General features: G+C 45.3%; 2 protein-coding genes across 6 annotated transcripts in view; both read left to right on the top strand.

Moving 5' to 3' along the window:
- IGSF21 (immunoglobin superfamily member 21) overlaps window positions 1–20,171 on the top strand; it is a 124,273-nt gene extending 104,102 nt beyond the window's left edge. For all 3 annotated transcript variants that reach the window (XM_085880050.1, XM_085880052.1, XM_085880051.1), the window contains 2 exons: window positions 15,453–15,503; window positions 18,741–20,171. In XM_085880050.1, the coding sequence (XP_085736176.1) occupies window positions 15,453–15,503; window positions 18,741–18,811 (122 nt within the window). In that variant the 3' untranslated portion in view covers window positions 18,812–20,171. The remainder of the gene's footprint in view (window positions 1–15,452; window positions 15,504–18,740) is intronic.
- Window positions 20,172–31,530: 11,359 nt separating this feature from the next.
- Window positions 31,531–54,796, top strand: LOC147029092 (kelch repeat and BTB domain-containing protein 11-like). Of its 3 annotated transcripts, none has more exons than XM_085880057.1 (5): window positions 31,531–31,585; window positions 40,961–41,537; window positions 42,388–42,747; window positions 43,082–43,168; window positions 52,127–54,796. In XM_085880057.1, exons 2-5 carry the CDS (start codon window positions 40,995–40,997, stop codon window positions 52,850–52,852), a joined length of 1,716 nt encoding a protein of 571 aa, XP_085736183.1. In that variant the 5' UTR covers window positions 31,531–31,585; window positions 40,961–40,994; the 3' UTR covers window positions 52,853–54,796. The 3 variants fall into 3 exon arrangements, with proteins under 3 accessions (XP_085736183.1, XP_085736182.1, XP_085736184.1); XM_085880056.1 differs by lacking the exon at window positions 31,531–31,585 and adding an exon at window positions 31,643–31,916; XM_085880058.1 differs by lacking the exon at window positions 31,531–31,585 and having other exon boundaries at window positions 39,144–41,537.
- Window positions 54,797–60,000: the final 5,204 nt, after the last annotated feature.

Raw genomic sequence — 60,000 nt, forward strand, 5'->3', positions numbered from 1 at the left:
AGCTGTTCACCACCATCTCAAGTCATCCCCCATCCAAAATCATGATCTTTTCTACATCCATTAAACCACCCTGCACCCCTCTGAAAATTTTGCTTACGTATCCATATTGTCCACCCTTTGTGTTCTTCCTTACCTGTCATCATTATCTGTATCCCTTGTTTGTCCGTCTCCATCTAATTTCTCCCTCCGCCTTGCTGTTGGTGTTTTCCCCTTTCTTCTGCTGTTCCCTTTGTTGTGTTGTGTCCTCATTTTGTTCTGTCATAGCTCTTCCACCCCCAGAGTAAATAAAATAATTCACAGATGCAATACACGACTTTTGAAATGACATAATCCGCCCTAGAATGTGCAGAAATCCCCAGCAACAAGGTTCATTTTATTTTTGGCCACTCGTGGCCAAACGTTTTCATGCGTGCCAGCCAAGGATTGTAACATAAAATGGCTCATAAAGCTTCAAAAATAAGCCAAAAATACTTGGAAACGTACCTGAGAGAAAGGGTGTGCCTCTGCACAACGAAATATTTATAGAATTTTCTGAATTCGACCTTAACGTTGATATCTTGCAGTCTATACTACAAAAACTCCCGACGATGTGTGCTCGTGCCAGGTCTGTGGACGGGCACGTTCTACCCAACCTCCCCGATCATCCCTGTCAGTGGGTGGACTTTGAACCTTGTAGGATTATCTCTTGTGAACTTTATTTAATGGAGTCTGCAATAAGATGGTGCCGCAATTTCCAACATCCAGGTGGACTTCCCAGAGAGAGATGCAATATCTGGTTTGGTTGCTTCTTAAGGTGCTGTCACACCCTTGACGATTTAGCCAGCGTATGCTGACTTATGAAAAATTTGTCTAAAACGCTGGCACACGTCGAATACATTATGGGTAAGTTTTGTATACATTAAGAGCACACTGAAAAACTGCCATACGTTGTAGTACGCTGGCTTTCCTCGTTGTACTTTGCTGTTGTACTCAAATTTTAGCATTCTTGAAATTTTACGACGTATGCTAGCGTATGACTCGCACGTTCCGCTATGCTGGCCATAAGTTGTAGGCACGTTATGCGATCGTTGACACACGTTACTTGTAAGTTACTCATAAGTCGAAACACGTCGAGGTAATGATTAGCGTACCCGAAACTTATTTATAACCTATGAGTAACGTGTTGTAGGCACGTAACACGATCTTTGACACACGTCGAGGCACGTTATGCGATCGTTGACACACGTCGAGGCACGTTACTTGTAAGTTACTCATAAGTCGAAACACGTTGAGGTAATGATTAGCGTACCCAAAACTTATTTCTAACCTAAGTAATGTGCTTTGAACCTATGTGTAACGTACCTCCAATGCATATTGACGTATGTAGACGTATTTGATTGACGTCTTCCAGACGACCACAGAACTTACTGAACATGTTTCTAATTTACAGCTACCGTATAATGGCGGATTGGCAGCATTTAAAAAAAACAAAAAAACAATAACTTCCGATATTTCGTCACGTGCCGTTACGTCACGTCCGATTGCCTCTTCAGTTTGCTCATGTCTTATTCTTAGTTCCTCTTCTGTGAATATTTTCTGTTTGAGGATATTGTCACGTCGACGTCGAAACTTAAAAGCAAATGTCCGAATATATTTTAAAATTCGTGATAGACTAAAAAAAAAATAATAATAATAATAATAATAATAAAGAAAACAACAACAACAACTTCAGATATTTCGTCACGTGCCTTCACGGAGCCAAGGAGAAAAAAAGAAAATGTGCCTTGACAGAGAAAATAAGTTTCGGGTATGCTAAACATTACCTCGACGTGTTTCGACTTATGAGTAACTTACAAGGAACTTGTGTCGACGTGTGTCAAGAATCGCATATCGTGCCTGCAACTTATTCCCAGCGTAGCGGAACGTGTGAGCCATACGGCGAGTACGTCGTAAAATTTTCAGCATGCTTGAAATTTCACGACGTACGAGACGTACCACGAAATATGACAGCGTACTTCATCGTTTTTCAGCGTGCTCTTAACGTATACACAACTTACCCATAACGTATTCGACGTGTGCCAGCTTGGTTCGGCAAATTTTTCATAGGTCGGCATACGCTGGCTAAATCGTCAAGGTGTGACTGCGTGGTTGACACTTTCAATTTTCAGGCGGTTATGATTTAAATCGGCGTGTGGCAAGTTTTTAACAGGCTACGCCACGAGTTCGTCGGCGATACTTGCAGCGCGCTATTATGCCTAAGTTAAACTATCGTTGGGCATAGGTTGTGAACGCTGACAACAGGCTAAGCATTCGTTGGTATAAGTTATCTTTTAGACAACGAAACGTTCTGTGCCCGTTACTAATAGGTTGTGCATACGACCAACACGTTGTGAATATGACCAAAACTTAAAAAAAAAACATCAATTTCAGCGTACGCCAACGTTTTACATACATTTTTATACGTTACCATTGCTGGCTAAATCATCAAGGTGTGACAGCGCCTTTAAAAGACTACTTGAAAGACAGATTTTGCGCTCACAATGGTGGGTTAAAAGTTCTCGGTGAGCAGAACCCAGTCGGTGTAAACACACACAGCGTGTGCACTAAACGCCTCCTTTGGTATTCATTTGTCATTTTGAAAGTCCTTTATTCAATGTTAGGAAATGCAAGGTGTATGCCTTGGGCAGGAATTATAGAAATAGGGAGTATATCATGCAGAGGGTTGTATTGTAGCGCATTAGGAAAGATTGAGGGGTGCTTGTAGATGCAGGGTTTAATAAGTCACCGCAGTGCCAAGCAGTAATGGGAAAAAGCTAATTGGATTTTAAATTGTATTCACAGGGGAACAGTTTATGGATCGAAGGCGGTGATGTTAACCCTGTTCTGGAATTTAGTAAGGCCGAGTCTCGATTATCGTGTTCAGTTTTGAGGAATGATATATCGCTGTCATTGAAGGGGTTCAGCTTGGAGCTACCAGATTGGTTCTAATTCTAGGTAGGTAGACTAAGGTGGGATGAATGATTGAGGGAGATTGGACTTTTACTTTTGCAAGAAGACGATTACGATAAAGTCTCATTGAATTGTTTAAGATAATTGGACATCGATAAGATAGATGCAGAAAAGCTTTTCACCAGGTTGAACAATGGGACGAGGAAGCATAGGCTTGAAATGGAATTGGTTACGTACGGAGAAACAAAGGAAATAGAGGGATATAGTGACATCGGCAGACATGGAAGGTAAAGTAGACTACAATTGCTGTTCTGTGCATGGGCATTGTGTGCATGTTGTGCTGTCTTAGAATCTTGAGATGTTGATTCTCGTTGTTGATGTTGTCAGGCTCATATGTCATCTTCTTTCCCTCTGAAGAAGGAAAAAAAATCCCCAAATGTTCTGTTTGTCAATGTCATGCGTTTGATGTACCCATTACCCCTTCACCCTCACATTCCACATTGAGTGGATGGCCTGTTGGATTACATCTGTGGTGCGGGTGGTACATGGATTTGATGATCTGGTTGATATCGGGGTGGGGAGGGGTGGTGTGCTCATCTGGCACAGCCAAGATGGGCTTATTGCCTTATTCATGTGTCGAGTTATCCTTGTATTATTTCTGCACTACAACAATAAAGTGTGAATGGTCTGGATGGCCTAATGCTATGAGCATTGAGCATCCAAAGGGAACAAATTCAGACTGCATGTCCTGTACTGTTTATTAACTTGATCAGTTCTGTTCTCATGTTTTTGTCTGTGTTATATATATATATATATATATATATATATATATATATATATATATATATATATATATATATATATATATATATTATATATATAATATATATATATGCCTCCTTTTTATGGGCTTTTCACGAAAGAAAGAAAGAAAGAAGGAAAGAAAGAAGAAAAAATCAGGAATCAATATGATTGAGTTCTTCTGCATATTTAATTCCTTAATCAACATTCCAGAGCCATAGCCTGACAGCAACTCTGAGTCAGCTAAAACAAACCAATATTTGTCCACCCCTAGACATTTATGTCTGGTGTTGGCTTAATGGTTAGGGCAGTGGGCTTTGGATCCAAGGGTCCTGAGTTCAAATCCCGCTCAACTGTTGAATTAATACCAGGTGGGGTTGACTCTGCCTGTCATCCTTCCGAGGTCGGCAAAATAAGTGCCAGCATACTGGTATACTGTATCGGAGTGATGGGTCCAGGATTGTGCTCAATAACCAAGGAGACTGCATCGGCAGCCCCAGCACTCTGAACAGAGAACGGTCCCAAACTCCTCCTCCTCCTCCGTAGACATTTGTACAGGTGATGTTTGTGGGGTAGATGGAGGAGTTTCATTGGAAAGATAGGATTGTGTGGAGTAGCTTGGTCTGTGGACGTGTAGGAGACATCTTAATGTAAATTAAGTCGGGAAACTGAGCTTAAGTGTTACATGTCACCACACGGGGGATGGTGCTGTGTCAATAAGGTAGGGATTAAGGCTAATTTCTCCCAGTATGTGATTGCCCCCTGTGACCATTTTCTATGTCTTTGCATTTCCAATACCGGCGATTAAAAAGGAATCACGTCCTCAAAACAACATCCGAGCCGGACATTTACAAGCTGGCGGAAACCCCACCTCCAGGAATGACAACTAGCAAACCATGTCCCTGGAGTGGATGGTTAATGGGTGTGATGTCAGGGAAGATGAAGGAGTTCGGATCGGAGTCGGAACACGAGGATGGTGTGGACAGAAGCAAGCGAGGAGACAGCGGTTGGAAGGGAAGGGCATTATGGCTCGCTTTCTCTTGACACGGTGAAAAAGGCGGCACGATTCTTGTATTGGTGCCGAGGCGAATTTGCTTGTGTGATGGAGCAAGACGTTAGCCATTGACTGTTCGTCTGGGTTGTGTGAGATCGCGTCTCAAAGCCTCATGTTGTGTCATTGGGGAAGGCGGTGGCGCCATTTTGCAGAGAACAGCGGCATCGGCAATCTGAATTGTGAGGAGCAACTTTCACGACAACTTCTGGGCCCTTAATGAAGGGACGATTCTGAGCCCTGGTGTTGAATATCACTGCCCAAACTACCTCCCGTATGCTTCCCGCCGAGAGAGTGGCTTGGTGCCATTTTTAGGCGCTTTTTCCCACGCAGTGACCTTCGTGGTTTGGCGAACTTCAAGCTCCAGAAACTCATGTCTGGGCACACAGCGAAGTGCCAGGAGAAAGGGAGGATTACTCTTTTATTTATTGTCCCCTTGTCTGTATTACAGCCTGTGTGGATACTCCTCAAAATTAGATTTAGGTTACCTCTCGTTTCATTGTCCCATTTTGATTTATCTCCATTATATACATTTGATTTCTGTTTTTAAACCTCTTATTTATTTAATCTGCATTTGTTGTCTATTTGTCGTGGGTTCGAGTATAAACCCCATGTGCTGTACTTCCATCTGCTACGTGCCTTTGCCACCCTTCCTTCCCACGTGTGCCATAATCTCCAAGGATCACGTGTTCCTCTCCAAAGGAGAACTGTTTGACTATTCCTCCAGGTAAGGGCTAACTCTCCTGACATGACAATATGTTGTAAATGCAAAATGGTGAGAAAATTAATAAACACTACTTCCCTGATGAGGAGTTTCAATGCATGAGGATGCCATTAGGCCTATCATAGCCTGCAGAATGGTACCCATCCAACCTATGGTTGTTTCTCTGTGATCTATCCTTTTTAAATGCTGAGCATCAAGCAAGGGAGCAGCAACTACCTTTTTTTAAATAAAAAAAGTCTTTGTTATGACTTGGCCATGGTCAGGTTCGAACCTTCCAGACTCTCAGAGAGCCCAGATGTAGTGGTATAACCACTCAGGCTGGTTTCTCCTGAAAATCTGACTCCTCATCTCCTTCATAGTTTTATTTTTCCTTTTCCTACCCATCCCTCACTCCATCAACCTCCCTTTCCCCTCCTCCCCCCCCCAACCAAACTCTCTATAGTACAGTGAACTATTAGTAAACTGAATAGATACAGTTCACCATAACAATGAAATATTCAACCTAAGGGCATAAGCAGATTAAAAAAAAAATTAAATAAACATTGATATTGCTATTATGGATATTTAAAAATTATCCTCAGCATACTTAATGAAGCTTGCTTGGTTTCCCAAATACAGAAACACCAAGGAATTAATGAAAAGACAAAAAGGCAACCCATGGCCTCGCTGTAGAGCAAGTGCAAACCAGCACAAGCCATGTTTCAGGGCACAGCCTGAGTGGCAGAGTGGCAAGCAATAAATGCACGGTTAACAAAAATTGTAACTTTACAAGTTCAATAACTACAATAGCACTCGGTATAGCGCAGTCTGACTTTGCACACATTCTGAACAAAAGTACTCGCGTTAACTTAACACGTTACTCTTATGACCCATAGAACCATATCATCCATTCACTCTTTGATGTCACACACATTGCCATTGTCCGTAGCTTTATTCATTATCGATTGACTCTCAGGATATTTACCAACCACTTGTCTGCACATTTAGGTTAAATTGTGTTAATGAAGGTGAATATGAAAATAAAATTCAGACTAGATTCCCCATGGCTTGTCAATCATGTTGTTACGTTTGTGATGGGGGTTAGATATCACAATAGAGCAGATCGGAATGTATGGTGTAGCATGGTCCGTGTGCGAGTAATGGCCATCTCGATGTGTTTGTGGGAAATGTCAGCTTAAGAATTGTCTTGTTTGCATGTGTGACACACAGAGGGTGGTGCGTGGTAATAATTAGTGAGGGATTATGGTTAAGGAAATTGTTGTGTACAACCTCTATGTCAACTGCTACCAGGGGTCGCTGGGAGACATGGCACGAAAGAGGCAGGGGTGGGGCTATGAACTCCTCCCGAGGGGCAGAGCGATGGATCACCTGGGAGGGGTGGAGCATTTCCCGAGAGTGGAGGGGGGGACAGAGTTTTAAACGCCTCCCAAAGGGGCGGAGCATTGCCCCGAGAGAGGAGGAAGGAGCAAAATCGGCAGTTGGAAGTCTGAGGCAAAGACGAGAGGAAAGAGATTGGCACTGAGAATGGGAGAAAAGACTGCTGAGAAGAATAGAGTCTGAGCTTTCTCTGAAGAGGTCATCCTGCTTCTTGCCAGCCTGTGCCTGTTTTCATCCTTTGCATGTTCATCTCCCCGTCGTCTGCTCACCTCATCATCCTGCTCCTCGTCCCTCCTCATCACCTGCTCGTCCCTGCTGCCCCAAAGCTGAGTCCCCCAGTTTTCTCCCCTTCCCATCTGTGACTGAGTCCGGAGTGTGGCACCTGGTTGCTTTAGATTTATTTTACCTCATTGTACATCATTATTTATTATCGATTCGGTATTTTCCCTTTCTTTCCTATCCCAACCTACCATCGTCTCCTCCGGCACGATTAGATCATCCCTGGTACTTTTGATTAACATGGTTTGGGAAATAAACCCCTTGGGTTTAAAAGCTTTAAGGTTTCTCATGTCTCTCCTCATGACCCGCGTGTGTGCAGCTTTCCTCAGTTGAGCCGCTCAGGTTATCGTGGGACTTTAACCTCCCACCACGACGAGCTCGATGTTAGTTGAACCGCTGACGCTACAATATTATGAAATTTTACATCGATCTGTTAAACTGTTCTGGAGAGGATTTATAAACATTTTTACATTCGATGCAATGTGGCCACCAGACCATGTGACCGAGGTGTCATAAATTTAATTCTTCACTCACATCAGATCTTCGATCACATATACAAATTTTCAGATTTTTCAGATCAGTATTTTGATTTCAGAGAAGGATCCATACCATGTGACCTATGATTTCAGAGTTATCCATAAAATTTTATCCATGGGGAGTCCCTCCAACGTCTAAAGTTTCGCATCGATCGGACAAGCGGTTGCAAAGAAAGAAAATTGTAGTGAAGATGTATAGACGTGGACACAGATAGACAGACAGGGTGTTCCAATCGACTCACAACCTCTTCGGGGCAAGACTAATCATGATTGAGAATGACTTTATTGAGGCGGTGATCGTAACTACGAAACTGATCATGTGTTATCAGGTGAGGAAAATTAAAAAGATATTTTCTTTCCTCAAATGAGATGGAGACCAAGATCAGGATGCAAGCTGGATCGTGCCAATTGAGATGGTTATACCAACAGCCAAAACAAACAAAACAGAATACCGAAGTTGAAATTTAACATTTTCACGGCTGAACTCCACTACAAGGACTAAAACTACGACTACCACTGCTGCTACTTCTGTTACTTATTTAATGGCCACAATTATTCCCACTTTCTTGTCGGGTCAGCCAAAGAAGAGGTTTGGTCCAAGTCTCTCATAAACGAGCTGGTCAGCCCCGACGTTCATATGGGCAGGGACGTGGAATTTGTTTAGCGTACTGGGGATGACTCTCATACTCTTTGTAAAAGACAACATAGGATCTTTAAATCAACTAATATGAGCAGACAGGACCCTCGGCCTGATGTGGGCTTGGCAGTTTGGGTGGCTGGCTTAGGATCCTATGGTCCTGAGTTCAAGCCCCTGTTGTGCCATTGAACTAACACCAGGTAGGGTTTACTCAGCCTGCCATCATTGAGGTCAGGAAAATGAGTTCCAGCGTACTGGTAAAAGGGGTGCCGCATCAGCGGCACAGCCACGCCCCCAGCCGAGGATGATACACACAGTCTTGTGCTGCACACAGAGGAGACACAGCACGAAGATTAATGTCAATCTGTTGATGAATCCAATTCATACAAGTGCTAAAAAGTGTGGGGGCTAGTACACACTACTAAAGAACTCCAGTAACAACTGGAAATAAGTCAGACATGAAACCACCACACCTCACAGCACTCTTAGTTCCAGAGTATAGTTCAGAAATCAGATTGATCAGTTTTGGTGGCATCTCACAGACCGAGAATCCTCCAGAGGGAATCCCTTTTCACTGAATCAAATGTTTTGGATATTCGCCTGCTCTAGGATGAGAGGGTAGTTTCACTGAATTGGCATCACGATTCTGGATGCTGGTTCTCAAGCAGATGGTGGTGAACACTGTCAAGAATTATCCGGGCAAAGACCTTGCCTGGCACTGAGAGCAGCGTCATCCTCGGTAGTTGTAGTCCTGGCGATCACCCTTCCCTTTCCAGAAAGGAACAACAGGGCCCCTCTTCCAGTCCATTGGGATGATGCCTGTGCTCCAAACAGAGCACAGACCTGCACGCAATGACACGAGTACAGCATTTCCACCAGTCTTGAGAAGTTCGGAGTGGATGCCACAGATCCCAGGAGCTTTACCCCCCTTTCAACAGGTTCACCGCAGCCTGTGTTTCCACAAACGAAGGTGGATCACAGTTGATTGGAGGGTCAGCAATAAGGATTGTAACACCCCTGTCATCCAACTCAAAAGCTGTTGGGTCAGGCTGATACAGTCACTCAAAGTAACCCACCCAGTGGGCCTTCACTTCAGACTCCTCTCTCAAGAGTCCTCCACCCTCCGCTCTAACAGCAGTCCTCCGATAGACGGGCTTTTAGGAATGCAATGCACAAATTCCTCTAAGCAGGACGAGAATCATGAGATCATAGGTGATGCTCTACCCCTTCCCAGGTTACTTGCACAGAGGCCTCCTTGTCTGCCCTTAGCGAACATTCAATTTTATGCCTCAGCTCCCTGAACAGCTCAGCTCTGCCATCAAGCCTGGTACACAACTCTGGTCAATGGTATCCAGTGTCCCTTGGGAGACAAATTTCTTCTTTACCTGACGGTGGGTTCCAAGACAACCACCGACAACATCAAGGGTGGTTGGCTTGAAGACACACCACAACTCGTCAGGATCCCCCAAAACACTCAGACCCCAAAAATTCACACTTGGCCAGTTCACAAACTCCTGAGCTACCCCCTCATCCTTAACCTTGTGAACATCCAGCCGAGGCTGTGATGGTACCATTCTCCTGGAATTCAGCTGCCACTTCAGAGTTGTTAAAATAAACCTGTGGTCAGTATTGAGGAACTGAGCACTCCGGTAGACCCTGCAGTTCTGGATCATCCGCCAGCAACCATCAACGAGCACATGGCCAATCTTCTTTGCCACAACACCAGCGTTGAAATACCATGTCCAGCGATGAAGCTGTGCGTGCTGAAACCATGAAGAAGCCACCCAAAGTCCACAACTTCTTGCAAAGTCAAGGAACTTAGTGCTATTCAAGTTCACAGTTCCAGACTGGGGACCCATGAAGACCAACACGTGTCTCATAACCCATTCCCATTCATTGCCAGTCAATGCATTGAAATCTCCCAAGACTGGAAGAGTATCTCACCGAGGGCACCGATCAACCACAGACTCGAGCACGGAATAGAATACCTCCTTCACAGCGAGATCACTCGCCTCAGTCAGAGCATATACAGAGTCCAGGGAAATGCCACCCAAAGAGTGACGAATCCTTAGTGTCATAATGTGCTCGTTGACCGGTGTTACTCAATTATCATGGGTGTCAGCTTGTTAGACACAGCTCCAGCAACCCCTTCGGCATGGTAACCATCAGAGTGACCAGACCAGTAGTAGGTGCAACCACCCGCCATGATCTCACCACTATCCGGTCTCCAAACCTCTGAGAGCTGCAATACCAATGTCCAAACCACGGGAGCTCAGATGATAGCAGAGACAGGTGATCATCCTCTTGGAGTGAGGATATTTTAGGCACCCACCCAAGCGGACCACCTCAGGTTAACCCGAGGAGACACCATCTGGTGAATGGCACCTCAGCACCACCACGACATGCACCACTACAACCCAACCTGGGAAGGTTACCCCATGCTTTTCCTCTGGTCAAAGAATGGGGGTCCCGAAGGTAAAGGGCATCTGCACTGGCGGTACTCCCACAGAGTGGGTTTTCAGTTTTATTTGCTTTATTTGTGTGTTGTGGAATGGTGTTTTTTCAGTGGCCGGAGTGCAAATCCTGCCACCCACCTCCTAGAAAAAGGCAACCCAACTGCAGAAGGACATATGCAGACCCAGATGGGCACCAGATATGGATTGGCGTTGGCTCCCAAGGAACTCCTCCTCCCTTTAACAGGCTTTGTTTTTAATCCTGCTGGTTGTCCATATCCATATACCCTCTACACCAGGAAACTTGGTGGGGAAGTCTGTTTAGGCACCGAAAACCTGACCATTAAACAAGTTAGTACAGGTTTACATGGTACCTAGAGCAAGTCACAGATCTGATCTGGCCTGACCAGTCCCAGACTGGATTCTGGGGAAGATATTGGAGAGATCAAGCTGCAGTGCATTGTTTGGGAATGTCAAGATCTATAACCTTTGTTTTGCAGATGATGCAGTCATCTTTGCAGAGATGCTGGATATCTTTAAGGGGCCATCGAGGTGCTGAATGAGGAGTTGGAGCCCCTTGGGATTATGGGTTTCCTGGGTCATAACTAAGATCCAGGCTTTCATTGACATTTTCGATGCTGCTATGTTGTCTGTACCTGTTTGTGGCAAGAATGTTGAGATCACAGAGAGATTCACTTGCCTTAGCAGTGATATTTATATCTCTGCATGTTGTGAGCCAGATGTTGATAGACATCTGCGTCGGGCCTGGGGAGTTATAGATTCACTGGATCATGGGATGTGGCACTGTCGTTACTTCTGTGGGAGGACGAAAGTCCGAGTCCTAAAGTTCTTGGTGCTTCCAGTCTTGCTGTACGGATGTGAGATTTGAACTCTGACCAAGGATCTGAGATGGAGCCTTAACTCCTTCGGTACCAGGTCTCTTCGGAGAATCCTTGGTTATCATTGGTCAGACTTTGTGTCCAACGAGCATTTGTTGAGAGAGACTCAGATGAGATTTGCTACCTGTATAGTCTGTGAGCATCAACTGCGGCTGTATGCACATGTGGCTCATTTTCCTGATGCTGATCCTGCTCACCAGTGTCTCTCAGCGAAGGAGTCTCATGGGTGGAGGAGGCTAATGGGCCAACCATGTTCCTCGTGGTTGCAGCAGGTTGATCAGCATCTCCAGGAGATGGGGATGGGCCAACCATCTTCCTGGGGCATGGCCAGACGGAGGCCTCTGGAATACCGGCAGAAAGTGGACACAGCGATGCGCTGTGCCGGTGCATGCTCCCAGACCTGACCTGACGGATGGCTCATCGTGTGATGTTACGCCGTGCCCACAAAGCATCAATCTGTCAATTCATCATTTGGCTGACAAAATCAGACTGGACAGCTCAAATGTAGTTGTGCTCTCCCTGCACCACCCTGTCGGACTAAAATTGACAGCTAAAGCGATGAAACACCGGCGCTAATTCCAGACAATGGGAGGAATCATGGCACACAACGCTGTGGCAAAAGCGTTATGAACACCCTGCCAATTGCCAAAACAAACTCTTATTCAACTGAACATGACAGAACACTGATCCAAATGTGCTAATATTCCTGGACTTTCTGATCTTGTACTTATGTAGTTCGGATACACAAGGAACTTTGATGGAGGAGGTAGCTATTTGACCCGTCAAGCCTGTGCTAACAATCCAGTTACATTATTGGTTCCCATCTGCATGCCTTCTCTCCATTAGCAGGTTCGAGCCATTCCAGACAGAGCTGGTTGCCTTCATTAATCGTAATTTTTGGCTTCAACTCGGTCCGATCGCGAAATTCTGGCCCACATTTCGCTTTGATGCCCATTGGTTATGGCCTTGGTCTTGAATACAGTCTTCCTCATTCATTGTCAATGCACAAATGATACCGCAAAAAGTAAATAAGCAACAACAAGACTAAGGGAATGCATCTCTCTGAGTAATGTCTGACCTCACACATACATTCACAAAGTATGTACGCATACATGGCATACGCAGGTATGCAACGAGATACAATTGCACAAGAAAGGTTTTCTTTATTGAGGTAAACATTGAGTTAGTACCATAGATGATGAATAAACGAATTGATTAAGTTAATGGGGTGTGGATACAGCACAGGTATACAAGGAACTTGGACACGGGAGCAGGCTATTTGGCCTATCATGCCTGCACTTTAGAGTGAGGTAGGTCTAGGGTCATCACTGGGGTGTTTTTATTTTTTGGGGAAAGGTTGGGGGGTGGATGAAGGGGGTTACAGGGTGAGGGGTTAAAAAAAAAAAAAACATCAACAGCAGCTTTACTTTTTTGCATGACCCTCTCACAACCATCACCATAACCATAACCATGAGTGTATATAATCACTGCCAATATCAACGTACCCCCTTCCCCCCCCCCTAATCTTCCTAGGTGCCGAACTAACTCAAATTTAATCCCATCTCCTGGTTCTGCTGCCACTGCATTCCCAAATCGAGCATTTCGTGCATTAACTAGAACAGCACTCTGTAGAGCACGTAGTTCCACCAGGCTGAACGGTTTACGTTTTGTATCCCACTGATGTGTCGGGTATGAATCCGGACCTGAACCAAAATCGAATCGGCTCGTTCTCATCACCAACCCAACTCATCGATCAAGTTTTGTCATAATCCGTTCATAACTTTTTGAGATATCGTGCTCTATATCGAATTTGATCCCATCTCTCAATGGCGAAGAATCATTTTTAAATAAATAAATAAATTAGAGTTCACAGAACACAATACCCCGCACAGTGTTGTGTGAAACAGCGTACAGAGAGGCCTTGCCGTTCGCGGGTGTTACATTTTTGAAAGTGAACTGCAAATGTGCAAATTTAGGGGATAATGGTGAAAATCGGATGAGCGACTTGAACGTTATTAAAATTTGTCCAAACTGTACCTTCAATTAACATGTTTGTACATCGGTTTTGTGATATTTATTTTTATGAATGAAAGGGTTATTAACAACATAAAATGTAGTAGTAGTAGTAGTCGTAGTTGTAGTATTTGTATGCCTGCCTGTGGCTGCTATGTCTGGTGTTGGCTTAATGGTTAGGGTGGTGAGCTTGGGATCCTGGGGTCCTGAGTTCAAATCCCGCTCAGCTGTTGAATTAATACCAGGTGGGGTTGATTCTGCCTGTCATCCTTACGAGGTTGGCAAAATGAGTGCCAGCATGCTGGTATCCTGTGTCGGAGTGGCGACCCGTCCAGGATTGTGCCCAATAGCCAAGGAGACTGCTTCGGCAGCACCAACTCTCTGCATAGAGTATGGTGCCAATCTCCTCCTCCTCTCCTGTGGCTGCTCGTGGCATCAATGCTGGGAGCACAGCTGTGCTACTGATGCGGTGCCCCCTGTTTCCAGTAAACTGGTACTCATTTTGCCAACCCCAAGAATGACAGGCTGAGTCAACCCACCTGGTGTTGTTTAACAGCAGGACAGGGGCTGAACTCAAGACCCTATGATCGTAAGCAGACACCAGGATTACTTTCCTGGATCTACATCTGTAAAAGCGAAAAGTAAGGTCTGTGAAGCCGTCCGTCTATATGACTATTACATGCTGTTTGAACTTGAAAAATGGTTGTAGACTTCAAGTATGTCTATAAATTACGTACTATTGGAGAATACTTTCACAGTGAAGCCATGTGACAATATGTCTATTAATTACGTACCGTTTCGTCGGTTGCAGACTCCACATACTACACATTTATTAATTACATACTATTGGGATGTACCTTTCACAGTGAAGTTGTGTAACTTTGAATATATGTCTATTGATTACGTACTGTTTGAACGTTGGTTGCACCCTGACTGCACACACTTATGTCTATTAATTACATACTATTGGAATGTAGCTTTCAACCCTTTTGGACTGCAGAGAACCTTTCGGCCTTTGAAGACCCTTTGAGACACACAAGACCCAGAGGACCCAAAAGACACTGAAGAACTAGATGACCCAGAAGACCCTAAACACCCCAAGACCCAAAAGACCTTGAACACCCCAAAGACCCAAAAGAACCCAAGGACCCAGAAGATCTCTGAGACCATTTTGACCCGTTACGACCCTTAATCCCCATTTTACTTTTACAGAACATCAGAGCTGCCAAATCCGGGTGTTTTTTGCAAGGTTACACTGGGTGGTTTGCCAATACCTTCCCAGCAATAGTTAGAACAAGAATTTATGTAATTTGTTGTTGATGTCGGCGATAGCTCACCTACTCTTGGCGAAGGATACCATGGGATCTCTAATGTCCAGCAAATAATGTCGGCAAATGGGACACCCTACTTACCGTCCATCTGAGGGATGGTACACACACTGATGAACCACCCTGCCTGTGAAACACCAGGATGACAGTTTATCGCTGGGTCGTGATTCAAACCCAGGCTGGACAGCTTAGAGGTGAGACTAGGTACCTCTAGTTATCCTGCCAACACACACACACACACACACACACACACACACACACACACACACACACACACACACACACACACACACACACACACCTCTCAAAGTATCCACCTCTGCAGACATCCACATCCAGTATTGATGCGTTTTCACAAGCATGCAGTAAACAATTTCTGTGGTCAAAATAAATTTACTTTTACCTTCTCATTTTCTTCACATACAGGAGGAGGACCTCGATCGATTCAAACAAAGTTGAGAGATCTTCACAGTGCCGGTAAATGCCTTCATCTCAATTCTCATGTCAGCCATGTTTATCAATTAATCACTTGTTATTGTTCAATAAGGTTTTAACATTATATACAGTATTACTTGCATCATCCATTGCTCCATTGCCTGTGGTTTTGATCAAAGTCAAAGTCGATGAATGTTTTTATTGCACACAGTTTATTTTCATAAGGAGGGGGCACTGGTGTGAGTGAACTGGGTCTGCATCTCTTCGATTTGGGTTTTGCAGTCAGCTATCATGTATGTTTTCATGTCCAGGGTGGTCTGTATGGCTTATTACTCACTGCCAGCAAATAACAGTCTGTTTGCTATGTTGTTAATGTTCATGAGGTTGGTTTGCAGTTTCTTCTTTGAAAAAAAAATCGCAGTATGGAAGCCTTCTTTCTGAAGAGTCCTGAACATGGTGGATGTAGACTGTAGAGTGTTAACCGACTCAGCAGTTGCAAAACTTATTCCTCGAAGCTTGGTGGATCTTTTTCCTTTTAAAACCCACCAACAGGAGTCTGGACTCTGGATGTGTTCTACAAAGAAACTTTCTGCAATGAGCACTTTCTTGATGCTAGATGCCATAATTTTTATTCCTGAAACAAAACTAATAGAATGGGATTAACTTGACATGTACCAGACATGAGCACTGTAACTACATCAGTATTGTAATTTTGCGGTGACCAAGCTCTGATGGAAGTATCAAGGGTCATTAAGAAGACGGTCTCATTTCCACCTTTAGAGTCTTCTGTGAGTTTTGATGTCAAAGGACACAATAGTAATGCAAGGAACTTTAACACAGGAAGACACTTGGCCCATCATGCATGTGCCACATCAACATGACATTAATCCAATGTCACAGTTTATTTACTTCGTGAGTAGAGGAAAACAGTGCAGAAGGAATAGGAATTAACCCCCTCTCTGTTACTTACCTTACCTCCATGCTCTATGTCATTGGCAAATTTAGAAAGCTGACTGTATTCCCCACTGTCCAAATAGTTAATGTAAATTATTAATAATAATGGTCCAAGTACTGATCCCACCCGTGCCTCACATCCTCCTAGCCAGACATCCTCCCACTCACAGCCACTTTTTGCTTTCTACACTACATGGCCAAATGTATGTGGACACCTGCTCGTCCAACATCTCATTCCAAAATCATGGGCATTAATATGGTATTGGTTCCCCCTGTGCTGCTATAACAGCCTCCACTCTGCTCCGAAGGCTTTCCACTAGATGTTGGAACATTGCTGCGGGGATTTCCTTCCGTTCAGCCACAAGAACATGAGTGAGGTCAGGCACTGATATTGGACGATTAGGTCTGGCTCACAGTTGGCATTCCAATTCATCCCAAAGGTGTTCGATGGGGTTGAGGTCAGGGCCTTGTGCAGGTCAGTCAATTTTTCCACACCGATCTTGACAAACCATCTCTGTATGGACCTCGCTTTGTGCACAGGGTATTGTCATGCTGAAACAGGAAAGGTCCTTCCCCAAACTTTTGCCTCAAAGTTGGAAGCACAGAATCGTCTGGAATGTCATTGTATGTTGTAGCATTAAGATTTCCCTTCACAGCAACTAAGGGACCGAGCCCAAACCATGAAAAACAGCTCCAGACCATTATTCCTCCTCCACCAAACTTTATAGTTGGCACTATGCATTCTGGCAGGTAGTGTTCACCTGGCATCCACCAAACACAGATTCCTTCGTCGGACTGCCAGATGGTGAAGCATGATTCATCCCTCCAGAGAACACTTTTCCACTGCTCCAGAGTCCAATGGCCGTGAGAGCTTTACACCACTCCAGCCGACGCTTGGTATCGCGCATGGTGATCTTAGGCTTGTGTGCAGTTGCTCGGCCATGGAAACCCATTTTGTGAAGCTCTCAACGAACAGTGCTTGTGCTGACGTTGCTTCCAGAGACGGTTTGGAATTCGGTTGAGTGTTGCAACCGATAGACGATTTTTCCGCACCACGCGCTTCAGCACTCTGTGGTCCCGTTCTGTGAGCTTGTGTGGTCTACCACTTCATGGCTGAGCTGTTGTTGCTCCTCGATGTTTCCACATCACAATAACAGCACTTACAGTTGACCGGGGCAGCTCTATCAGGGCAGAAATTTGATGAACTGACTTGTTGGAAAGGTGACATCCTATGACGGTGCCATGTTGAAAGTCACCGAGCTCTTCAGTATGGCCCATTCTACTGCCAATGTTTGCAAATGGAGATTGCATGGCTGTGTGCTTGATTTTATACACCTGTCAGCAATGGGTGTGGCTGAAATAGCCAAATCCACTAATTAGGAGGGGTGTCCGCATACTTTTGGCCATGTAGTATATCACTAGTGTAGTTTGCTAGTAAATCAATAATTAGCTTTCCAACCAAGTAAATCGATTTTTAACTTTCTTACTGGGTAAGTCGATAATCAACTTTTCAACCAGTAAGTCAATATCAGCTTTCCAACCAGTAAATCGATTATCAGCTTTCCAACAAGGTAAGTCTATTATCAGCTTTCCAACCAGGTAAGTCCATTATCAGCTTTCCAACCAGGTAAGTCTATTATCAGCTTTCCAACAAGGTAAGTCGATCATCAGCTTTCCAACCTGATAAGTCAATTTTCAGCTCTCCAACCCGATAAGTCAATTTTCAGCTCTCCAACCCGATAAGTCAATTTTCAGCTCTCCAACCAGCAAGTCGATTATCAGCTTTCCAACCGGGTAAGTCGATTTTCAGCTTTCCAACCCGGTAAGTCGATTATCAGCTTTCCAACGGTACCATGTTTAATATTCTCGGCAGCAGGAACCCTTTAGAATGGAAGTGTGGGGGATGGGGATGGGGAAGGGGACACATGTTTTAGTAATAGATATTTAACCAGTGTTTATTTTTTTTTTGGAACAGCATATAAGACATGAAAGAAATCTATTCCTTTTCCTTTGATAACTTCAGTGTGACAACCAAAATGTTTCTCATATTAAGGCAATGGTAATGAATCGGCCTCCTGCACATCTTATTATGGAAATGCCCAATGTATCCAGTTAACTGAAACTTCTGGGTGATGTGCAATTGATTATTGGATGGTTTTAAAACCTGACGTGCATATACACAGTTTACAGCCACACACAGGGGCCTCTATTTAGTACCATTGCATTGGCTAAAATTAACAAACAAAATCCCACCAGCATTAAACCTGTAATGGATTTCTCAATTTTATTTACTTTGCCTTCCCACCAATCCGTTCTGTATTCCAGGCTCAAACTACCTTTCACTGCTCCCACTGTGCATCATGGCCGTTGTCATTGCAACAAGATGTACGGCATGACAGCATCACTGGGACAAAGGCACAGCTTACTCCATGTTTTTTTGTCTCCATCTTTCTTGTTCGACTTCAAACTTCAAATGCTGTAATATATTTTTTACGTCTGATGCTCTATTCTTGAAAAATTATTTTAAATAGTAAATATAGGACTTTGCTAGTAATATTTAATTCGCACTATTATAACTTGTACAGCTATGCACAAAACTAGCTGCTGAGCCAATGTGATCATTTTGCCACTTTTGCAGCAAAGGGCCAATTTTTAGATTCGTACAAAAGTAGCATTATTAAAAAAAAAATTGTCATTCTGAAGGTTGTCGATTTTGCGCTCATTTTTAAGCTTCTGCAAACTTGATTATTGAGATGCCATTATTCTGGGCAAATTATGAAAGCCTACTCAAGTCGAGTAAAGTGTTGACCATCCAGGTTGATTGAGATCCTCTCCATGCCATTGGATCATCTGACCCATGTGATCACTGCAAGATCACTTATTCTTCTGAAACAGCCACAGTTATTCCACGTTGTTGTGGCATCAGCCAGGAGAAAGCTTTTGGCCCAAGTCTTTCACAAACTGGCTGGTCAGGCTTGATGCTCGACTAAAGTAGTTAGGGTAGGAATTTGGAATTTGTTCAGGGTGCCAGCCAGAGCTCGGCTACTCTTCACCAACGACACCGTGGGATCTTTAACGTCCACCGACTAATGTCGGCAGATGGGACGCCTGTTTAACGTCCATCCAAGGGAGGGCACCTACATTGATGAATCACCAGAATGACAGTTTATAGCTAGGCCTGGATTCTAAGCAGGCTAGACAGCTTTGAGGTGAGTGTGGGTACCTCTTGGCTATCCTGCCAGCCCAAGTCACCACATGATCTGAAACATTAAATTCTTATTCGTCGTTTGATGCTGAAAATGATTGCAGTTAATTATTCTTTATTGTTGCTGTTGGATTATTTTTTAATATTATTAATCCAGTACTACAGTCTATATTGTGATGAATAAGTTGACATACAGTATGTATTTTTATTATTCATATTTAAAGCAAGTTATTTGTACTAACATCAGATGCTTTGAGAAAAATCCAATTTTCTGCCATTGCAAGTACAATATATTGTTAATTATTATTATGATTATTATTATTATATAGATTAATATTTTGTATATAATGGCAAAATGAAATCATTCAAAACTTATGTAGACAAGTGCATGTGTGACTCGAGGTCCCTTAAGATGGAGTGTAATTGGTGCTGTGCATCTTGTTTGTATCAAAAGAAAGACTCATTAGAAAATGCTGAAACTGAGTGGCACTGCCAATGTCAGTTGGACACGAAGGTGCCTTCATCCACAGTAAATAATGATTTCACACTGATTTGTGTATTTTCGATTTGTGTCGGACGCGTGTGATGGTGAAAGTTCACCTCGCTTCACCGACGACGAAGTACTGTTTCATTTTGACGTCTCCGCAGCGAAGGCCAGAGGCACGTTTTCAGGTTGTCCATCCGTGCCTCAGACCGCTATCACTTTTTTTTTGTTACCACGACAACTTGCGAACCCATGTCGGGATTTCAACCAAACTTGGCACACATTTCAACCATATTGCAATGTTTAACTGATTCCATTTTGGATTCAAAAGGTTAAAGGCAATGTTTGAAAATTATTTTGCACACCATAACTCGAGATCGAAGCATCTGATGTCTCACTTCTGCTTATTTCTCTTTTCTCTCTCACATGACCTTTGAGATCAAATGTAACAGTGGGTTGACACTGAACATGGACGGACACGTGCCCACTGACTCGTGATCGTGTTATTATATTTTCTAGTTTTTCTCTGTGACTTCCACAGTGCATTCACACCAAAGCAGTGTCCAGAGAAAGGAGCAATTGTGGAATTAGTTTTTCATCCAAATTGTTCCAAGGTCACAGAAAGCTCAAATCCTCTTAAAGACCTTGCATGTGCTATTGCACATAAAGAAATTTTTTTTTAATGATTTGCTTTTGCACTGCTTCTTAGCTGTTAAGTACATGACTTGTACATTATTTGGCATTCACAAAATAAGCAACCCTCAGGTAAGGTATGGGAGCATGCGCCATAGCAGCGCGTAGCTGCGTCCACTTTCCGCCGGTACTCCAGGGGCCTCTGTCTGGCCATCCCGCAGGCAGATGCCTGGCCCATCCCCATCTCCTTGAGATGCTGATCAACCTTCTGCAACCACAAGGCACGTGGTCGGCCCATTGGCCTCCTCCACTCACGAGACTCCCTCGCTGAGAGAATCGGGTGAGCAGGATCAGCGTCAGGAAAACGAGCCACATGTCCATACAGCCGTAGCTGATGCTCACGGACTATGCAAGTAACAAATCTCATTTGAGTCTCTCTCTCTCAGCAACCGCTCGTTGGACACAAAGTCCATCCACCGATAGCCAATGATTCTCCGAAGAGACCTGGTACCAAAGGAATTAAGTCTCCGTCTCAGATCCTTGGTCAGAGTTCAAGTCTCACATCCATAGAGCAATACTGGAAGCACCAAGGACCTGAAGACTCAGACTTTCGTCCTCCCGCACAGGTACCAGCAGCACCACACCCCATGATCCAGTGAATCCATGACTCCCCAGGCCCAAACCAGACATCTGTTGACCTCAGACTCACAGCCAGCAGAGACATGACCATCACTGCTAAGGTAAGAAAATCTCTCCACGACCTCAATATCCTCATCACAAATCGGCACAGACAGGACAGCAGCATCCAAGATGTCATTCAAAGCTTGGATCTTAGTTTTGACCCAGGAAACCTGTAATCCCAGCGGCTCTGACTCCTCCCTCATTCAGCACCTCGAGGGCCCCCAAAAGGATATCTAAAGTCTCGGCAAAGATGACTGCATCATCTGCGAAATCAAGGTCAGAGATCTTGACATTCCCAAACGATGCACCGCAGCTTGATCTCTCCTACATCCTCCACAGAATGCAGTCCATACAAGTGCTGAAAAGTGAGGGGGCCAGAATACACCCCTGCCAAACTCCAGTAACAACTGGAAATAAGTCAGAGATGGGATGAACCACATCTTGTAGCACTCTCAGTACCAGAGTAGACCAGACATCAGATGGATCAGTTTTGGAGGCACACCACAAAGACCAAGAATGCTCCAGAGGGCATCCCGAATCACTGAATGAAATGCTTGATAGAGATCAACATAGGCTCAAGCAGCACCTGCCGAAACTCTCGTCTGCATTCGGTGAGGACACGAAGAGCAAGGATACGGTCAATCGTTGACGTCTTTGGTGTAAAGCCTGACTGCTCTGGGTGCTGGTGCTCAAGCAGATGGTGGCAAATCCTTTCAAGAATTATCTGAGCAAAGACCTTGCCTGGCACTGAGAGCAGCGTCACCCCTCGGTAGTTGTTGCAGTCTTGGCGATCACCCTTCCCTTTCCAGAGAGGGACAACAAGGCCCCTCTTCCCATCAGTTGGGATGATGCCTGTGTTCCAGGCAGAGCACCGAACTGCATGCAACGACACGAGTACAGCATTTCCACCAGCCTTGAGAAATTCAGCATGGATGCCACAGATCCCTGGAGCTTTACCCCATTTCAACCGGTTCACCGCAGCCTGTGTTTCCACAAATGAAGGTGGACCACAGTTGATTGGGGGGTCAGCAACAGGGATTGTAACACCCCTGACGTCCAACTCGACAGCTGGTGGATTACCGTGGTACAACCGCTCAAAGTTACCGGCCCAGCGGGACTTCACTTCGGATTCCTCTGTCAAAAACCCACCACCCTCTGCTCTAACTGCAGTACACCAATGGATGGGCTTGGATGAATGCAATGCGCAAATTCCCCTGAAAGCAGGCCAAGAATCACTTGACCACAGGTGATGCTCTACCCCCTCACAGATGCCTCCACATAGGCCTCCTTGTCCACTCTTTGTGCACGTACAGTTTTATGCCTCAGCTCCCTGAACAGCTCTGCTCTGCCAGTAAGCCTGGCCCTGCGACTCTGGTCAATGGTATCCAGTGTCCCTTGAGAGACAACATTCTTCTTCACTCTACTGTGAGTTCCAAGACATCCACTGGCAATATCAAGGATGGTGGTCTTGAAGGCACTCCACAATTCTTTAGGATCTCCCAAAGCACGCAGACCCCCCAAATCTCCACTCATCTTGTTCACAAACTCCTCAGCTATGCTCTCATCCTTGAGCTTGCCAACATCCAGCCTTGGCTGGGATGGTACCATTCTCCTGGATTTAAGGTGAAACTTAAGAGTTGCTACAACAAGCCTGTGGTCAGTATTGAGGAACTGAGCACTCCGGTAGACCCTGCAGTTCTGGATCATCTTCCAGCGACCATCAACGAGCACATGGTCAATCTCCTTTGCCACATCGCCAGCGTGGGAATACCAAGTCCAGCGATGAGCCTGTGGGTGCTGAAACCATGAACCAGCCACCCTAAGTTCATGACTTCTTGCAAAGTCAAGGAACTTAGTGCTATTCTGGTTCACAGTTCCTGACCCATGGGGACCAAAGCACGTCTCATAACCATCCCTATCAGTTCCAGTCAATACATTGAAATCCCTCAAGATTAGAAGAGTATCTCGCCTGGGGCACTGATCAACCACAGACTCGAGCATGGCATCGAATGCATCCTTCACGGTGAGATCACTCGCCTCAGTCGGAGCATTTACAGTGAAAAGGTAAATGACACCCAAGGAGTGACGAATCCTTCATCTCATAATAAGCTCGTTGACCGGTGTTGCCTCAATTATCATTGGATTCAGCTTACTGGACACAGGTGCAGCAACTCCTTGGGCATGGTAACCATCAGAGTGACCAGACCAATAGTAGGTGTAACCACCCACCATGATCTCGCCGCAATCCGGTCTCCGAACCTTGGAGAGAGCTGCAATACCGATGTCCAAACGCTTCATCTCAGATGATAACAGAGACAGGTGATCGTCCTCTCTTCGGGATAGGACATTCCAGGCACCCACCTCAGGGGACAGTCTCAGGCTAACTCAAGTAGACCACCATCTGGTGGACAACACCTTAGCACCACTCCGACACACTCGCCCGCAATCTGACCCGGGAAGGTTACCCCGTGGTTTCCCTCCTATCATCAAAAATTGGGAGTACTGAAGGCTTTGCCCCAATCCTGTCATCTGGTGAACTGCCCTGTGAAGGGAAGCTGCACAGGAGGTACTCCCATGGAGTGGGTTTTCAGATTTTTTTGTGCTTCGAGAATGTTTTGCGGAATGAAGGGTTTTACGGTGGCTGGAGTTCAAATCCTGCCACCTATCTCCTAATAAGAAGTAACCCAACTGCAGGAGGACGTCCGCAGACACAGTTGGGTGCTAGATATGGATGGCCATTGGCTCACAAGGAGCTTCTCCGCCCTTTGACAGGTTTTGTTTTTAATCCTGCTGGGTGTCCATATCATACACCCTCCTCACCAGAAAACCTGGTGGGGGAGACCGTTTAGTCACCGCCAACCCGACCATGGAGCAGGTTCGTGCAGGTTTACATGTTACCTGTAGCAGGTCACAGATCTAATCTGGCCTGACAATATGCAACCCTCCAGCTACTGTATGTAATGTGATGTTGCTTTTCTGCACTTTTGATTCATCTCGAAGAATAAGAACCCAAAATCCTGATGTATTCTTGGAGAATCACTCACCTGGACGGCTGGCTCGGTGACGATGTCCTATATATGGTGGTCTTAAGATTTATACAAGTACCTTTTTTCCTGGGACGTCGTAAGAAGAATGAAGGGTGCTGCTCTGGCTTCCCAATTAGGTGGCTTCCTGGATGAAACTTTTTGGTATTGTCCATAAGCTGTGCTAGAAATAGAGATATCCAACTGCCAATAGGAATATAGCTCGAAAGACAATGACGGTCGAGGGTGTTGCTCTTCCTACTGTGACATGAACCACAATTTTTAATCTTCTACCAAGTCTGAGCTTTCACTTTTGACATTGTCGTGCATCCAGGCTGGATTCAGGAGCCGCTTGAATTTCTTGGAAAGAAATACAAAAATTTAATCGATTAATTCCTGACAAAAATGGTCATCACTTGAATGCTGAACTCGATCCATCTTGAAGATGGAAAACATCAATGCAGTGGAGAAACTGACTTTTCTTTCATTCTGTAAACAAAATCTCGACTCAAGGGAAAATGAAGTGACAGAGAATAGAGCCAATACACTGACTGGAATAGTGGAAATACGTGTGCATGCAAAGGGATGAATGGAGAGATGGAGAGAGAGAGAGAGAGAGAGAGAGAGAGAGAGAGAGAGAGAGAGAGAGAGAGAGAGAGAGAGAGAGAGAGAGAGAGAGAGAGAAAGAGAGAGAGAAAGAGAGAGAGAGAAAGAGAGAGAGAGAGAGAGAGAGAGAAAGAGAGAGAGAAAGAGAGAGAGAGAGAGAGAGAGAGAGAGAGAGAGAGAGAGAGAGAGAGAGAGAGAGAGAGAGAGAGAAAGAGAGAGAGAAAGAGAGAGAAAGAGAGAGAAAAAGAGAGAAAGAAAGAGAAAGAAAGAGAGAGAAAGAGAGAGAAAGAGAGAAAGAGAGAAAACACAGCAACCTGCAAATAGATGGAGAGAGGTAGGGGAGGGTTAATGAGGATAGAAAATATCATAGATCGGAATTGGGATTGAGGATGGTCTGAGATGGTAGCGTACTGCCAATGTTGAAGCCCTAGATGGAAGGGTGGGATTTAATAGACCAAGGAAAGAAGCCCCACAAGTGGAACAAGGTAGGGATAAAGGAGTCGAGGTGAGCAGTCAGCCTGAATTTTGGGAGTTGAGAGTTGCTTGAAGAACACATGTGACCTGGAGGGACTGGAACAGCTGGATGGTTGAGATGGTTGAAACAGCAAAGAGAAGCAAGACCAGTGAGGAGGAAGTAGAACACCACTGAAGATGGATGGAGGTTGTTTTCACCCCTGTTTGTCTGTCTGTCTGTCTGTGAGCAGGATATCTCAAAAAGACTGATTCGGACAAAACTTGGTGAAGAGATTGGGTGTGCGACGAAGACAAATTGATTCAATTTTGGTGAAGATCCGGATCCGGATCTTATAATTTTTTTGAAGTGATTCTTCACTATTGAGAGATTATATCAAAAACGATATATAACACGATATCTCAAAAAGTTGTGGATGGGTTATGACAAAACTGGGTGGTTGAGTTGAGTCGGTGACAAGAAAAAGCTGTTTCGATTTTGTTTCAGGTTCGGATGCAGATATGGCTTATCAGAGGGATACAAAACATAAACTGTTCATTCCGGCGTTCACTCTCTCTACAGAGTGCCATTCCACTTTGTTTTTCTTATTTGTAGTACACAGTAATTCAGCTTAGTCGATATGAAAAAGAGAAACGGCCATAAACTGCAGAATTCAAGAAACATAATAAAGATTTCTATCAAATGGGATCATGTAATAGTAATATTAACCTTCATTCCCCATCACATCATGCAAAGTTGGAGGAGAGGGGCAGGGTCTGACAGAGGTGGCCAGGGTGAGCTGAGGATGAAAAACTGAGGCCACCAAACATGTCTGTGATTGGAAACCAGGCCTTGTACTTCTGCTGCTTTGTGGGAAGATGTCAATGATGTAAACAGATTTGGATTCCGCAGCATTCAGGAGAAACAGGTGTGAAGCGGGGGCACAACCCCAATCGGGGAAAGTACAGTCGTATTCCATTGACCCATGGACAAAGGCCTTGGAGGTTGTGCAAAAGGTCAGACTTGGTGAGGAACTGTGTTACTTGGAGATGATCTTGTGTAATGTAAGACTAACTCCACATCTAAAGAGGATCATAAGATGGAGCAACAAACAAAATTATTTGGTCATCGTTCTGTACTGAGGCTGGAGAGCATTACAGGTTAAATATTGGCAATGAAACCAAAAGCACATTTAAATAGCAAGTTTCGAACAGAATTGTTTTGATCGTACCAAGTTCAGTAGCCGAAAGGATGTGATTGAGGAATAAAAGGCAACAGTGGAGAAACTCACCAACAGCAAACTACTATATTCAGCAACAGGAGGGAGAGAGAGAGCTGAGAAAGAATATTTGGAAACAAAAGAATGACTTGACAAGATTTCTGTCTAACATCACAAAGAAGAAATTGTTTAAAAATTCAACCATTCTCAGGAATTATGGACTCGCAACATTGAAGTAATTGTGACAGATTGAATGTGCTCGAGTACAGTCGAGTGGACAAATGGATTCAATGTATCCAAAATATGTCAAAACAAGCAATGGGAATGAGTGAAGAATTTCTCCAGAATTACCGAGGAGTTGATCCCCATCATAAATACAGACTGGCTAATCCACAGGAGAAATACGGACGGGCTTATCCCAATCATAAATACGGATGGGCTAATCCCAATCATAAATACTAACGGGCTAATCCCAATCATAAATACTAACGGGCTAATCCCAATCATAAATACGGATGGGCTAATTCCCCACAATTAAAACGGATGGGCTAATCCCACCCTCCCCCATTAATATGGACGGGCTAATCCCCCCCATTCATACAGATGGGCTAATCTCCCCCCCCCCCATAAATACGGACGGACCAATCCTCCCCCCCCCCCCGATAAATATGGACAGGCTAATCCCCCCTCCAATAAACACAGACGGGCTAATCCCTCCCCCATAAATACAGATGGACAATTCCCCCCCCCCAATAATCATGGACGGGCTAATCCCCCCCAAACAGGGATGGGTTAATCTCCCCTCCTAAACACAGATGTGCTAATCCTCACCCCCTCCCCCCGATAAACACAGATGGGCTAATCCCCTTTCCCATAAACACATACGGGTTAATCCCCCCCATAAACACGGACGGGTTAATCCCCTCTTCCCCCCCAAACACAAATGGGCTAATCCCCACCCCTCCCCTATAAACACGGACGGGTTAATCCCCTCCTCCCCCCCCCATAAACACGGATGGGTTAATCCCCCAGAAATGGTGTGTTCGTATGACTTGTAATACCCCCTCCCACCTCGAGTTACGATCTGCCATGTGTATTTGTATAGAATTGGAGTACTTATCAGACCCTGAATCCCAGGGATTATTAACTTTTTAATCCCCTACATGTTAGGGGGTTATGTTTTAGGGCCTAAAACATTTTAACCCCAAAAACATTTTAACCCCTAAAACATTCCCATGTAGCCTCTGAGTACATCCAGAGTTTCCAACTCACTCCATCCAGCGGTTCTGGAGTGCAAAGAACTATACAAGTCAACGTACAAAAACAAACAGACACTTCTCGATTTATAGAATGATTATTTAGACCATAGGTGGGTAAACAAAGATGTTAGGGTGGTGGTCAATACAGTGGTACATATCCAGTGTATTGTCAAAGATCACCACTCCAAAGGGCGAGCGTGGAATAGTCACCTCGTTTAATGTTTGTAAAAGTTTATATCAACACCAATCTTGGAGAATACTTTCATACTTAACTTTGTTTGGTTAAAGCCCTTCTATGAAAAGTTGATATTTTATAAAGATCGCGACACACACTTCTTGTAGATCATCAGTGTACCTGCCATACTCTTGATAGAGCGTCAGTACAACTAACTGAACCAGTTTCTTGGTAAGGCTTATGCTGGGTGGTTTGCCATTGCCTTCCCAACAGTCAGTTAAAGATGTATAATTTGCTCAGGGTGCCGGCGATAACATCACTACTCTTGCCCCAACAACATACCGTGGGATCTTGAACGTCCATCATTAATCAGTGTTGGCAGACTGGACCTCCGGCTTCACAATCATCCGAGGGACGACACACACACACACACACACACACACACACACACACACACACACACACACACACACACACACACACACACACACACACACACACACACACACACACACACGTCGATGAATCCCCCTGGATGCGAAAATCCAGGACGGCAGTTTAAAGCTGGGTTAAGATTCGAACCTCGGCAAAACAGGTCAAAGCTGAGTGCGTACACTTTTAACGCCACCCCGCCATCCAGTACTTGTAGATATTTAACGAAAAAGCCAAAAGCACAAAGGGTATAGTCTTGACATTTTACAATCTGAGATTTTCTTCGAAGGAACCCACTTTTGATACTAAACATACCCCACAAGTCACATTAACCGATTATGGAGAAAGTTTTCAAACAGTTTGATCGAACAACGTGTTTGTTTGTTTATTTGGTTGTTTCAGTTTCTCCTTCACACCCGGTGTGGGGGCCATGAAACGGCTCTTTCATGGAGTTGACGATCCAGTCCTTCCATTGGGTTCCAAAATATGAGGAGTCCATGTCAGTTCATGGACATCATCTGATCGAGGATTAACATCGTCAGTTCATGGACATCATCTGATGGAGGATTAACGTTGTCAGTTCATGGACATCATCTGATCGAGGATTAACATCGTCAGTTCATGGACATCATCTGATGGAGGATTAACATTGTCAGTTCATGGACATCATCTGATCGAGGATTAACATCGTCAGTTCATGGACATCATCTGATCGAGGATTAACATCGTCAGTTCATGGACATCATCTGATCGAGGATTAACATCGTCAGTTCATGGACATCATCTGATCGAGGATTAACATTGTCAGTTCATGGACATCATCTGACCGAGGATTAACATTGTCAGTTCATGGACATCATCTGATCGAGGATTAACATCGTCAGTTCATGGACATCATCTGATCGAGGATTAACATCGTCAGTTCATGGACATCATCTGATGGAGGATTAACGTTGTCAGTTCATGGACATCATCTGATCGAGGATTAACATTGTCAGTACATGGACATCATCCGATCGAGGATTAACATCGTCAGTTCATGGACATCATCTGATCGAGGATTAGCATCGTCAGTTCATGGACATCATCTGATCGAGGATTAGCATCGTCAGTTCATGGACATCATCTGATCGAGGATTAACATTGTCAGTTCCTGGACATCATCCGATCGAGGATTAACATTGTCAGTTCATGGACATCATCTGATCGAGGATTAACATCGTCAGTTCATGGACATCATCTGATCGAGGATTAACATCGTCAGTTCATGGACATCATCTGATGGAGGATTAACGTTGTCAGTTCATGGACATCATCTGATCGAGGATTAACATTGTCAGTACATGGACATCATCCGATCGAGGATTAACATCGTCAGTTCATGGACATCATCTGATCGAGGATTAGCATCGTCAGTTCATGGACATCATCTGATCGAGGATTAGCATCGTCAGTTCATGGACATCATCTGATCGAGGATTAACATTGTCAGTTCCTGGACATCATCCGATCGAGGATTAACATTGTCAGTTCATGGACATCATCTGATCGAGGATTAACATCGTCAGTTCATGGACATCATCTGATGGAGGATTAACATTGTCAGTTCATGGACATCATCTGATCGAGGATTAACATTGTCAGTTCATGGACATCATCTGATCGAGGATTAACATTGTCAGTTCATGGACATCATCTGATCGAGGATTAACATTGTCAGTTCATGGACATCATCTGATGGAGGATTAACATCGTCAGTTCATGGACATCATCTGATCGAGGATTAACATCGTCAGTTCATGGACATCATCTGATCAAGGATTAGCATCGTCAGTTCATGGACATCATCTGATCGAGGATTAACATTGTCAGTTCATGGACATCATCTGATGGAGGATTAACGTTGTCAGTTCATGGACATCATCTGATCGAGGATTAACATCGTCAGTTCATGGACATCATCTGATCAAGGATTAGCATCGTCAGTTCATGGACATCATCTGATCGAGGATTAACATTGTCAGTTCATGGACATCATCTGATGGAGGATTAACGTTGTCAGTTCATGGACATCATCTGATCGAGGATTAACATCGTCAGTTCATGGACATCATCTGATGGAGGATTAACATTGTCAGTTCATGGACATCATCTGATCGAGGATTAACATTGTCAGTTCATGGACATCATGTGATCAAGGATTAGCATTGTCAGTTCATGGACATCATCTTATGGAGGATTAACGTTGTCAGTTCATGGACATCATCTGATCGAGGATTAACATTGTCAATTCATGTAAAAAAAAAACAAAACAAAAAAGAGAGAGTTGTTCCACTTTCCTTCCTTTTCTCCGTCTCCTTGCCTCTTCACAGATTCGAATCCCCGAGGAATGCCTTTGAAGTCCAAATAAAATGTTGCTTTCCCACCACTTTCCCGAAGAAACTTGCTCGAAGAGTTTGGCTCAGATACCTGCGCGGAAATTAAATCAATTATCGAATAAATGTCTTTCCTCAAATTATACTACAGTCCTGCACTCGATTCAGAAGAAACACCTTTAAAGACAGTTAACCAAGTTACTAGGCATTGGTTAAAAGGTGGTGAGCTCGTCGTCGCCAAAGTTCGGGTGGTGGCTCGATACGAGACACAGAGGACTTAAGAATGACCTAGACTTGTTGCACGTGGACCCCAATACAGTGACCACGACTGTAAAGTGGTTAACCGAAGGCAATAAGGACTCAATCCTGCTTTACACCGGGAAGGGATCAAAACCAGAAACAGGGCAATGCTGGGCGGGAAAAATAGAGAGGGACAAGGAAAGGAAACGAGGAGAGAAAAAAAAAACACAACCAAGAAGGAATTCTGTGAAAGAAGAGATCGACGAGGGAAACGGACAAAAGGAGGGACATGGTGGGGAAGAGGGAGGAGAGGCGGGGAAGAGTGGGTAGCTCAACGTCACCACGTTCAGCGTCGGTGCCAAAGCACACGTTCGAGGCGGTTACCAGGTGAGAGAGAGAGAGAGAGAGAGAGAGAGAGAGAGAGAGAGAGAGAGAGAGAGAGAGAGAGAGAGAGAGAGAGAGAGAGAGAGAGAGAGAGAGAGAGAGAGAGAGAGAGAGAGAGAGAGAGAGAGAGAGAGAGAGAGAGAGAGAGAGAGAGAGAGAGAGAGAGAGAGAGAGAGAGCGAGAGAGAGAGAGAGAGAGAGAGAGAGAGAGCGAGAGAGAGAGAGAGAGAGAGAGAGAGAGAGAGAGAGAGAGAGAGAGAGAGAGAGAGAGAGAGAGAGAGAGAGAGAGAGGAAGAGAATCGAGGATAAAGGAAGGAAATATCCGGGATAAGAAGGTAATTGAATGGCCGTTCATCATGCTGTCCCTTGGTGCTTGTGGAGGGGTTGAGACAATGAGCCGCAGCGTGAGTGGACAGTGACGCGGGGATGAGGGGATTTCACGCATCCATTTCGTACACAGATGGACGGATATTAAAATAAATCCGCGTCTCAGGTCCGGACATAGAATGCCGACCCATTGATATCTTCGAGTGAGGTGTGTGAGATCCAAGGGATGTACAGGAAGTGGTTTGAGGGGTTAAAGGGGCAGAAGGTGTGATGTGCAAAGGTGTGAATGGGGTAAACGGAGAAAGTGAGATAGACTTCGACAGACATGGACTGGGAGTGAGTGCAATGCACAGAATGCATGAGATGGTGAGACGGGGAGTGCAATGGACAACCAAATGAGGACAATGACAAGGGAGCGAGTGTGGGTGGACCTTGGAGTGAGTGGGATATACAGAGAGTGAGATGACAAGGAGTGAATATGTACAAAGGGCAGAAAAAAACACGTTGGACAAAGAGTGGGATTGATAGTGAGTAAGATGAGGAGTGAGTGGAAGAGATAGAGAGAGGAGATTGGGACCACACTCTGTGCAGAGCGTTGGTGCTGCCAAGCAGTCTCCTTGGCTATTGGGCACAATCCTGGACGGGTCGCCACTCTGACACAGGATACCAACATGCTGGCACTCATTTTGCCGACCTCGGAAGGATGACAGGCAGAGTCAACCGCACATGGTATTAATTCAACAGCTGAGCGGGATTTGAACTCGGGACCCTTGGATCCAAAGCCCACCACCCCAACCATTAAGCCAACACCAGGCAAACAGATAGAGAGTAAGATGAGAAGGGGTTAGTGGGATGGAGAAGGAGCAAATCGGGTGGATGGAGAGTGCGATGACTAAGAGGGAGTGAAATGGACAGGGATAATGTCATGGACAAAGTGAATGGGAGTGAGTGAGTTGGAAAAGATTGAGATGAGGAGTGAGTGTGATGGACTGGGAATGCATGAGATGATGATGAGTCCATGGGATGGACTGTGGGCGAATGAAGTGGACAAAGACTGACAAAAGGAGCTCGGGGGATGGACAGGAAATGAGTTCAGGGATTTGTGACATGAAGGAACAGCTTTTGAAACTCTCATCATTTGCAGCCTTTTTGACTCTTACATTCCACTACAAATGTGGTTCTTCTGTTCTTGCGTATGGCAGCTATCATTTCTTGGAAGCACAGCTGTGCCCCTCTACCAGTACACTGGTGCTCATTTCACCGACCTCAGATGGATGACAGGCTGAGTCAACCCCACCCGGTGTTAATTCAGCCGCCAACGGGGCTCGAACTCAAGAACCTGAGATCTTGAGCCAGCCACCCTAACCACGAAGCCAACACCAGGCTTGCATATGTGGTTAATTGTTCGACTTTCAGCCATTGAAACACAAACTGAGTGCGAGGATTACAGAACGTTGTGACCTGTGTATCACAACATTAGATGCTAATGATGTTTAGATTTTAAGGATAAAAACATGTTCACACTGAGACGACGACGTGTCGACCCAAGTTTTTGAAATTTCAACGTGGAGAGCACACACGCAGGTTCAACCCTGACGTAAGGAATCCTGTCCCAGCTCCCATTTACCCCATGGAAGACATGACGATGTTGTTTCCCGAGCGCACACACTGCATGCGGTGGAAGTTTGGCAACAAGCGAAGAAAACAATGTTGCAAACGAGGATAAAACAACCGAGCTGGATTGGATGGCATGAAAAAGCTGAATGGAGAACAAATATGGAATATGGTGACGAACCTGAGACAGTCCACCGAGTCCACTCAAAGGGGCATGCGTGGACAACACCGGGAACTACACCGTGAACAACACCATGAACTACACCGGGAACAACACCACGAACAATACCGGGAAAAACACCGGGAAAAACAGCAGGAACTACACCATGATCTACACTGGGAACTACACCGGGAACAACACCGGGAACAACACCATGACCTACACTGGAAACTACACCGGGAACAACACCATGAACAACAGCGGGAACAACACCGGGAACTACACCGTGAACAACACCATGAACTACACCAGGAACGACACCGGGAAGAACACCGGGAACTACACCATGAACAGCACCGGGAACACCACCGGGAACAACACCATGAACAACACCATGAGCAACACCGGGAACAACACCAGGCAAGATTAAGGCCGACAAGAGGTTCTTTTCACCGTATTGTAACTGAGGTGGCCACAAATCGGTGATCCCCTTTCACTTGCGGTTTTTCTCACCCTGTTGTAACTGAGGTGGTCACAAATCGGTGATCCCCTTTCACTTGCGGTTCTTTTCACCCTGTTGTAACTGAGGTGGTCACAAATCGGTGATCCCCTTTCGCTTGCGGTTTTTCTCGCCCTGTTGTAACTGAGGTGGCCACAAATCGGTGATCCCCTTTCACTTGCGGTTCTTTTCACCTTGCTGTAACTGAGGTGGCCACAAATCGGTGCTGCCATGTCGCTCGCGGATCTTTTCACCCTGTTGTAACTCAGGTGGCCACAAATCGGTGCTCCCCTTTCGCTTGCGGTTCTTTTCACCTTGCTGTAACTGAGGTGGCCACAAATCGGTGATCCCCTTTCGCTTGCGGTTCTTTTCACCATGCTGTACCTGAGGTGGCCAAAAATCAGTGCTCCCCTTTCACTTGCGGTTCTTTTCACCTTGCTATAACTGAGGTGGCCACAAATCGGTGATCCCCTTTCGCTTGTGGTTCTTTTCACCTTGCTGTAACCTGAGGTGGCCACAAATCGGTGATCCCCTTTCGCTTGTGGTTCTTTTCACCTTGCTGTAACCTGAGGTGGCCACAAATCGGTGATCCCCTTTCCTTTGCAGTTCTTTTCACCTTGCTGTAACTGAGGTGGCCACAAATCGGTGATCCCCTTTCGCTTGCGGTTGTTTTCACCCTGCTGTAACTGAGGTGGCCACAAATAGGTGATCCCCTTTCGCTTGTGGTTCTTTTCACCTTGCTGTAACTGAGGTGGCCACAAATCGGTGATCCCCTTTCGCTTGCGGTTGTTTTCACCTTGCTGTAACCTGAGGTGGCCACAAATCGGTGATCCCCTTTCGCTTGCGGTTCTTTTTACCTTGCTGTTACTGAGGTGGCCACAAATCGGTGATCCCCTTTCGCTTGCGGTTCTTTTCACCTTGCTGTAACTGAGGTGGCCACAAATCGGTGATCCCCTTTCGCTTGCGGTTCTTTTCACCATGCTGTACCTGAGGTGGCCAAAAATCAGTGCTCCCCTTTCACTTGCGGTTCTTTTCACCTTGCTATAACTGAGGTGGCCACAAATCGGTGATCCCCTTTCGCTTGTGGTTCTTTTCACCTTGCTGTAACCTGAGGTGGCCACAAATCGGTGATCCCCTTTCCTTTGCAGTTCTTTTCACCTTGCTGTAACTGAGGTGGCCACAAATCGGTGATCCCCTTTCGCTTGCGGTTGTTTTCACCCTGCTGTAACTGAGGTGGCCACAAATAGGTGATCCCCTTTCACTTGTGGTTCTTTTCACCTTGCTGTAACTGAGGTGGCCACAAATCGGTGATCCCCTTTCGCTTGCGGTTGTTTTCACCTTGCTGTAACCTGAGGTGGCCACAAATCGGTGATCCCCTTTCGCTTGCGGTTCTTTTTACCTTGCTGTTACTGAGGTGGCCACAAATCGGTGCTGCCATGTCGCTTGCGGTTCTTTTCACCCTGTTGTAACTGAGGTGGCCACAAATCGGTGATCCCCTTTCACTTGCGGTTCTTTTCACCATGCTTTAACTGAGGTGGCCACAAATGGGTGCTCCCCTTTCGCTTGCGGTTCTTTTCACCTTGCTGTTACTGAGGTGGCCATAAATCGGTGATCCCCTTTCGCTTGCAGTTGTTTTCACCCTGTTGTAACTGAGGTGGCCACAAATCGGTGATCCCCTTTCACTTGCAGTTCTTTTCACCATGCTTTAACTGAGGTGGCCACAAATGGGTGCTCCCCTTTCTCTTGCGGTTCTTTTCACCCTGTTGTAACTGAGGTGTCCACAAATCAGTTCTCCCCTTTCGCTTGCGGTTCTTTTCACCTTGCTGTAACTGAGGTGGCCACAAATCGGTGATCCCCTTTCACTTGCGGTTCTTTTCACCTTGCTATAACTGAGGTGGCCACAAATCGGTGATCCCCTTTCCTTTGCAGTTCTTTTCACCTTGCTGTAACTGAGGTGGCCACAAATCGGTGATCCCCTTTCGCTTGTGGTTCTTTTCACCTTGCTGTAACCTGAGGTGGCCACAAATCGGTGATCCCCTTTCGCTTGTGGTTCTTTTCACCTTGCTGTAACCTGAGGTGGCCACAAATCTGTGATCCCCTTTCGCTTGCGGTTGTTTTCACCCTGCTGTAACTGAGGTGGCCACAAATAGGTGATCCCCTTTCGCTTGCGGTTCTTTTTACCTTGCTGTGACTGAGGTGGCCACAAATCGGTGCTGCCATGTCGCTTGCGGTTCTTTTCACCCTGTTGTAACTGAGGTGGCCACAAATCGGTGATCCCCTTTCACTTGCGGTTCTTTTCACCATGCTTTAACTGAGGTGGCCACAAATGGGTGCTCCCCTTTCGCTTGCGGTTCTTTTCACCCTGTTGTAACTGAGGTGTCCACAAATCGGTTCTCCCCTTTCGCTTGCGGTTCTTTTCACCTTGCTGTAACTGAGGTGGCCACAAATCGGTGATCCCCTTTCGCTTGCGGTTCTTTCCACCTTGCTGTAACTGAGGTGGCCACAAATCGGTGATCCCCTTTCGCTTGCGGTTCTTTTCACCTTGCTGTAACTGAGGTGGCCACAAATCGGTGATCCCCTTTCGCTTGCAGTTCTTTTCACCCTGTTGTAACTGAGGTGTCCACAAATCGGTTCTCCCCTTTCGCTTGCGGTTCTTTTCACCTTGCTGTAACTGAGGTGGCCACAAATCAGTAATCCCCTTTCGCTTGCGGTTTTTCTCACCCTGTTTTAACTGAGGTGGCCACAAATCGGTGCTCCCCTTTCACTTGCGGTTCTTTTCACCTTGCTGTAACTGAGGTGGCCACAAATCGGTGCTGCCATGTCGCTCGCGGATCTTTTCACCCTGTTGTAACTGAGGTGGCCACAAATCGGTGATCCCCTTTCGCTTGCGGTTCTTTTCACCATGCTGTACCTGAGGTGGCCAAAAATCAGTGCTCCCCTTTCACTTGCGGTTCTTTTCACCATGCTGTTCCTGAGGTGGCCACAAATCAGTGCTCCCCTTTCGCTTGCGGTTCTTTTCACCATGCTGTAACTGAGGTGGCCACAAATCAGTGCTCCCCTTTCGCTTGCGGTTCTTTTCACCATGCTGTGACTGAAGTGGCCACAAATCAGTGCTCCCCTTTCGCTTGCGGTTCTTTTCACCTTGCTGTACCTGATGTGGCCACAAATCAGTGCTCCCCTTTCGCTTGTGGTTCTTTTCACCTTGCTGTACCTGATGTGGCCACAAATCAGTGCTCCCCTTTCACTTGCGGTTCTTTTCACCTTGCTGTCACTGAGGTGGCCACAAATCGGTGATCCCCTTTCCCTTGCAGTTCTTTTCACCCTGCTGTAACTGAGGTGGCCACAAATCAGTGCTCCCCTTTCACTTGCGGTTCTTTTCACCTTGCTATAACTGAGGTGGCCACAAATCAGTGCTCCCCTTTCACTTGCGGTTCTTTTCACCTTGCTATAACTGAGGTGGCCACAAATCGGTGATCCCCTTTCCTTTGCAGTTCTTTTCACCTTGCTGTCACTGAGGTGGCCACAAATCGGTGATCCCCTTTCCCTTGCAGTTCTTTTCACCTTGCTGTAACTGAGGTGGCCATAAATCGGTGATCCCCTTTCGCTCGCGGTTCTCTTCACCATGCTGTAACTGAGGTGGCCACAAATGGGTGCTCCCCTTTCGCTTGCGTTTCTTTTCACCCTGTTGTGACTGAGGTGGCCACAAATCGATGATCCCCTTTCGCTTGCGGTTCTTTTCACCTTGCTGTCACTGAGGTGACCACAAATCGGTGCTCCCCTATCGCTTGCGGTTCTCTTCACCATGTTGTAACTGAGGTGGCCACAAATGGGTGCTCCCCTTTCGCTTGCGGTTCTTTTCACCTTGCTGTAACTGAGGTGGCCACAAATCGGTGCTCCCCTTTCGCTTGCGGTTCTTTTCACCTTGCTGTGACTGAGGTGGCCATAAATCGGTGATCCCCTTTCGCTTGCGGTTCTTTTCACCATGCTGTCACTGAGGTGGCCACAAATCGATGATCCCCTTTCGCTTGCGTTTCTTTTCACCCTGTTGTAACTGAGGTGGACACAAATCGGTGCTCCCCTTTCGCTTGCGGTTCTTTTCACCTTGCTGTAACTGAGGTGGCCACAAATCGGTGCTCCCCTTTCGCTTGCGGTTCTTTTCACCTTGCTGTGACTGAGGTGGCCACAAATCGGTGCTCCCCTTTCGCTTGCGGTTCTTTTCACCTTGCTGTGACTGAGGTGGCCACAAATCGGTGATCCCCTTTCGCTTGCGGTTCTTTTCACCATGCTGTCACTGAGGTGGCCACAAATCGATGATCCCCTTTCACTTGCGTTTCTTTTCACCCTGTTGTAACTGAGGTGGCCACAAATCGGTGATCCCCTTTCGCTTGTGGTTCTTTTCACCCTGCTGTAACTGAGGTGGCCACAAATCGGTGATCACCTTTCACTTGTGGTTCTTTTCACCATGCTGTAACTGAGGTGGCCACAAATCGGTGATCCCCTTTCACTTGTGGTTCTTTTCACCCTGTTGTAACTGAGGTGGCCACAAATCGGTGATCCCCTTTCACTTGTGGTTCTTTTCACCATGCTGTAACTGAGGTGGCCACAAATCGGTTATCCCCTTTCACTTGTGGTTCTTTTCACCCTGTTGTAACTGAGGTGGCCACAAATCGGCGATCCCCTTTCGCTTGCGGTTCGGTTCTTTTCACCTTGCTATAACCTGAGGTGGCCACAAATCGGTGCTCCCCTTTCCCTTTCTGTTATTTTCACCTTGCTGTAACCTGAGGTGGCCACAAATCGGTGATCCCCTTTCGCTTGCGGTTCTTTTCACCTTGCTGTGACTGAGGTGGCCACAAATCGGTGCTCCCCTGTCGCTTGCGGTTCTTTTCACCTTGCTGTAACTGAGGTGGCCACAAATCGGTGATCCCCTTTCGCTTGCGGTTCTTTTCACCTTGCTGTAACTGAGCTGGCCACAAATCGGTGATCCCCTTTCGATTGCGGTTGAGCGTTGCCTGGCACCAGGCGTTTCCCTACATCACACTCAAATTCAATCATTCTCTCTGTCCTCGTTCCCTCTGCCTGTCAAATATGGGTATTGTAACCAAAGAAAGAAAGAAGCAAAAAATAACAACAAAACTCCTCGTCCATCTGGGTTTTGTTTGTCTGTCCACATTTTGTGTTTTCTGGGAGTGGGAGTGCAAAGTCTCACACGTTTAAGGATTGGTGGATAACGAGGAGTGTTTAACATGTTTGTTGACTATTGATTTGGGTATCATTTATTACCGCCATTGTAACACGTGTATTTTAATAAATCATCTGCTTTCTGCGGTTTGCGCATTGTTGGAGGTTTATCCTTTTAATTTCAATCAAGTGGTTGACATATATATTTTTAAACAGGATTGGCTGCATCGTTTATTTCGTGCATATCCGTAGTACAAGGTTTACCATTACGACTGTCAGGGAGAATCCGCTCGACCTCTTTTGCTCTTCGTGTAGCTGTGCGACACATTTTGGGACCTTGGGGGTATTGCACAAACTTCCCCAATATTGTGAAGTGGACCTCCGGGATTATGTGGCACCCCCACCCCCCCTTCCCAACTTGAGACATCCATGTGTGTGCAACCCCCCCTCAAGCACTCCAACCTCCCCCTGTTATGCACCACCCGTTCCACTCTGCCCCTTCTGCGTGTACGTGAATAGATGGCCCTCCATCGTTAGCGTGTAAATCAATGGAATAGAAGTTAAGGCTACAAACAAGGGAACGTCCGAACAGGAAAAGAGGAGATGGGTGGGTGTGAGGTAGGATTCATGGGGGTAGAAAAAATCATGGGTAGTGATGGGGGATAACACGAAATGATGAATCCCTTGAGTGAACGGTATGGTAGAACCACCTCGGGAAGGCAGTTCCACTTTTTTGGGGATAAACATCTGTTCATCAATAAGAAGTTGTTTTGTTTGTCAATAACAGCACATGTGAAAGTGTTTGAAGATTGACTTGTTTGAAAAAAAACAACAAAAAAAATTTGCTTCTTTTTCTGCACACAAGAAGCAAAAAGCAGGGTTAAGCAATTGGATCACTTTGTCTTCATGTCTGTGTGTCAACAAACGTCAGTTTTATGACCGAGGAACAACTTCATGTTCACAGACTCTGCGCCCATGTCCTTGTTTCTCAAGACAATGCAGGGTAAAGTGTTCTATGAACTCTGCAGTGATGGGTGCTCTATGAACGATGAAAAAATGTTCCATGAACTTTTTGCTTAACTCGAGTTTTGAAACACCTTTAAGTTTTGTGGGGTTTTTGATAACACCTTTAAAGCTCACAATGGTAAGTAAGCGGTGTCATATGATGGCCATTGAGTAAAAGTGCAGCCAAAGCGATCTTCGTTGGAATCGATCTGAACGTGACTTGTCTCTTCTGTTAAATGGCATTATTTTCACTTTGTAACATTACATTATTTAAACATCTTCTGCAGCCGGTCATGCAGATATAACTTGCACAATAACATCTTTCACCTTTCACGGTGGGGAACAGCATTGTGGATATATAAAGGTAAACGTCCATTTCTATACGCTTGTGTGTCATCGATACACAATGTCAGGTGGTATTGAATGTTATTTGTTTTTAATCATGTTGTTTGTTTGTTTGTTTTTTCAAGCTTCTCGTCCAACATAAAGTATCGATACAATATATATGTGTAATTATATACGTTTGGTAATTATGATAGGCATTATGATCGAGGTTAACTGACTCGCAGTCTCTCGGCTTCTCTTGCCCCATCAAGTGCCTGAAAGACGAGGAGGAACAGCCAAACCGAGATGCAGGAGGAGAAGGTGTCGAAGATTTATGAGGGAGGAAAAGGAATAGATGAGGGAGGACAGAACAGAGGAGAATCATCAGGATCAGACAAGAGTGAAGGAAACAAATCAGGCATCACCAATGGAGGAAAGGGCAAAGCAAGTGCAGTTGGAAAAAGCAACAATGATCGAGAGGAGGATGAGGATGAATGGTGGCAATTTGGTGATCCTGACTTGCTGATTGAAGTGGAAGGTCAGAGACTTCGAGCTCACAAAGCTTCGCTTGTAGCTCAGAGTGACTATTTCCGAGCCCGGAGTTCCAGACAGGTTCTATCCCTTCGCGGCCTTTCCCTGAGCGCTGTTCGGTCTCTCCTCCGCTTTCTGCATACGGGTCACATGCATTGCACCAGCGAAGAACTCCCTACTGTGCTCGCGGCCGCGAGGGCTCTGCAGGCACCTATCGCGGCCCAAGCAGCTGTGGATGCTGTTAAAAAAACAGTGGCGTTGGGGCAATGTGGAGAGGTGTTAGCTTTGGCCAAGCGCCTGGCACTCCCAGATCTCAAGGTGGGTGGATCACTCACCATCCTATTTTTGGAATGCCATTTCCACTTGAAAGTCGTGATGAGCGAGAGCTCCCCAAGAGCTCAAAGGCTGGATCAAAGTGTAAACTTAATCCGTATTCAATGATTTTAAGAACTGTACTTGCCATGGTTGCAAATTATATTATTTTCAATATCATCACCCATGGTTCATCAGCAAACATAAACATACAGAGCGTCCCTTGAATATGATTGCATATTATTAAGCAGCCAAATATAGCTTCACCCAATCCCCACTCTCTCTGTGACCCTTTCTCAACTTTGTCCTGATCTTCAAACCTTTTTTCCCTTCTCCCTCCACACTCTTCCACCTTCCTTTCTCTCTTCTATTACCCCACACCCTCTGCTTTTTGTTTCAACTTGCTTCTTTCCCACTCTTACCTTCCACTTCTGTGATTGAGAGTTTTTGCCTGTATCCAGCTTGGTCACCCCCCCCCACCTCCCCTGCTGTTGTTCTCCCTTATGTCCTTTATTCCTGCAGGACACCCTCTATTTTGTCCCTCGACCCTGCTGTTGATGTGTACCCCACCCCTCTCCTTTGACTGTTCTTTTTGTTCTGTCATGTCCTGGTCCATTCTGTTCAAACTCCATCATGAATCTACACTCCACATTAAAAAGTGGATAAAAAATTTTGCCCTCATGTGCACGCCATAAATAAATATTACCTTAAATGATGGTCTAGTCCTGAATATCTTGAAGGTGGAGATGAAGAACAATATATTGTTAAATATTGTGTTGCCAGCTAATATCTAATTGTGCTTCATTATATGGGTTTTGCTTTGTTTGTCATTTTGCGATGCTCTGTGCACCCTCAGGATGCTGTATACCACGTTCTGAGCGTGAACTACTTAGAGGCTCTGCTCGGTTCCGGGGCGTTCTCACGTCTCTCAGCCAGTGAGCGGGACCTCGTACTGGCAATGCGCTCACGAGGACGCCTCTTGCTGGCGTGCGTGACACTTCCGGCGGTGTCGCGGGAAACCGATACTTGGCGCACAAGCAGCCAATCGTCAAGTAGGGCAGCAAGCCCCGGTGTCCCCTTTCCTTCTTCGTTGACATCTGTGCCTGTGGTTGCTGAGGAGACAGAGGAGGAACTGCGGGGCTCTTTGCACTATTATTGCTCAGAATCTGACCAATGGCGTCACCTGGCGGTGCTGCCCAAGGGGGCCACCACAAAGGTTTGATATTTGGTGGTAGTATCACTGTCCTACTCAGAGGAATTGATTGATGTTCATAAGGGTTGGTGGGTGTGAGATAAATGGAGGAAATTAAAACTGAGAAGAGGGTATGACAAAAGAAAAAATAGATGAGGGGGTGTGGAAGGGGTCGGGAGACAAAGGAAAGAAGGTACGGAGGGACCATGTCGGATCAATTATGGGGGAAGGGAGAGGTCTCCTACCTTTTGGAACCATTTTATAATGAGACTGCTATTCCCCAATTTACTGAGCAATGTTGTACAGTATTACCATACATCAAATCCAAACTCTCTCCTGTCCACCCTGAACCCCCTAGGGCTGTGCCATCTGCGTCCTTTTCAACTACGTGTTTGTGTGCGGAGGTATGCTGGGGTATGGATGTGCAGTACGCCTTTCAAATCAGGTGTGATCGACCGTGTCTTTTTCAACCACAAAACTGCGAACACAAGGATGTTCTCGTGATGACAACTTGTGATTCACAATTGTGTTTATACAACAGCACAGATTTATTATGACCTCGAAAGATCATTAACTGTACATTTTGTACCTCATTTAATGCAAAAGAGCTGCATAAGGACAGGTGACCAAATGTGCTATTTCTCATCTATATCTTTGCATCCTTTTATTTGTGTACAAAGTCTCAGCTCATGAAAACACAATATGATGGATTACAGAAAGGTAGTGGTGCTAAAAGTGGGGTGGTGCAGAAACAACTGGGCAAAAACACAGAGGTGGATAAGAGGTGAGCACAGACACATGACAGAAGTAAATAGACACCCTGATTTTAAAAGAATTTATTTTTTGAACATTTGAAGTTCTTTTGATCCATTTTAATACCTACACTAGTATTTGGTAGACTTGCCATTTGCAGATTTCAATGCTTTTACTCTTTCAGGCAGAGAACTAACGACTTCCGAAATTTTCTCTTGTGGGGTTTCTGCCCAGGCTTCACACAAAAGGTTTAGCAATTCTGCCCGTGATGTTGGTCTCCTGGATGTTTTCCACACAGCTCGATCCAATATGGCCCAGAGGTGTTCAATGGGATTCATCTCAAGAGACTGACTTGGCCATGGAAGTCGCTTGATCCCATTTCTGTCCTGCCATTCTTTGGTCTTTTTTGCAGTGTGGCATGGAGCTCCATCTTCCATGAACATTGTTGTTTTTGACCATCTGACCAGTGGAGAAGATAGGGAGACCTCCTTCCTCAAGGATAGAAATATGTGTGTCGTAGTGTTGATTCACCGATATGTGTGTCGTAGTGTTGATGTTGCAAACACACTTCACAAGCTCTGACCCTCTAGTGCTCCAGATTGCTCCCCACACCATCACTGAAAAACCACCGTGTTTGACAGTTGCCTGCAATCGGTTCAGGCAAAACTCTTGACTGGGAAGTCTCCAGACCCATACGCGTCCACTGTCAGAAAATTGAGGAAATTTGGACTCATCTGAAAAAATTACAGTTTGCCAAAACTCCAAGGGTCTGGTGGCCATCTCGTCAGCCCACTTCTTTCTCCTTTGAATGTCGGCTGGTCTAAGAAGATGTTTTCTCCAAGCTGCTCTCTCATAGTAGCCCAGTTGATGAAGGTACCGCACGGCAGTTCTTGAGCTAACTTGGACCTTCTCTGCAACATCTGCTGCCTTGCAATGGCGAGTTTTCTCAATGGACCGTTAACAGCTCGAAGACACTTTTGTGAGGTCCGAGATGAACCAGAACTGGAAGCTGTGAATTCCTTGCCTTCACTGGTGAATTGCATAATCACCCGATTGATCGTAGAAAGCGGAATGCCAAGGTTCTGAGCTGTCTGATGCTGGCTGACTCCACCTTCCAAATGCTGAACAATTCGTCCTCTTTGAAAATCAGAAGGTTTGTGTGCTCCCTGGGTTTGAGGCATAGTTAATTGTCATACAAGACCCAGGAACTCGTTTCTGCAGAGAAATAGTCGAATATTAGTACAAATCACTGAGTAAAACTGCATTATACAGAAGAAATGAAGAAATGTAAGAGGTCTATTTACTTCTGTCATATCTCTGTAAGCCTGGACTTTTAAATTTTAACCAGCAGGGGTTCTGGAAGAATGAATGCCTCTTGGAGGGATGAAAGAGGAGGCAAGTTTTCGAAGATGGGGAAAAAACAGGCCGTATGCTTCTGCATCGTTGTGAGAGATGCCAATAATGTTGTTCGCTTTGGATTTCACAGCATCCAAAAAAAGAGATGTGAAGTGGGAGTACCAGCCCATAGGGCAGTGTTTCCCAAACCTTTTTGAGCGCGACCCAAATCCGGGTGTGGTGAAAATCTCGCGACCCAAGCTTCAATCAGCGTATTTTTCCACGAAACATAATATCATAATAAAATCAGACAACCAGCGCTAATACATACTATATTAGTGCGAGAGGTGTAATTGCAGCTTCATCTGCATGACGTCTTCGATGCGGGGCTCGATCTTGCCGAGCGCAATGCGCATGTCGTGGCCAGGGCCGAGGCGATTGCACACCTTGGTTTTGATGACCGTCAGCGCCGAAAAGCCTTGCCCGCACAGATACGTGGTCGCAAACGGGAGCAGAACATTCATGACTTCGGCGCCTATTATGGGCTTTTCTTTCTTGACCGTAGTCCAGAACTCTCCAAGTGATGCTTTGGCATAGAGTTGTCGATGGAACTCGTCGTAATGCAGCTCGATGAACTCTTCCTGCAGTCCATGGACATCCTCAGACAGGTCATCAACCTTAGCCTGGAACGGATTCCTGATCCAGTGCTGGGACGCCAGATCTCTGTCCGGGATGTAGCGATCGAACTTGGTGATCAGGTTCTCCAAATGGTTCACCAGGATGGGCTTGATCGCATCGAGCGCTCCAATCTCGTTGTCTTCCCACTCCTCCAAGTACTCGTTCAATGACGGAAACGCCGCTGTTCTTCCGCGCTCCAGTTTCCCCTTCCAGAGCAGCAGCTTTTCCTTGAAGGCCAACAGTTTCTCGGAGAGCGTGATGATGTTTTGATCCCTGCCTTGCATGGATGTGTTCAGTTCATTCACTGAGGCGAAGACGTCGTTGAGGTAACGACTTTGAGCATCCAGGGCTTCTCGTGGAACCAGATGGCATGGCGATGGTTCTTCTCATTGAGGAATATCTGCAGCTCTGTTCGTAGCTCCACGACACGAAGCAGGTCCTTGCCGCGGGAGAGCCATCTCACACTCGAGTAGAAGAGGAGATGTTGGAATTCAGACCCGAAGTCAACACACATATTCTCGAACAGGTGAGAGTTCACGGCGCTGGCTTTGACGAAGTTGACAACGGCGACAACCTCCTGCATCACTGCCGAAAGATCCGGCGACAGATGTTGTGCAGCAAGGTTCTCACGATGTAAAAGGCAGTGGAAAATTCCGACGTTCGGATTGACTTGCTTGACTCACGCAGTGAATCCCTGTCGAACACCAAGCATCGCGGGAGCGCTGGTGGTGCACAGGCTGACACAGTTTTCCCAGCTCAAGCCTTCTTGTTGGAAGTTGTCCACGACGTTGAAGATATCGGCGCCAGTTGTTGTCGTTTTCATTGGCGTGCAGAATAGAAATTCTTCTTCAAGGTCAGTCTCACCCTCGTACCTCCCGAAAATCATGAGCTGGGCGTCATTTCCGACATCCGTCGACTCATCGAGTTGATAGCTCCATTTTCCCGCCTTTTTCATGCGGGCCACCAGCTGGTCCTTTATATCTAGCGAAAGGTCGACGATGCAGCTGCGAATCGTGTTGTTGGATAGCGAGATGGACTGCATTTTCTTGGCCGCAGACGAGTCTGGCCATGTCCATGGCTGCGGGCTTGACGAGCTGTTCGCCGATCGTGTGCGGCTTCATCTTCCTTGCGATGCGCTGCGCGATGAGGTAGGATGCCAGCGTCGCTTGCTTGGTGGCCAAAAGCGCTGGATTTGTCGCCGGCTCAAACCGGCTCCGCTTCAGAGCCGCTTCTCGGCGCTCGAAAAACTCACGATCCTTGTTGACGTGCTTCGTCGCCAAATGCCTCTTCAGTTTGTTTTCCTTCAGCGATTCGTTGGACAGCACTTCGAAACACAACACACATCGTGGCTTCACAGAACCACGATCACTGATAGAAGTGAAGCCCACATCCAAAAATGCTTGCTTGTAGGAAGGCTTTGCCATCCTGCAAAACGAAATAGGCGACTCGATCAGTCAGTGGAGTCAGTGTCAAGGCGAACTGACACAAAACACGCAACGCAATGTGGAGCAGAAAACTGCGCTGCGCAGTCCAGCCAGCAAGGCAGATCACACAAAACAGCAGCTCGACTTGGTCAGCCAATGTGAAGTGACCGGACTGAGTTCGTCACCTCACGAAATTACTTTGGTTGCAGAGAGAGCGAGTAATTGGAAAGGCGAGCTGGCGAAATGATTGGCCTGCAGTTAACCGTTTTGGGTGGGTACAAAGTAGTGAACGGTACTGAACGGCAAGAGTTGGTAGAAACGGAAGTGTCGCTGCACCTCGGGCTGAATTATCAAGTGGAACGGTACCAAACGGCACTGTCCTACGATGTGGCGTTTGCGCGATTGCCTTTTACCCGTTTGGTTTATTAAAAAAAAAAAAAAATTGCCGGGGTACTCGCGACCCATTTTTGGACCCTTCGCGACCCACGTTTGGGTCGTGACCCATACTTTGGGAAACACTACCATAAGGGAAGCAGTACTCGACTGTGCAATGTAGGAATGTCTCTTGTGGACTATGTGGTCTATCCAAGAGAGTTTGTGGCTGATGGTGAAACATGGAAGTTCAATGTACTGAACATCTTCCAGTGGCCAATGAAGGAAGTTAGGATGGTGGGTTCATTAGATGATCCTTCAAGAAAGACTCAAAAAGAATGTGAGATTTGCCTGGATTGAATGATATACTCAGAGTCAGAAAGTGGCTGGGAGGATAGCCTGGAGGTTTGAGCTGTCTCGCCTGGGTTGAAATCTTGGCTCAGCTATAAACTATTATCCTGGTGTTTCGCAGACGTGGTGAGACATCAATGTGTGCACCCATCTGCTAGCATTAGTTGGTGGACGTTAAAGATCCCACAGTGTCCTTCACAGAGAGTAGGTGAGTTATTGCCGACACCTGGCTGAAATCGCTTATCAACCACTGGGGAATTATTGTCACCTTCAGTCTCACATCAGGCTTGGCCAGCCAGACAGTTTGTGAAAGACTCGAGCCAAAAATGTTCGTGGGCCCACCCCACTTGTCGTAGTATCAGTAGTAGTAGTTATAGAGGCTGACAGACACTCTACCTCTAACTCATTCCAGTTCTGTTGTGAGGGATGCAGTTGGTGCCATTCCATCGATGGGATGGGGGTACGACACTGCATAATTTGAAATTGTCTGCAAAGATGATGACACGGTTGGACTTTTAAACCGGTTGGACAAGTGAACGTCTGCACATTCTATTTGCAACAAAGACAAGAGTTTTTTTTTTTCACCTGCCCCACCTTCTTATCCAGTGCCTATAGAAAGCCTTACATTCCCTTTCAAAATTTTCAGCTTTTGTTACCTTGTAGCCTGGAATTAAATTGCATTAAATTAGACGTTTTTCACCTTTATTTACACATTGTAACCCACAACTTCCAAGTGAAAAACAAATTCCTCAAATTTCAGAAAATTAATTAAAAACTACAAAGCCAGAATATCTTGGTTGGATAAGTGAACTTCTGTTCCAATTTCAGCTTTTTTGCAGAGGGCTGCAGGTTTTCCTCTCAGATTTTTCAGTGTTTTCCTCCATCCATTTTCCTTTATGCCTAGTGTTGGCTTAATGGTTAGGGTGGTGGGTTTGGTGATCCTCAGATTCTGAGTTCAAATCCCACTTGGCTGTTGAATTAATACCAGGTGGGGTTGACTCTGCCTGTCATCCTTCCGAGGTCGGCAAAATGAGTGCCAGCTTGCTGGTATCCTGTGTCAGAGTGGCGATCCATCCAGGATTGTACCCAATAGCCAAGGAGAGTGCTTCGGCAACACCAATGCTCTGTACAGAGTATGGTCCCAATGGATGGATGGATAGATTTTCCCTTCTATCCTGAAATGTGCCCCAGTTTCTGCTGATGAGAAATATCCACACAACATGATGCTGCCACCACCATGCTTCACAGTTGGGATGGTGTTCTTTGGGTGATGTGCTGTGTTGGGTTTGCACCAAATGTAATGCTTTTCATTTGGGCCAAAAAGTTCCATTTTGATTTCATCAGACCACAAAACTTTTTGCCACATGGCTTCAGAATCTCAAACAGGATACCTCAAATGGGACTCAAGGTGGGATTTTTTTTGAGCAATGGCTTCCTTTTTGCCACCCTACCATACAAGCCAGACTTGTGGAGTGCTTGCGATATTGTTGTCACATGCACACAGTGACCAGTCTTTGCCATAAGGGCATGTAGCTCTTTCAAAGTTGACATTGACTCTTGGTGGCTTCTTTGATCAGTCTCCTCCTTGCTTGGTCATCCAATCTGGAGGGCAGGCCTGATCTAGGCAGGGTCTTCATGGTACAATGCGCATTCCACTTCTTAATGATGGTCTTGACTGGGCTCCAAGGGATATTCAAGGCCTTTGAAATATTTTTTTTATACCCATCCCCTGATCAGTGCCTTTCCTCAACTTTATCTCGGAGGTCTTTTGAAAGCCCCTTGGTGCTCATGGTTGAGTCGTTGCTGTGAAATGCACTACCCAGCAGAGGAAACCTTCAGGAACGGCTGATTTTATTCTGAAATAATCAGAATCACTACAATTTAACGCAGGTGGAGGCCAATTAACTTGGTATGTGATTTTGATGGTGATTCCCTGCTGTTCGTGATTTGTTAGGGTTTGGGTTTTGTTAGGGAGCTAATAGCTCCATGAGCTAATTTACAATTGCTTTTATAAGGGGGGGGGGGGCTGGATACTTGTCCAACCAAGATATTCCAGTTTTGTCTTCCTCATTCCAGTCTCTTCCAGTCTCATGTCTTCCAGTCTCCAAACAAATTCCTCATGGAGGATCTCTAAGTCTTAGTCACGTTGTTGTTCTTCATCTTCTTCTTGTGGACTTTTTTGTTTCACAGCCTACAGTTTTCATCGAAACTTCCTGAAACTTGGCATATATATGTAAAAATACCCTGCGCAGACAGTAACCATCTCCGATTTTGAAAATTCCTCCTTGAAAAAAAGTTATGACGTCAAAATATCTCCGCTAATGGGAATCGCCGAATAAATTTTCTCCGAAACGAGGCAAGCTTTTTGAATTCTGTTTGCGGGAATCGAACAGGGCATTTGCAGAGATGAATTACCGCACATATGATACATCACTATGATGTCATCAATATTTATGACGTCATTCCTATTTTTTGACATTTTTTGTTTCACAACCCAGAGTTTTCATTGGATCTTCGTGAAACTTTCCATGTATATGCAGAAAGCCCACGCGCAGGCAGTAACCATCTCCGATTTTGGAAATTCTTCCTAGAAAAAAAGTTTACGTCATAATATCGCCGCTAATGGAAATCGCCTATACCATTATCTCCGAAACTAGACAAACTGTTTTGAATTTTGTTTGCGGGAATCAAGCCGGGCATTAGCACAGATAATTTATCGCAAACCTGATACATCATAATGACATCATATTCGTTTTTATGACGTCATCATTAAGAGGATGAGGATCTTAGCTCATTTGAGCTTGTTAATTAATTTATTGTGGGTTATGATGTGTAAATAAAGGTGGGAAAAGTCTGATTTATTGAAATTTAATTCCAAGCTATAAGGCAACAAAAGGTGAAAATTTTGAAAGGGGGGTGTAGACTTTATATAAGCACTGTATACCGTATTCTCAAAGTTTTCTTTCATGCTCACATCCATCATCCACCCTCATCCCTACTTTTGCATATGAACTATGCAGATGGCCTCTGTTTTGCAAGAGTTGACCTTCAGGTTGGTTGGTACCTGGGCCAAATGTTGTCACTGGGTTGAACATACACTATTCTCCCTCCATTAGGAGATTTCCCAGTTATGGAATCTCAAGACCTTCAACAGTGTTATGCTCTAGTATTGGTGAGGCTTCAAAAGCAGGTTATATCAATCGAGAAAAAGCTTTTGGAAAGAGTTTGGTGAAGACCAGTTTGACAAGTTTGTTTGTTAAATTTATCTCGTAATAACTACTAGATCAGAAAAGAAAAAAATTACACCCCTTTGCAAGTGTTTTGACTTGGTTTCATAATCTTAAATCAAAAAATTCTAACCTCATTTGAGTTTAAGATCATCATCAACTGCTGCATGCAACAACTAAAGAAAATAACTTTGGCGGATCACTACCAGCAGGCTATTACCGAAATCTACCTTTGGGGTGTTAGGTGTTATGTTTGAGAACATTTATAAATGTGCTTCAGCAATGTGAGGGTTGGGGGGGGGGCGGGGATGTTGTTAATAAATTTAACAACACCTCTTCAAAGTAAACGTACAAGAACAAACAATTAACTCAATTTAGGGGTTCTTCGCGAAAGATAAATAAAGACTGCTTAAACTAGAACGGCACTCAGTGGAGCGCATACCTCCACCAGGCCGAACAGTTGACGTTTTGTATCCCACTCATAGGCCAGATCTGGATCCGGAGCTGAAACAAAATCGAATCAGCTTGTTCTTGTCACCTACCCCAATTCATCCACCAAGTTTTGTCCAAATCCGTCCATAACGTTTTGAGATATCATGCTAAACATCGTTTTTGGCCCGATCACTCAATGGTGAAGAATCAATTTAAAAGGATATCTCAAAGATTAGGGACGGATTCGGCCAAAACTTGGTAGACAGGTTGGGTGTGTGACAAGGATGAATTGATTACATTTTGGTGAAGATTCAGATCAGGATCCTAGAATTTCTAAAGTGATTCTTCACCATTAAGACATAGGGCCAGAAATAATATACAACATAACACCACCATTTTTTAAAACGGTTTGGACAGATAACAAAACTAGGTGGACGAGTTGGTTGATGACAATAACAACCTGATTAGCTTTTGGTTGAGGTCCGCATCCAGATCCGGCCTATCATTGGGATCCAAAACGTAAACTGTTCAGCCTGGCAGAGGCACACGCTCTACCGAGTGCCGTTCTAGATTCATAAAATACTCATTGATGAGCTTTGAAAAAATAATTTATGGATAACATGCATATATAAAATTACAATGGCAAGCACTTTGAGAAAGAAGGAAAAGTTCAATGACATGGACAAAGAAATGCAAGAAGAATTGAAGAAGTTAGAAATAAAAATATATCAAATTTTTAACATTCAGCCATTTTGTAATAAGTCCCAAATCAACTTGTCAATTCCCCCATGAAAATAAGAATCGACACTCACCCACATGCCACCTTTGCAGGTGTTCTGTTACAACCCAGCAACCGCCATGTGGTGCCAATTGCGTCCGATGAATGAGGCCAGGTCGCTGCATAAGCTTGTGGCCCTGGACGGCTGCCTGTATGCCATCGGCGGTGAATGCCTGCACAGCACAGAGCGCTACGATCCACGGACCAATCGCTGGTCCTTCGTGGATTCCCTTCCACGGGATTCTTTTGCGGCAGCACACGAGGCAGTGGCGAGTCGCGACGGATACATTTACATCACCGGAGGATCTTTGTTTCACCGGATGCTACGTTTTGCTCCCAGGCGGCGTGGCTGGGAAGAGTGTCCGAGGAGTGGTGGCAAACTTTCTGGTCGCTCCACCACCTTAGTCGCAATGGGCCCATACCTTTATCGGTTTGATGTGAACAGAGAGCTAAGTTTCACGAGTATTCAACGCTATCACACAGTTGCTCGTTTCTGGGACACCGGTGCTGTGCTTTCACCGGCTGTCCAAAAAATGGTGGCAGGTGCACTGTTTCGATGTACAGAGCTTGGAGGCGCAATTTGGTTGCTCAGCCGAGCAGTGACTTTGCAATTACGGCCCGTGGTTGGTGAAGACAGTAACAGCGGTTGTGGAAGTAGTGGAAAAGAAGGGTTTGAAGCAAGAGCCGTGAAGTCGTTTGAGGGGTCATGTGGTTTACTCATACCGTTTGCTCTCACTTTGCCAGCATGTGAGGACATGGAGGAAGAGAGGAATGGATGATAGAATGTCCAATAGATAAAGTTACCAAATCACATGGTTACTACTACCCTAGTTCATAACTTATCATCTCCAGAACACTTGCTTTCTTTTGTTTAAAAAAAAAAAAGTTTCAGAACAAATGCTCAATCTGCCAATAACAAATCACAGGATATCAAACCGAAAGTTTTAATTGTTGTGACTGGATAAACGTGAGGTTCTAAGCATGCATATATTGTTCATGCAAATGAAAAAACACTGAGTACAGATAGAAGAAAGGCTTTGGACACCGGTAACACATAAAATGCAGTAAATTATCCTGATAGTTCCGGTTGCTCATTGCACTACTGATGAATAAGACAGGTAGGCACAGATAATTACCAAGTATCCACAACCGATGGCGTGAATCACGAATAAACGGATGTCTTGAGCAAACACACTGGCTTATGATATGCTACGTGTTATCCGTTACCACATCCAACAAGAGGTTCCAGGAAAACCTAATTTTGAACAAACATTGAATCCAAAAACGACAGTTTACCGTTTACAACCACTTCATGCCAAAAAAATTGTTTGTCAGCAAAATAATCTGAATTGTACAAATGATTATCTTTGAGCAAGACCTGAAAAGCAATGGGATTGGTCGACCAAAGTCGATCAAACTGCACAAGGCAAATTGTCAAAATTAAACATTCGATTGGTAACATCGATATGCTATATCCATCCATCAAATTCTCAAGCACGTTTTGCCAAAAGCATGCAATATTGTTCTCGCCAAAATAATTTTGGCGCTAATAACTTGGATGCGGTTTATCAATTATGCATTCCTAGAAATTCAAGGGGTCGGTGCAATGTAGTGCTGTTCTCACTGAAACACATACATACATACATACATGCACACACATATGCACTCCCATTCCCACAACAACCCAAAACAATTAAGCACCAGTTTGAAGTGCTCAGATGTGTTCACAATCTGGGTGAAGATGACATATCCGCACAGTCCATAAACAAGCATGTCAAGAGACAAAGTTAGGTTTTGATATGAAAACGTGCGTGCGTGTGTGCATTATCATCTCACAAATTCGCCAATCCAGCTCTTGCTGCAAATGTTGCACCATTCTTTAACCATGGCCACCTTCTGTTTATCAAGGTTGTGGGAGGACTTGGTGACCACAAACTATGCCTCTCTAGAATGTCCCATGTATGTATAATCATATTTAAGTCTGGGTATCATTCAGGTTCTCAATGCAAGTGAAGTTGTCCTGAAGTGCAGCTTTTTTTTTTTTTGCATACAAAATCTCACCTCGTGGAAGACGGAGAGCAAAAAGGCAATGAACCGACAATAGAGCAGTGAGGCAACAGGTGAATACAAGCAAGGAGGAGGAGGAGAGGAGAAAGTGTGAGAGGAAACCTCAAAGTAAGTTAATGGGGGAATAAAGGAATGCAGGTCAGGATGGGGGATGACATCAGAATTTGGTGCACCATTTCCTGGAAGCTCAAGACTCCAGAGCTAGGTTGTCCAACATATGGCCAGAGTCTTGACTTTCTATCTTGCCCGCCAACCTTGTGATGTGACGTACAGTCATTTCATTTCGGCATTCTATTGCAGCCGGTCACTGTCGTGACCTCTGTTTTCTTGGCTACAAAATCGACCTGGCTGGTCGCATGGTATATGAAACACACAACTCGCGAAGGAACCTCTTGCAGGATGATGAATCTCCATTCACCCTTTCGTTCCTCATTGTGTCCCCCCTTTTGTAGCCGCCATCGATGCTCTATAGCTGTATCCACCCATAATACTTACCAAAACAAAGATGGCAGCTCCCATGATTACAAGCAAGAAAATGAGAATCTATATATACATATAATCGACTATCCCACCATGGAACTATGTCTATGTCATATAATAGACTATGTCTGTCTATCCCACCATGGAACACAGAAACACTCCTCAGAGGTTAAAAATATATATATATAAATATTTGTAAAACTTTTTTTTTCATTGCTGTTAAGAAATAGGGAAAACCTCCCATTTTTAAGCCCTTTCAACGAGAGCAAGAATAAAAGGGTTCTTTTTTATATCGTACTTTTAGCACCGGCTTCTGCTGGTTGATGCTGAATGTCGAGTCTTCAAAGGCTTTTGGACCAACAATTTTTTTTGTTATCAAACACAACGGAGCGATATTGTGTCTGAGATGTCAAGAAAACATCGCGGTTTTCAAGGAATACAATATCAAGCGACATTATTCCACAAAACACGCCAGCAAATTTGATAGCCTCACGGATCAGATGAGAACCGATCGTGTGAACTCGCTGAAACAAAACGTGATCGGGCAACACTCTTTCTTCAAAGCTGCAAACCAGACTTCTGAAGCAGCAAACAAGATCAGTTTTTTGATCGCCGTAGAAATAGCCAAAAGAGGGAAACCATTGTCTGATGGGGAATTTGTGAAAGACTGCTCGGGCATATTTACATCTGTTGCTTGTCCTGACAAAAAGTCTATGGGAGAGAAAAATCAGCCTTTCACATCAGACCGTTGCTCGAAGAGTCGATGTCCAAGCATCCAACATTCAAAATTATCCAATCAAAAGACTCAATGACTTAAAGTTTTACAGTTTAGCACTCGGTAGCACAGATGCGAGTGATACAGCTCAACTGGCAATCTTTGTACGAGGAGTCATCATAACTTTTGAAGTCATTAGGGAACTGCTTGACCGACGTCCAATCAAAGGTACAGCTATGGGAAAAGACACTTTCAATGAATTAAAACGTGTCAGTAAAATGCAATCTTCCAGAAAACAAACTTTGTGGTCTAACAACTGATGACGGCCAAGCACAATGTATTAGTTAGTCGAATGCTCAAATCAGTGTCTCATGAAGTCATCACGCATCACCGCGATTTTCATCAAGAACATCTTTGTGCAAAGACCTTGGAGATGAAACGTGTGATGGAAAAGGTTGTTTGTACAGTCAATTCCATGAGGTCCAGCCAGCTCAATCACAGAAAGTCCAAAGATTTTCTTGGAGAGATAGGACCAGACCATGATGAGGATGTTTCCTTCAGGCATGTTTGTTGGCTCAGCAGGGTGGCCACACCAGCCAGATTCTGATCACTGGCTGAAGAAATCAAAATCTTCACGACAAACAAAGGAAAATATGCAAGCTTCGTGAACAATCATGAGTGGTTGAATGACTTGGCATTGAGTTGACATCACCAAGTATCTTGCAGACTTGAATGTGAAACTACAAGGAAAGGATCATTTTGAAAGCAAACTATGAGCATGTCCAAATGTTCATTCAGAAACAGTTGATGATGAAGAAAGGCATGCTGATGGTGAACCATGAAAATAATTCTGCATCGGCAGCCTGAGATAATCTCCAAGAAAGATTTGTAGACTTCAGAGAACACTGTGATTAACTGAAGCCGTTTGCAGATCCATTTTGAACTGATGCTCATGACATGTTCCACCTGGAACTAATTGAGATCCAAAATGGCAGGGACATGAAGAGAGCTTTCACAGAGCATGACCTTCTGACATTTGATAGCCAATATGTTCCCTCAGAGTCTTATCTTAATCAGTCAAAACATGCCCTTCAATTTGTTGCCCTGTTTGGCAACAAATTATTGCTGCAAACAACTTTTCTCAAGAATGAAAAATGTCAAAATCAAGATCACTCCCGACAGACGGAAATTTATCCAGAACTAGCAAAAGTGCCCGTTCCCCCTGATGGGAAAAGCTAGTCATAGTGGTGACGAGGATAACCACAGAAGAATCAGGCAGTTATCCGAGGAATTTCAATCCATCCTGTGGCGCTCAACTTCACCGGGCACTTTTAGTGGGCACTCCCACTTTCAGGGCAGTGACCGAACACAATTGGCAATCATCCAGATATCGGAATAAAGAAGTTCATGTGTGAAACGGATCATATGTGTTTCCATTCATTTTCACAACTGAATTGTCCATACAGCATCCACAGTGTTGAAAAATTTTTTAAGAATGCGTCAACCACAAGGTAATCGTGTTATCGTTTATGACAGTAAATTCGGATAAACAATGTTCTTCGCTCTGCCGTTAGCTGCAACAATGTACAGGTTCTTTGGTGAACATACACGTGAAATGGCGACATAAAGTTGACCATGAGAAAAGCACGGAGAGCTCAAATCAATCGCCGCCATTTTCAAACTTTGACCTTGGCTTTTGTTGACTGACAACAAAATCCATTCGAATTGGAAACTGAAATCATTCAAATTCAAAAGGCAGGTCTGATGGCAGAGTGGGGATTTGGGGAATGAGAGCATCTTGTTCTTTTGCAATTCCCGTGATGATAGTGGCTTAGATATCATTTAAATCGCCATTTTTAAGCTTCACACATATTCAATCGTGATTTTTAAGTTTCACACTTCACACTATGTATATACAGATTCTCCTTTTGTGGCTTGTTGTCAGGTCAAGCCAGAAGAGATCTGTGGCTTGCTCCAGCTACCATGTTAACCTGTTTCATGGTCAGGTTGGTGGTGACTAAACAGTCTTCCCCACCAAGTTTTCTGCTGAGGAGAGTGTATGATATGAACACCCAGCGGGATTTAAAAACAAAACTTGTCAAAGGGTGGAGGAGCTCCTTGTGAGCCAATGGCCATCCATTTCTAGTGCCCAACTGTGTCTGCGGACATTCTCCTGTAGTTGGGTGACTTCTTATTAGGAGGTTGGTGGCAGGATTTGTACTCCGGCCACCGTAAAACCCTTCATTCCGCAAAACATTCTTGAAGCGTAAAAAACATCTGAAAACCCACTCCATGGGAGTACCTCCTGCGCAGCTGTCCTTCGCAGGGAAGCTCACCGGGTGACGGGATTGGAGCAAAGCCTTTGGGACCCCCACTCTTCCTGGGTTGGATTGCGGCACTGTGTGTCAGGGTGGTGCTGAGCTGTCGTCCACCAGACGGTGGTCTTCTTGGGTTAGCCTGAGGCGGTCCATTTGGGTGAATGCCGAGAATGTCCTATCCCGAAGAGAGGATGATCACCTGCATGTTATCATCTGAGCTCAAGCATTTGAACATCGGTATTGCAGCTCTCTCTCAGGTTTAGAGACCGGATAGTGGCGAGATCATGGCGGGTGGCTACCCCGACTATTGGTCTGGTCACTCTGATGGTTACCATGCCCAAGAAGTTTCTGTGCAGTAGCTGTGTCCAATAAGCTGACTCCAATGGTAATTGAGGTAACACCGGTCAACGGGCATATTATGAGAAGAAGGATTCGTCACTCCTTGGGTGTCGTTTACCTGGTCACTGTATATGCTCCGACTGAGGCGAGTGATCTCACCGTGAAGAACGCATTCTATGCCATGCTCGAATCTGTGGTTGATCAGTGCCCCAGGCAAGATACTCTTCTAATCTTGAGGGATTTAAATGTATCGACTGGAACTGATAGGGATGGTTATGAGACGTGTTGATCCCCATGGGTCTGGAACTGTGAACCAGAATAGCACAAAGTTCCTTGACTTTGCAAGAAGTCATGGACTGAGGGTGGCCATTTCATGATTTCAGCACCCACAGGCTCATTGCTGGACTTGTTATTCCAATGCTGGCTGTGTGGCAAAGGGGATTGACCATGTGCTCGTTGATGGTCGCTTGAGGATGATCCAGAGCTGCAGGGTCTACTGTAATGCTCAGTTCCTCAATCCCAACCAAAGGCTTGTTGTAGCAACTCTGAAGCTGCAGCTTAAATCTGGGAGTATGGTACCATCCCAGACTTTGCTGAATGTTAGCAAGCTCAAGGATGAGAGGGTCGCTGAGAAGTTTGCGAACAGGCGAAGTGGGGATTTGGGGTGTTTGGGTACTTTGGGGAATCCTGAAGAGTTGTGGGGTGCCTTCAAGACGAAGATGCTTGATGTTGCTGGTGGATGTCTTGGAACTCACTGAAGAGCAATGAAGAATTTTGTCTCTCAAGGGACACTGGATACCATTGACCAGAGTTACAGGGCAAGCCTTACTGGCAGAGCTGACCTGTTCAGGGAGTTGAGGCATAAAACTGTACGTGCGCTGAGGGTGGACAAGGCCTATGTGCGAGGGATCTGTGAGGGGGTAGAGCATCACCTGGAATCAAGTGATTGTTGTCCTGCTTCGAAGGGCATTTGCACATTGCGTTCCTCCAAGCCTGTCCCTCGGTGTACTGCAGTTAGAGCAGAGGGTGGTGGGCCCTTGACAGATGAATCTGAAGTGAAGGTCCGCTGGGCCAGATACTTTGAGCGCCTATACCAGGTTGATCCACCAGCTGTTGAGTTGGATGTCAGGGGTGTTACTATATCCCTATTGTTGACCCTCCAATCAACTGTGATCCACCTTTGTTTGTGGAAACACAGGCCGTGGTGATCCGGTTGAAATGGGGATAAAGCTCCTGGGGATCTGTGGCATCCATTCTGATCTTCTCAAGGCTGGTGGAAATGTTGCACTCGTGTCCTTGCATGTAGTTCTGTGCTCTGCCAGGAACACTTGCATCATCCCAACTGACTGGAAGAGGGGCCTTGTTGTCCCTCTCTGGAAGGGAAGGGTGATCGCCAGATTTGCAACAACTACCGAGGGGTGACACTGCTCTCAGTGCCGGGCAAGGTCTTTGCTCATATAATTCTTCATAGGGTTCACTACCATCTGTCGGTACCTGTGCAGGAGGATGAAAGTCCGAGTCTTCAGGTTCTTGGTGCTTACAGTCTTGCTCTACAGATATGAGACTTGGAATATGACAAAGAATCTGAGATGAAGACTTAACTCCTTCAGCACCAGATCTCTTCAGAGAATCCTTGGCTCTCGCTGGTCAGACTGTGTCCAATGAGCGGTTCCCGAGAGAGACTTAAATGAGATTTGTTACCTGTATAGTTTGTGAGCATCAGCTGTGGCTGTATGGACATGTGGCTCAATTTCCTGACGCTGATTCTGCTCACCAGATTCTCTCAGCAAGGGAGAGCCTTGTGAGTGGAGAAGGCCAACAGGATGACTGCATGCCTCGTGGTTGCAGCAGGTTGATCGGTATCTCAAAGAGATGTGGATGGGCCAGGCATCTGCCTGGGGGATAGCCATATGGAGGTCCCTGGAGTACCTACGGAAAGTGGATACAGTGACGTGCTGCTCCAGCACATGCTCCCATTTACCTAACCTAACCTTTCTTAATTGACGGG

This window comes from Eptatretus burgeri, chromosome 4 (assembly GCF_056783735.1).
Source record: "Eptatretus burgeri isolate ZD-2024b chromosome 4, Ebu_testis_v1, whole genome shotgun sequence".
Classification (NCBI taxonomy): Eukaryota; Metazoa; Chordata; class Myxini; order Myxiniformes; family Myxinidae; genus Eptatretus; species Eptatretus burgeri.

Bases quoted from the DNA above. Each gene is read 5' to 3' on its own strand.
- LOC147029092 (XM_085880057.1), top strand. From the start codon at position 40,995: ATGCAGGAGGAGAAGGTGTCGAAGATTTATGAGGGAGGAAAAGGAATA. The intron at 41,538-42,387 runs GTGGGTGGATCA...GTGCACCCTCAG, and splicing joins TGGCACTCCCAGATCTCAAG to GATGCTGTATACCACGTTCT. The intron at 43,169-52,126 runs GTGTGATCGACC...CCACCTTTGCAG, and splicing joins CAGTACGCCTTTCAAATCAG to GTGTTCTGTTACAACCCAGC.